Raw genomic sequence first — 72,089 nt, 5'->3', positions numbered from 1 at the left:
CACCACCAGTACTGATATCTCCCACCACCATTACTGATATCTCCCACCACCAGTACTGATATCTACCACCACCATTACTGATATCTACCACCACCAGTACTGATATCTCCCGCCACCAGTACTGATATCTACCACCACCAGTACTGATATCTCCCACCACTGGTACTGATATCTCCCACCACCAGTACTGATATCTCCCACCACCAGTACTGATATCTCCCACCACCAGTACTGATATCTCCCACTACCAGTACTGATATCTACCACCACCAGTACTGATATCTCCCACCACCAGTACTGATATCTGCCACCTCCATTACTGACATCTACCACCACCAGTACTGATATCTACCACCACCAGTACTGATATCTACCACCACCAGGCCAGATATCTAGAAACACCAGTACTGATATCTACCACCAGCAGTACTGATATCTCCCACCACCAGTACTGATATCTCCCACCACCAGTACTGATATCTCCCACCACCAGTACTGATATCTACCACCACCAGTACTGATATCTCCCACTACCGGTACTGATATCTCCCACCACCAGTACTGATATCTACCACCACCAGTACTGATATCTCCCACCACCATTACTGATATTTCCCACCACCAGTACAGATATCTACCACCACCATTACTGATATCTACCACCACCAGTACTGATATCTCCCACCACCAGTACTGATATCTACCACCACCAGTACTGATATCTACCACCACCAGTACTGATATCTCCCACCACCAGTACTGATATCTCCCACCACCAGTACTGATATCTCCCACCACTAGTACTGATATCTCCCACTACCAGTACTGATATCTACCACCACCAGTACTGGTATCTCCCACCAACAGTACTGATATCTACCACCTCCATTACTGACATCTACCACCACCAGTACTGATATCTACCACCACCAGTACTGATATCTACCACCACCAGGCCAGATATCTACCACCACCAGTACTGATATCTACCACCAGCAGTACTGATATCTCCCACCACCAGTACTGATATCTCCCACCACCAGTACTGATATCTCCCACCACCAGTACTGATATCTACCACCACCAGTACTGATATCTCCCACTACCGGTACTGATATCTCCCACCACCAGTACTGATATCTACCACCACCAGTACTGATATCTCCCACCACCATTACTGATATCTCCCACCACCAGTACTGATATCTACCACCATCATTACTGATATCTACCACCACCAGTACTGATATCTCCCACCACCAGTACTGATATCTACCACCACCAGTACTGATATCTCCCACTACCGGTACTGATATCTCCCACCACCAGTACTGATATCTACCACCACCAGTACTGATATCTCCCACTACCATTACTGATATCTCCCACCACCAGTACTGATATCTACCACCACCATTACTGATATCTACCACCACCAGTACTGATATCTCCCACCACCTGTACTGATATCTACCACCACCAGTACTGATATCTCCCACCACCAGTACTGATATCTCCCACCACCAGTACTGATATCTGCCACCACCAGTACTGATATCTCCCACCACCAGTACTGATATCTCCCACTACCAGTACTGATATCTACCACCACCACTACTGATATCTCCCACCAACAGTACTGATATCTACCACCTCCATTACTGACATCTACCACCACCAGTACTGATATCTACCACCACCAGTACTGATATCTACCACCACCAGGCCAGATATCTACCACCACCAGTACTGATATCTACCACCAGCAGTACTGATATCTCCCACCACCATTACTGATATCTCCCACCACCAGTACTGATATCTCCCACCACCAGTACTGATATCTACCACCACCAGTACTGATATCTCCCACTACCGGTACTGATATCTCCCACCACCAGTACTGATATCTACCACCACCAGTACTGATATCTCCCACCACTATTACTGATATCTCCCACCACCAGTACTGATATCTACCACCACCATTACTGATATCTACCACCACCAGTACTGATATCTCCCACCACCTGTACTGATATCTACCACCACCAGTACTGATATCTCCCACCACCAGTACTGATATCTCCCACCACCAGTACTGATATCTCCCACCACCAGTACTGATATCTCCCACCACCAGTACTGATATCTCCCACCACCAGTACTGATAACTACCACCACCAGTACTGATATCAACCACCACCAGGACAGATATCTACCACCACCAGTACTGATATCTACCACCACCAGGCCAGATATCTACCACCACCAGTACTGACATCTCCCTCCACCAGTACTGACATCTACCACCACCAGTACTGATATCTACCACCACCAGTACTGATATCTACCACCAACAGTACTGACATCTACCACCACCAGTACTGACATCTACCACCACCAGTACTGACATCTACCCCCACCAGTACTGATATCTACCACCAACAGTACTGACATCTACCACCACCAGTACTGATATCTACCACCAACAGTACTGACATCTACCACCACTAGTACTGATATCTACCACCACCAGTACTGACATCTACCACCACCAGTACTGATTTCTACCACCACCAGTACTGATTTCTACCACCACCAGTACTGATTTCTACCACCACCAGTACTGATTTCTACCACCACCAGTACTGATTTCTACCACCACCAGTACTGATTTCTACCACCACCAGTACAGTAGTAGGGATGACTACATATGGGCCTCTTTTTTCAGGAAAAGAGGTCCATATGGCATCAGGGGTTTCAGGTAAATTTGGGCAGTCACAGATTTGGAATTAAGGAATTCTTATGAGAAAAATAATTTCTTAGATTATAGAAGTTTCTTAAGCGTTCTTATGAGGAAAATAAGTAGGAAAATCTTATAGAAATTTTTAAGAAAAAAGGGTCGAAATGTCGCAGCATTTCCAGGTAAACTCTATGGACAACCTTTGCCAGTTTTCAAAAAATCATTTTTCAAAGACCATTTTCTGAGAATATGTTCATATAAGTTTGTTAAGAGTTCTTATGAGGAAAATAATTTCATTGAAGTTTGTTAAGGTTTCTTATGAGGAAAATAATGTGAAGTTTGTTAAGAGTTCGTATGAGAAAAATTCAAATGTTTCAGAGTTCAGTTTTAAGAAAATATTTCAGAGTTTCAAATAATCATAGAAGTTTATTTATATGTTTATGACCGAATTTTGTAAAAAGACCATTTTCAGAGAATATTGTCTTAGACGTTTTGTTAAGGAAAACAGACATCTTAGCCATGGCATTTAGTTTTATTTAAGACCGAAAATTAGCCAAAAACCAGTTTAAGCTCAAAATTCTTCAGAGTCCAATTTATGCCTGAAAATAATCAGAGTCAAGTTTTACCCTGAAAATTAACAGAGTCCTGTTGTTAACCTAAATTCTTCAGAGTCCACTTTGTCCACATTTATAAGTGTAGTCGTAATATTAATCTATCAATTTCCCCTAGAATTTTAAACAGTCATATTTCGGACGTAGTGAAATATATGAAGTCAGTAAGCAAGCTCCAACTCTTGTCCTCAGCTTTAGTTTATCCCCGTATCTTCTTTACTATCAGACTAATTTCCCTAAAATTTATACCCACTGTATTTCAGACATTGTACAATACGACAATTTTGTTACCGAGCTCCAGCTCTTGTCCCCCTCCCTAGTTCCCTCTCGTATCTTCGTTAATAACCAATCAGTATTCCTGAAGTTTAAACCCGCCATACTTCTAACTGAGTAAGTAAATATATCACATTTACCAAGCTCTAGCTCTTGTCATCCACCTTACTTCCCTCTCGTATCTTCGTAATTAACCCATAAATTTTCCTGAAATTTAAACCCCTCGTACTTCTACCTAAGTAAATAAAGAAAAATAGTGTTACCAAACTCTAGCTCTTGTCCTCTGTCCAAGTTCACTCCTGTAAATTCACTACTATCAGTCCAAATCCCCAGAGATTTAAACACTCAACTACATTTCCAGACCCCCCTGTAAATAAATTAAAAGCAAATTACAGAGTTTCAGCTCATGTCCTCCTTAGTTCAATGTTCATCAAATTATTTCAGATCAAGCCCCTCTCAAGTCTATCAAAGTAAACATCATAGCCTTTAATACCCTTCTTGTACTCAGCTATGTAATATTCACAAGGTCATATAACATCTTACCTTCAATACTTTTGTTTACCCAAGTAAGCAATAATCACACGGTCAAAAATCGCACTTTACCCTTTCCCTCCCTTACCTTCTTATCCCCCGCGTATCCAAACCTTCAATAATCTTACTGTATTTGCATATTTTCTCTATATTCACTGTGTTCTTCGTATTCTCATTCATGTTTTCCATGTTCTTCAAATGTTCACTGTCCATTCAGTTCAGATTTTCACAAGTATCTCCATTTTCTATCATCTTTCTCTTCGTCTCATGATGTTCTCTACAAATTCTTGTCATATTTTCTATGTTTTCATGTTCATCACACGTTCTCTGTACAACTTTTTTATACTCAATATTCATTCTGTCTTCCATATTTTTGGTGTTCTTTGGCAATACTCATGTTCCTCTACAAGTTCATCTTCCTCACAAGATCACTTCGTTTATCACTTTCACTTACATGTTTCTACATTCTTTGTCATATTCTCTATGTTCTTCACAAGTTCATTGTTTATTCTTTGTATTCCCTATTCTCTTTATCATGTTTTCATGTTCTCTGTAAGTTCATATTCCCAGCATGTTCACTGTATTCATCAACTTTTCTTACATGTTTTCTGTGTTCTTTGCTATGTTCCCCATATGTTCACTGGGTTCATTCCCTTACATGTTATTTACGTTCCTTAACTAAAATCATTCGCCAATCAACTAAAAATAGTCAGAATTAGCCTCGTTCAACACCGTTCTTAACTAAAATGACCTTTCTCTTAGCTAAAAATTGCCAAAGGAAACTTTCCAACACTGTTCACAACTAACTTTATCCTTCGTCAATCAACTACAAATAATAACTTTGATCATTTCGTAACTAAACTTATTCCATAGTCAACAGAAAATAACCATGTTCATCATGTTTCATTGTCATTTCTTTTCTAAAATTATCCGCAAATCAACAGAAAAAGTCATGTACATCATGTTTTTGTTTTTAACTAAAGTATTCGTCAGTCAACTAATAATAGTCACTTTCATCATGTTTCCTTGTCATTTCTTAACCGAAATATCACTTCTCTCAACTGAAAATAGTCAAGTATAGCCTCTTTCCAACACTGTTCTTAACTAAAGTAACCTTTCACTTCGCTAAAAAATAGCCATATTCATCATTGTTCCTAACTAAAATTATGTGTCGTTAAGGAAGAAATATAGTCAAAGACACTCTTCGAGACATCAAGGACTTACTCAAAGACATCAAAGTTGCACTCAAAGACATTCTTTGAGACATCAAAGATATCCTTTAAGACTTCAAAGACACCCTTCGAGACGTCAAGGGCGCTCTTCGAGATATCAAAGACACTCTCGAACACTCCAAAAATTTACTCGAGTCCTCAAAAGTTTTTCTCAGAGTCATCAAAAAGTTAATCTCAGTCATGAAATGTTATTCTCTAAGTATTCTCTGATGAACTTTTCGTTCATCAGAGAAGCTTTCTAAGACATCTTCGATCATCACAGTTATTCTCAGAGACATCTAAATTATTATCTAAGACATAAAAGTTATTCTCAGAGCTATCAAAAGTTATTCGCGAAGTCATCAAAAAGGTATTTTCACGAACTCAAAAGTTAATCTCAGTCATCAAAGTTGTTCTGTAAGATATCTTCGAGACATCAAAGTTACTCTTCAATACATCAAGACACAATCAAAATACTACTCATGTCCACAAAAGTTAATATCAGAGCTATTAAAAGTTATTCTCAGACATCGCCATCCATATAAGTTATTCTCAGAGACATCAAAGTCATTCTCAAAGTCATCAGAGTCATCAAAAGTTTTTCTCAGACATCAAAGGTAATTTCTAAGTCACTTTCATTCATCAAAGTCACTTTCATTCATCAAAGTCATTCTCTAATTCATAAAAGTTATTCCCAGAGATATTAAAATTAATCTCTGTCATCAAAAAGTTAATCTCAGTCATCAAATGTTATTCTCTAAGTAACCTTTCGTTCATCAGAGAAGCTTTCTATGACATCTTCGTTCATCAAAGTTGTTCTCAGAGATATCTAAAGTTATTATCTAAGACATAAAAGTTATTATCTTCGTTCATCAAAGTTATTCTCACAGTCATCAAAGGTAATCTCTAACTCACCTTCGTTCATCAATGTTGTTCTCTAAAACACCTTCGTTCATCAAAGAAACTCTCCTTCTTCCAACAAGTTATACTTTAAGACATCATTGTTGTTCTCTAAGACATCTTCAGGCATAAAATTTCTCTTCAAAATGCAACTAGTTAAGCTTTTCATATCAAACTTGCACTTCTGTTAAAATATATTTTCTTAGACACTTTACCTTTAAAACTGTTCTCTGTACAACACTGCTTAAACCTACCTAACCTATACTCCCCACCCAATGTTACTTAGTTAACATTGGGTGGGGAGTTATATGTTTTCACATATAAGTTTTCATATTATAAGCCCATATATAACAAAAATCCTTTGAAATGCTTAAACGCCCAATCTTTAACAAATAACTCTTGAAATGCAAAATGACCATTTAAGAATAAACTATTGAAACGAACAAATGATTATGAGACATTGACAAAACGCAAAAGACAAGCAGGAATAATTTGAAGAATTTAGGTTAACAACAGGACTCTGTTAATTTTCAGGGCAAAACTTGACTCTTGATTATTTTCAGGCATAAATTGGACTCTGAAGAATTTTGATCACAAAGTGGACTCTGACGAATTTTTGGTATAAAATGGACTCTAATGAAAATTGGTTTGAAAATGGACTCTGATGAAAATTGGTTTGAAAATGGACTCTGTCTAATTTTCACAGATTACAGGTCTTTGATTATTTTCTGGCACAACAGGACTCTGTTAATTTCAGGGTAAAACTCGACTGATTATTTTCAGCATAAATTGGACTCTGAAGAATTTTGAGCTTAAACTGGTTTTTGACTAATTTTCGGTCTTAAATGCATATAAAACTAAATGTCATGGCTAAGATGTCTGTTTTCCTTAACAAAACGTCTAAGACAATATTCTCTGAAAATGGTCTTTTTACAAAATTCGGTCATAAACATATAAATAAACTTCTATGATTATTTGAAACTCTGAAATATTTTCTTAAAACTGAACTCTGAAACATTTGAATTTTTCTCATACGAACTCTTAACAAACTTCTATGACAATATTTTCCTCATAAGAAACCTTAACAAACTTCTATGACATTATTTTAATCATAAGAACTCTTAACAAACTTCTATAATCTCAGAAATTATTTTTCTCATAAGAATTCCTTAATTCCAAATCTGTGACTGGCCAAATTTACCTGAAACCCACTACACCGTATGGGCCTCATTCAAAAGTTCGCTGAATCCGGCGTGTCGTTTTGTCCTCTTCCCTATTTTACCTGAAACCCCCGACACCGTAAGGGCCCCTAAAATGCGTGAATTGAAAACTGGTAAAATGTGTCCATAGAGTTTACCCCAAAACTGCGTGACTTAAAAACGAAATTTCTAAATTTTTTCTATAAGATTTTCCTATTTATTTTCCTCATAAAAACTCTTAACAAACTTCTATAATCTCCGAAATTATTTTTCTCATAAGATCTCCTTAATTCCAAATCTGTGACTGCCCAAATTCACCTGAAACCCCTGGCGGTCTACACACGATATTTGAATTTCCCCCATAAGAACTCTTAACAACTTCTATGACATCATTTTCATCATAAGAACTCCTAACAAATTTCTAAAACCTCAGAAATTATTTTTCTCATACGAATTCCTTAATTCCAAATCTGTGATTGCCCAAATTTACCTGAAACCCCTGACGCCATATGGGCCTCTTTTCCAAATTTACCTGAAACCCCTGACGACATATGGGCCTCTTTTCCTGAAAAAAAGAGGCCCATATGTTGTCATCCCTACTACTCAGTACTGATATCTACCACCATCGGTACTGATATCTCCCACCACCAGTACCATGGCAGGAATAACAAGAGCAAGGGCCTCATGAGAGAGCTCAACTATCCAATGGTTGAGAGTCGTTGGTATTGTCCAGTCGTTAGACTCTGTGGCTGGAGGGATCTGTGGCGGATTAAGGAGTTAGATGATAGAGGCGAGGGGATGGCTGTGGGGAACAGGAAGCAGTAAAATGTATGTGTTGCAAGGGAGACACTTGCAATAACAAAAACAGTGGGTGTAGACGGGGCCTGAACACAAGAACACCCTTAATAGTATAGTTCCCAGCACCCAGTGCTCTCTTAAGGTGTACTGGGTGCTGGGAGCCAGAACTATTTCTCATTCATGTTAACGTCATGTCTTCTGGAGTTGAGTCCTATATATTAATGGTTACAAACGCTGGGAAGTTAATGAGAGGCGTTGAGACAGATGACGATTGAAAATTTCTCCAAGATGGCTTAGACAAGCTGCAGGTTCGAGAAATGGTTTCTGGATTTCAACACCAGCAAGTGTAACGTGGTGGAAATATGAACAGGTGACAGGAGACTCAGGGTGCACAAGGAGAACCACCTCCCTATAGCGCCTATAAGGGGCATTATAGGCGTTATAGGGAGGTCCTTCCCTATAAGGGACCTGAGAGGGAACACAACACTTACCTCTGGAGGTCCACTTAAGGTGTGCTGCCACTTAGTGGAGTCGTCCTCTAAAGAAAACACTTAAGAAACCTAAAAAAAAAAAGATCTGAACATAGGAACGAGGTTCGTCCCATAATTTGCGAGGTCTTGGGCATGAAGAAAGACGGAAAGAACTATCCGTGACGTGGCAAGAAAAGAGGAGAGCAATAGAGGACACATGATACAGACATATAAAATACTAAGTGACAGAGTGGCAAAGTAGGAAAGGTTAATACTGAACACCAAGAGAACAAGAAGCACGGAGGGAAGCCTCAGTAACATGTGACTCACACACATGTTACCAAGAGTTCTTGTAGCGTGAAAGTTGTTGGAAAATAATGGAATGAACTCAAGTAGGAAGTTGTAGAAATGAACAGAGCAACGGTCTCGCTTGATGCAGGTCGGCGTTCAATCCCCGACCGTCCAAGCGTTGGGCACTAGTCCCCCCCCTCCCCCCCCTCGTCCCATCGCAAAATCCTTATCCTTCCTAGTGCTATATAGTCTAATGGCTCGGCGCTTTCACCTGATAGCTCCCTTCCCTTCCATTCACAATTCTAACACTACATATGTTAGGGGAAATAGTCGGGAGTCACTATATTAGACAATTTCGCCTAGACAGGCGGAGTCCAAGAGCTAAAGGTCCGTCCTGCGGGCACAAAGAGATGAGGAAAACTAGTTAAAACTCCCCACACAGACGGCATCTTAGACACCAAACAGACGATTAAAGTACTCACTCTAAATATTATGAGACTGAACGAAACGTAGAGGGAGGTAGGAAACAGGGAACTATTAAGCCCATTGTCGATTTTTTTAAATTATTTTCTACCACAGACGTGGCCACACAGTTACAATGCTAACCAGCATATATACATTTTCTTCTGTCCTCCATGGACAGGGTTAGAGATGTGCTAAACATATAGTTCAAGGGTTTATTGAACAATCAACCACAGAAGGTGATTCAGTGCTTTTAAAATGCTAAGCTAACCTACATACGTAAATACATAGATACAGAGTTTATCGAATTAACAGTTTCAAATTATTTCGCACAGATAGACATCTTAGAGGAGGAGGAGGAGGAGCTGCTATATGTGAGGACAAAGTTAACGTCTTGTGTGAGAGAGTCGGGACAAACACCTTTATACTCACACACTGTTTGGTTACACTTATTGGTGAATAATAATTATAATGTAAGAGCAGGAGTTACACGGCCCCAGACTTGTGGAGTCTGGCAGCACCGTGTGTACGGTGGTGAGAGTTACTGGCACTGTGCAGTGGCTGTTGCTCCCTGGACAATACCCTGGACAATACCCTGGACAATACCCTGGACCATACCCTGGCCAATACCCTGGACAATACCCTGGACAATACCCTGGCCAATACCCTGGACAATACCCTGGACAATACCCTGGCCAATACCCTGGACAATACCCTGGACAATACCCTGGCCAATACCCTGGACAATACCCTGGACAATACCCTGAACAATACCCTGGACAATACCCTGGCCAATACCCTGGCCAATACCCTGGACAATACCCTGGCCAATACCCTGGACAATACCCTGGACAATACCCTGGCCAATACCCTGGACAATACCCTGGACAATACCCTGGACAATACCCTGGCCAATACCCTGGACAATACCCTGGACAATACCCTGGCCAATACCCTGGACAATACCCTGGACAATACCCTGGCCAATACCCTGGACAATACCCTAGACAATACCCTGGCCAATACCCTGGACAATACCATGGACAATACCCTGGACAATACCCTGGACAATACCCTGGTCAATACCTTGGTCAATACCCTGAACAATACCCTGGCCAATACCCTGGACAATACCCTGGACAATACCCTGGACAATACCCTGGCCAATACCCTGGACAATACCCTGGACAATACCCTGGACAATACCCTGGACAATACCCTGGACAATACCCTGAGACAGAGTATTGAGACAGAGGTCCAGTAGCTGTGAGGACAGAACAGCTGGTGGAGGACAGCTGTGAGGACAGAACAGCTGGTGGAGGACAGCTGTGAGGACAGAACAGCTGGTGGAGGACAGCTGTGAGGACAGAACAGCTGGTGGAGGACAGCTGTGAGGACAGAACAGCTGGTGGAGGACAGCTGTGAGGACAGAACAGCTGGTGGAGGACAGCTGTGAGGACAGAACAGCTGGTGGAGGACAGCTGTGAGGACAGAACAGCTGGTGGAGGACAGCTGTGAGGACAGAACAGCTGGTGGTGGACAGCTGTGAGGACAGAACAGCTGGTGGAGGACAGCTGTGAGGACAGAACAGCAGGTGGAGGACAGCTGTGAGGACAGAACAGCTGGTGGAGGACAGCTGTGAGGACAGAACAACACCTGCAGCAGCTGCTGGGAGGAGTCTCACAGGGACCAACAGTGTGGTCCACCACAGGGACCAACAGTGTGGTCCACCACAGGGACCAACAGTGTGGTCCACCACAGGGACCAACAGTGTGGTCCACCACAGGGACCAACAGTGTGGTCCGCCACAGGGACCAACAGTGTGGTCCACCACAGGGACCAACAGTGTGGTCCACCACAGGGACCAACAGTGTGGTCCACCACAGGGACCAACAGTGTGGTCCACCACAGGGACCAACAGTGGACCAGAGGGACGTCACATCACTGGACATCTCCTCCATCAGTGTACTGACGTCCTCACACTGAGAGCCTTGTCACCCTTGTCATTTAGAGCTTGAGCCGTTAATGATGACAAACACACCCCCAGAGCCTCAGATCTCCTCCCCTAACACGCTTAAAGTAGAAATATTTCATGTTTTTTTTTTAGTTTTAGGATATCATATTATTTATTGCATTTTTCGAATTTTGATGTAATGATATCTTTACGATGCTTATATTAGGTACAAGGTGTACAGTATATGGGGAGCATAATTAGTGATGTGATCCTTGCAAATTATGATTTACTGAATAATTTTTAAAGTATATTGATTTGCTGGAAGAGGTAACCGGCGACGCCCGGGTCTCTTACTCTCTCTTTTGTCCGGTCCAACCCGAGCCTGGACCGGTTCGCGCTCTGCGTTAACCGGTCCGGCCCAAATTTATTATTATTTCTTTGTTTTGATGAAGTAGCAATATTGCAGATCACTAGCGGGGGGGGGGGGGGGGGGTGTAGCGAGGGGGGGTGTTGCGAAGGGGGGGGAGCAAAGTCCTGCGTGTGAGAAGTTTATTTAAGTCAGTGATGAACCAGCACTGAAATCATGCTTAGGATATATTAATCTTTTCGCATGTAACCCCCCATTTTGGGTGAGAACATTTGACCCATAACATACAGTTCCTTTAATATTCATTGTATTATTAATTAAAACATCCATAGGACACTAGTTGATGGAGTAAAATATTCAACCATTAGCTCTACCCTGTTGTCCACTTTTTCTCAAAAAGTGGCGGTCCTTCATAAGCTATCGAAAATAGTATTAATTTCATTGATTTACATGAGTCAAGTTTTCCCACACAAAATTTTGGTCACTTCGGACCGGATGAATCATAATCAATGCTAAATCTTTACAGGTTCTCAGAGCCCCAAAAAATATGGTCCTTCGAACCTAGATTGATAGCTGAGAATCAAGTTATCCTCAATCATAACTAATTATTTACTAACACCAATCATTATGCGTTACCATTATAATGCTATACAAATATTTCATATGCGGCTCTCAGCAGACTTTCCATATTATAGCTTAAACCACATTAAATGTATAATTACTGATTCACCCATGTCAGTAAATTCATAAATATTTCAGGGTCCAGTATACTAACCAAAATTACTGATCCCATAAATTAATTAATCATTACTAACCCTGATAACATTATATTCCTCAATTAGAAAGTACAGCCACGTGTTAAACATTGTTTACGGCAGTAGAATACTTGCCAAACACAATTCATTAAATTAAAATTGTGTTCATTAAATGTCTTATACACGTATTTCTTACAAGTGTATATATTATATAACATTACAAAAATCCCCAAAACATAGCACTATTTTACACATTATTGCACCACATTTATTGTAGTTATGCCATCCCAACAGAGGTAGGATATTTCAGACTGCAATTGTACGGAGATTTGTACAAATTCAGCCTAAACCATTAGGTGCATTAATAGGTAGAATTATTACCTAACTAGTACTGTGTTAGACAGTGCTGGTGTATTATTATTTTACATTGTGCTGACCCTAAGTAGGGTGGATCTATTTTTATTAATTGTGTAAATTCTCATTATTATATTCACCTTTGAGTGTTACTGAAGGTCACTATATCCATCCAAAGCCGATAATGAAGAGCTAAGTCGAGGAAATCCCATAGTGATACTCAAGTACTACTCAAATCATAGTTACTTATTATTAGGTAGGTAACCCAACCTCCAAACGAGGTAAATTACAATCAGCCTATTCAAGAATATATTAGGCTGTTAATAACCATAACTGCTCTATATATATATGAGCAAGTACCATAGCTCTCCAAGTAGCTATATAAGCCCTATAAGGCTCAAACCCATAGCCAATATGGCTACTCCAGAAAAAACTGGAAGAATCTTGAAAGGTTTTCAGAGTCACTTCTCAAGACTACTTGACAAATGTGATAACTGGTTAGGAACTAACCCAGTTGATATTATCAGGCTAAGAATTTCCACAAAGGTGGCTAGCCAAAAATATGACCAAGTAAAGGATATAATCGAGTCTTATAGGAACATACTTCTTGTCAGTGATACTGACCCAGACGAATTGGGTCTCATTGAATCTAACCATACCGACTATGAAGACAAAATTCAGGCCAAGATAGATCATTATTACAAAGTGCTTGCGACATAAAATGTTCCTAATGGGTTAGAACATTTTTATAGTTTACATATACCCAAGCAAGCCAACACCTCAGATGAAATACATGAGCTACCTCAAAATGAGGAGATTCCTCTAATTAAACTAGATCCTTATACTGGATCTTTAATTGTTCAACCTTCATGTTCTACAGTCTCATCTAATACAACTTCGTGTAATGATTCGTTTACGGAGTCTGATCAATATTCAGACAGATCATCTCAATATTCCCTAGAGTCTATAAATTCAATACATGAGGCTACTGAAATAAGCAGTCTCTCACATGAACCCAGAGAAACAAGTGAAGCTGCAACAGCCAATGAATCTGAAACAGAAGATGAGGAAGCAGCTGGAGCTGGAATAGAAGCTGAAGCTATAGGAAAGGCTGAAGTTGTAATTGAAGCTGAGGTTAAACAAGAAGCCTTAAGCAAAACTAGTGATGGTCATAATTACTCACACCAGCCTCCTAGAGTTGATGCTGAACCCATTAGCATCAATCAAGCCATCCAGCTCTCTAGAGCAAGTGCTGATAATGAGAAGACTGTTATAAACCTCGTACACCAATTACTAGACTTATCTCAACCAGATCACACTGTTGACTCCTTACAAGCCTTTAGTTTTCAGCTTGAGTCACTGTTAGGTTCCTTCAGCAAGGAGGTGGATCACCCCACTGCTGAGTGGATGACTAAAATTATCATCCAGATAAAATTATCTGGTGAGATACTCAATGAATTATATACATACCAGAATGGTAATGTTCTGTCAATGCAGGATAAATTAATTGTGTAATATAATTAATAAACAAGCAAACCAGACACTTAATTATTCTGAAATTACAGAAACCGTACCCATATTAGGTTCCTTACCTGAAACTCCTAAAGTGACACAGTCATTAGGTGATAAGGATACTAATCACCAATGTAATAATAACAAGTCAAACACTGATTTATCAGTAAGACCTAAGAACACCAAAAGTGCTCCTAAGAGTCCAATAATTGCTCCCCAGCGTGCAACCATTACTCACAAAAGAATAATTAACAAGCAAATGCAAACAGCAAATCCTTCACAACCTGAAGTTGCAGTTTCACCTAAACCGGTGACCCCTAAACGATCTGTAGGATGGAGATTATGTTTGTTTTCAATCAAAACCATTCTTTGTACAAATGTACTAATTATCCTAATAGAGACACAAGAGTCAGACGACTCAAACAGTTACACAAATGTACTAGGTGTCTCAAATCACATAATGTTAATAGCTGTGACACCCCACTGAACACCTGCAATAAATGTAGACGGGGGCAAGCATCATGCTGCACTGTGCAAATTTGTCAAAAAAAATATTTTAATCTAGAATAGGCAGTAGAGAATGTACACCAGTACAGTGCTGCAAGGTGGGAGAGGTTTACAGTGTAATATCACCAGCGTCTCAAGTGGATACAACCTTGCCTACTGCCCAATTCCAAGTAAACAATAAAGGTACCAAGATCACCACTCGTGGACTATTGATCAAGGATCACAGACAACTTTCATTACTCAGAAAGCAGCAGAGGCACTTAACTTAAAACATATCACACAGGTAAAATTAAACCTGTCAGGGTTCATGATTAATCGAGGACCCCAACATTATTCAGTAGCTCAACCGCTCGTACGTCTAGGTGGTTATGTCAAGGCTATCCAAGCCATTGTTGTAGATCATATACCATTTGACCTAAATCTTAAGGGTCTAAGGTATACAGCCAAGTTCTTGCAGGAACATGGAATTAAATTGGCTGACAACCAGTTAACATTTGACCGCCTTAATGATGTAAATCTACTAGTAGGAGAAGATCACTACTACCAGTTCATCACTGGACATGTAAAACGATTGGGCATGAATATGCTCCAATCTGCAGGTGGCTACTTACTGACAGGTAAAGTTTTTAACCTGAAAAAGCCTATGCCTGCCAACAATAACAGAAATTAGTCATCAGTAAATCAATTCTCCAGCACCAAGCTAAATGAGAAACCCTGCTGAGTAATATACCTAGATTGAGTATAGTACAATTAGTATTCGCCGAGATGTTTCATAGCTCTCAGTGGGAAATCAGTGGTGTGTAACCTAAACAGGTACAAGTCACAGCGACCAAGCCATTAAACCCACTGTAGACCTAGAATTATTCTCGACGAGTAATAATTGATCACACTCAGTCTCCCTAGATAACCAATAATATTAGGCTAGAGAATCTGGCACTCCCTAGGTAATTAATAATATTAGGCTAGAGAATCTGGCACTCCCTAGGTAATTAATAATATTAGGCTAGAGAATCTGGCACTCCCTAGGTAATTAATAATATTAGGCTAGAGAATCTGGCACTCCCTAGGTAATTAGTAATATTAGGGTAGAGAATCTGGCACACAATGCTACCTGCATTTCATAAATTTAACAGTAACACGAAGTCATCAAGAAACTTCTACACATGTAAATTCACCATGACCAAGGTCCATAATACCTGTGCACAATGTTTGCCAAGAGAACCTCATTTATTCAACATTTTCTGCACTACGAGTTAGTGAAAATATTCCATTAAAATTTGTTTGAGCTGTTTTCCTTTCGTTTCTGTTTATTATTGTAGAAGCGCAGCATAAGCAACTTTGCAGACTTACCAATACGTAAGTGAATATACCACAGAGAACTAATTAACCGTGAAACGTTTAGATTGGGAAAACGTTACAAATTATCTTCAAATAGGATTAATAGGAGCAATAATTAAATTTCCAGCAACCTTAGGTTTCCCATCGTTTAATGCATTACCATAAACCATAAACATTGTAACCTAACATACTTAACGAGCTCAATACAGCTCACCCGTGAGTTAGCCTAATAATCGAGCTTTATTGATTATAATTCTTTATAATCAATATAATCAATTATATAATGCTTTATCGTAATAATTCTGCTTTATTGCTCCCCATGCAAATTCGAGCACAATACTGCTCATGATGATGATCGAATGCTTAAATGCTCCGTGCGCTTATTCGAGCTCATTACTGCTCACCAGGCTAACCCGAGTACATTACTGCTCACAATGTTAACCCGAGTACATTACTGCTCACCAGGTTAACCCGAGTACATTACTGCTCACAATGTTAACCCGAGTACATTACTGCTCACCATGTTAACCCGAGTACATTACTGCTCACCATGTTAACCCGAGTACATTACTGCTCACCATGTTAACACCAGTACATTACTGGTCACCATATTAACCCGAGTACATTACTGGTCACCATGTTAACCCGAGTACATTACTGCTCACCATGTTAACACCAGTACATTACTGGTCACCATATTAACCCGAGTACATTACTGCTCACCATGTTAACCCGAGTACATTACTGCTCACCAGGTTAACCCGAGTTCATTACTGCTCACCAGGTTAACCCGAGTACATTACTGCTCACCATGTTAACCCGAGTACATTACTGCTCACCATGTTAACCCGAGTACATTACTGCTCACCATGTTAACCCAAGTACATTACTGCTCACCAGGTTAACCCGAGTACATTACTGCTCACAATGTTAACCCGAGTACATTACAGCTCACAATGTTAACCCGAGTACATTACAGCTCACAATGTTAACCCGAGTACATTACTGCTCACAATGTTAACCCGAGTACATTACTGCTCACCATGTTAACCCAAGTACATTACTGCTCACCATGTTAACCCGAGTACATTACTGCTCACAATGTTAACCCAAGTACATTACTGCTCACCAGGTTAACCCGAGTACATTACTGCTCACAATGTTAACCCGAGTACATTACAGCTCACAATGTTAACCCGAGTACATTACTGCTCACCATGTTAACCCAAGTACATTACTGCTCACCATGTTAACCCGAGTACATTACTGCTCACCAGGTTAACCCGAGTACATTACTGCTCACCAGGTTAACCCGAGTACATTACTGCTCACCATGTTAACCCGAGTACATTACTGCTCACCATGTTAACCCGAGTACATTACTGCTCACCAGGTTAACCCGAGTACATTACTGATTACCATGTTAACCCGAGTACATTACTGCTCACCAGCTTAATCCGAGTACATTACTGCTCACCATGTTAACACCAGTACATTACTGGTCACCATATTATCCCGAGTACATTACTGGTCACCATGTTAACCCGAGCTCATTACTGCTCACCATGTTAACCCGAGTACATTACTGCTCACCATGTTAACACCAGTACATTACTGGTCACCATATTAACCCGAGTACATTACTGGTCACCATGTTAACCCGAGTACATTACTGCTCATCATGTTAACACCAGTACATTACTGGTCACCATATTAACCCGAGTACATTACTGCTCACCATGTTAACCCGAGTACATTACTGCTCACCAGGTTAACCCGAGTACATTACTGCTCACAATGTTAACCCGAGTACATTACAGCTCACAATGTTAACCCGAGTACATTACTGCTCACAATGTTAACCCGAGTACATTACTGCTCACCATGTTAACCCAAGTACATTACTGCTCACCATGTTAACCCGAGTACATTACTGCTCACAATGTTAACCCAAGTACATTACTGCTCACCAGGTTAACCCAAGTACATTACTGCTCACAATGTTAACCCGAGTACATTACTGCTCACCATGTTAACCCGAGTACATTACTGCTCACCATGTTAACCCGAGTACATTACTGCTCACAATGTTAACCCGAGTACATTACTGCTCACCATGTTAACCCGAGTACATTACTGCTCACAATATTAACCCGAGTACATTACTGCTCACCATGTTAACCCGAGTACATTACTGCTCACAATATTAACCCGAGTACATTACTGCTCACCAGGTTAACCCGAGCATACCACTGCTCACCAGGTTAACCCGAGCATACCACTGCTCACCAGGATAACCCGAGCATACCACTGCTCACCAGGTTAACCTGAGCATACCACTGCTCACCAGGTTAACCCGAGCATACCACTGCTCACCAGGTTAACCCGAGCATACCACTGCTCACAATGTTAATCCGAGCATAACACTGCTCACCAGGTTAACCCGAGCATACCACTGCTCACCAGGTTAACCCGAGCATACCACTGCTCACCAGGTTAACCTGAGCATACCACTGCTCACCAGGTTAACCCGAGCATACCACTGCTCACCAGGTTAACCCGAGTATACCACTGCTCACAATGTTAACCCGAGCATACCACTGCTCACCAGGTTAACCTGAGCATACCACTGCTCACCAGTTTAACCCGAGCATACCACTGCTCACCAGGTTAACCCGAGTATACCACTGCTCACAATGTTAACCCGAGCATACCACTGCTCACCAGGTTAACCCGGGCATACCACTGCTCACAATGTTAACCCGAGCATACCACTGCTCACCAGGTTAACCCGAGCATACCACTGCTCACTATGTTAACCCGAGCATACCACTGCTCACCAGGTTAACCCGAGCATACAACTGCTCACCATGATAACCTTGCAATTATTATTGCTCACCATTCAGCTAGAGTGACACTACTAAGAATTAGTAAGTTGTTACAATTAGCTTAGTCCTCTACTTAGGTAGGTTAGAAAATTAAACCATCTATTTAGGGACAGGGGTATTAGGGACATTATTTTGTCAACTGAGTATCAGCTGAATCTGTACTCATAATCAAATACACTTGACTACTTATAGAGACTGATTTAGTCAAATTAAATTCTCATCTAAAGTTGAGGATGTAGTAATGAGTTTCTAGTGATATGCCTGTGAGCTGTAATTCAATTAGCTTATAAGTCAGAATGACTAGGCTACTAATGTCACTGTCGACTCTAGAATCTTCCTTGATTTAATGAGTAACCATATTCAGTTCTCTAATATTACATTACCTTTAGCTAATTAAAAACTTAGTTATATCATTAGTCAGAATGACTGCTGAACCAGATTGCATATTAAATCAAATTTAATTCTGCCTCAGTGCAGACATTTGAACATTTGAGTTTGGTGTAATCATGATGCTCAGTGATGTGTTATTGTCTAGTAACTCAACAGTGACAAGTCACAGTGACCCTAGACAGTGACCTTACTGTAGTATCGAAGTCTCCTTGTGTTACGGACCCGAGTCCATCGTCAGAGCACGGAGCAGTGACATAACGCCATCTGTGAGTCCGCTCCCGAAACCCCATCCAAATGGACGACGCCATCTAGTGATGACGAGAGACGCCGGCTATACGTGCTGGATTCCCGTCTTAATTGGCTCGTGGAATAGCCACTGCTGACCTCTGGTGAGGTGGTGCTTAGACAGTAACGCCATCTATGGAGTGGAGAGGTGGACGTTTGTGTCTAAGCTTGTAACTGAGGTTCCCTAGAGCATCCCAGTATTAATGACGTATCTGATTGCAGAGTCGACCTGGGACTGCTGTGTTGGACGATGGATCAGTCTACCCAAGGCAGCCAAGGTCTCTTCACGAGTCTGCTTTGAAGAAGCTGTGAGTCAGCCCCGGACGAACTCTGTTGAGAGTGTAATAGCCTGCCTGAGGCATGGCGGTGTCGGGAATCGCCTTATCCGTGGCTGGCTGGTGGAAGAGACTAGCCACTGTGGTGCTTAGTGAGGAGAGTGATCAGCGGGATCACACGAGGATCCTGCTTAGGGCTCGCAACCCTAGTATCGGTCGTGGAGTGGCCTACACAGCGGAGCTGATCGGTACCTGCCAGCTACAGGCTGGATTGTGGTTGAAGGCCTCCACGACGAAGCACCCAGTGGGACTGTGATTTGGCTGGCCTGTGGCCAGGGTAGATTAGTCATAGTCATAGTGGATTCATCGTGGGCCACGGAAGAAGGAACCAGGGTTACCCAGAGTGAGCACCGTCGAGCATCCAGTGTCTTCGGAGGAAGACGAACCTGTACATAATTGTGTAGTTATAATCCCCGCGTGTGACTCTTATTTATTTATTTATACATGGTGGTGGAAATATATATATAAATTGGAATATTTGTATCCCTCCCCCTTTAGTTTAACTTGCGTTACGGAACACACCACTTGAAAGCCTCTACTAACTTGGGGCCGGATTCCCAAACTCTACTACCATCAGAGAAAACTCTACTACCCGGTTGCGTCCCAGTAGGGTCGTAACATAATTGGCATCCCCAACGGGATCCGACCAAATGTCAAGTATGTTTGACAGGGGTGGTGATGTAGAGCAATCCCGTGTAAATACTTCCCCCTGTTTATAATTATTTGGACGTTGTACGTCCTGTGCGGTGCTCACTGTGATTTAGTGCAATATTGTAGAGTGCAGTGCCCGGTGTGATTACGTGTAATATTGGCAAGTGCAGTGCTAGGTGCGATAAAGTGCAACATTGGCGAAGTACAGTGCTCGGTGTGTTTAGTGCTCAAGTGAAGCGGTGTATAAAGTGCTCGTGCACCACTTAAGTGACAATGGCGTAAAAAGTAACCCTTGAAGATCTGGACGATGTTCAGGACTTTCTGAACAAGGAGGACTGTCTTGCCAGATTGAAATATTTGGGAAAACAAGAACTGGTGCTAGTAAGCGCATATTTGGAGATAAAAATACGCGAAAGTGACTCCCGTGTTGAGATCTTGTCAAAGGTCCACAAACATTTAAAGGCCTGGGAGAAACAGGAAAGCGAGGCACAGAGTACAAAGGAAAGTGAGGAGGTAGCTTCCACTGAAAAGGAAGATAAAGGTAGTGACATTGAAAGTGATGAGAGTGAACTGAATGTAAGTTTACTCACTGTGAAAATGCGTGAATTAGAGATCCACTGTGAAATAGAATGGAAAAAGCTAGAACTCGCTAGAGAGAGAGAAGAGAAAGTGAGAGAGAGAGAAGATAAGAAGTTAGAACTGGAAAGAGAGAGACAAGAAAAAGAAATGGAAATGAAGCGTTTAGAATTACAAGAAAGGAAAGAAAAGCGAGAAAGGGAAGAAAGAAGAGAAAGAGAACGAGAAGAGAGAGAAAAAGAAGAGAAACGAGAGATAGAAGAGCGAGAAAGAGAGAGAGAAGAGCGAGAAAGAGAGAGAGAAGAGCGAGAAAGAGAGAGAGAAGAGCGAGAAAGAGAGAGAGAAGAGCGAGAAAGAGAAGAAAAGGAGAAAGAAAGAAGACACGAGTTAGAAGTATTGCGACTAGGCGGTCAGAGGAAAACAACGGAAACGAGTAGTTTCGATCCGGTAAGGAACATCAAAATGGTCCCGAAATTCAACGAAAAGGAAGTTTCGAAGTTCTTCGCTGCTTTCGAGAAGGTTGCAGCCTCTTTGGAATGGCCAAAGGAGAATTGGGTCATCATGATACAGTCCGTCTTGACTGGGAAGGCCCAAATCGCCTACTCCACACTGTCCCTTGATGACTCCTGTGATTATGACAAGGTGAAGAAGGTAGTGCTCATGGCTTACCAATTGGTACCTGAGGCTTACAGGCAGAAGTTCAGAAACCTGAAAAAGACCTCGGAGCACACGTTCACCGAGTTTGCGACCATCAAGGAACGGCTTTTCCAGGAGTGGTGTGCCTCTCGGAAGGTGAGAACGAAAGAAGAACTCGAACAGCTCGTTTTGTTGGAGGATTTTAATGAATGTCTGTCTGGGGATCTGAAGACATACCTAGAAGAGCAACAGGTAGAGACCTTAAGTGCAGCAGCCACTATGGCTGAAGAATACATCTTAACGCATAGGTCTTCCACTAGGTATGTCCCTAGGAATTACCCACGTCTGTTTGGCAAACCTCGTCAAGAAGAGGAGAGACCCGCCCCACAAAGCGCTATGAAGACGCCCCCAAGTAGCCCCCGAAGGATAAGTCCTAGCAGTCCGAAACACCGGAGTCCAAGGAGGAATGTAGTGTGTTGGACTTGTGGGCAAAAAGGACACGTTGCTGTTATGTGCCGAGGCAGAAGAGGTAGCGGTCCACGTAGGGAGGTGATGCTGATGGGCTGTGCGACACCACCAGTGGGAACCCAGTCTCTGATGACTAGTCAGGAAGGACTAGGATTGTTTGCCCCTCACACTTCAGGCGGGTATGTAACGAGTAATCATACTGGTAGATCGGTTGTAGTGCTCAGAGATAGTGGAGCAGCCCAGTCCCTGATCGTGAGAGACTCGTTACCCGAAGGAATGAGTGTAGACGAGAGACAAAAGGTTGTCCTGGTTGGGTTTCCTATGACGCGGTACGTTGCCCCCTTAGTGCCGATACATCTAGACTCGCCTTACTTCAGCGGCACATGTGCGTTGGCAGTAGTTGATACCCTGCCTATAGCTCTGATTGACGTAATACTAGCCAATGACTTGGTGACAGGTTGGAGCAACAATCGTCTCAAGATTGTGGACGAGTCAGCCGGAGCAGCTAAAGGGTCTGAGGTAACAGCAGGCATTGGTAATATCAAAGTACAGGTAGACGTACAACTACTTAACTTGTCTAATTCTTCCTCTCACCAACAGATAGACAGCATTCTAACAGATTCTGCCAATTCTTCTCCCGACAAGAAACATGAGGTTATGGTGACAGGAGCGACTGAGCGAGAGGAGGGGCCTCGTGTACAAGTACCCACAGATACCCAAGAGTCTGGAGTGAAGGCACCTGAGTACTTGCGGTATGGCAAGGTACAACGTTCAGTGAACCGGCCAGAGATTCCCCAGACGTCAAAGGTATGTGAGGTAAGTGCACAGGCTCTAGTGCCCTCTTTGATCCAAGCCAAGCTAATGGAGATCGCCAGCTATAGACGTGATAGGCTCATGAAGTTTATTCCCAAATGTTTCTTGGCGGTATTTTGTTTAACTCTCCTATGTATTCTAAGTAAGGACCAGTGGATGACCCGACAGATGATGGCTCCTATGAACATCATGAAGAGACCCCAGGGATTGGAGGCTTGCACTGTGAGTGTTGCAGTCGAAGAAGGGACCTGGAAGGTGATGGTGGATACAGGAGGTATGGGAAATGATATTATGAGTGACTGTTTCCGACAGGTTGACAACCCCCCCCCCTCCCCCCGTATGATTGCTGCGCCTGGATTCAGCATTATACGGAACGTTGGTCGACATGATGGTGGCAGACCAGACACCATCTTGAATGTACAAGCAGCTCTGTTGAACGGTTATGATGTAAGTACTGACTTAACAACTATCGCTGTCACTCCAAATTATCAGACCCCTGTATTCCAGATTCCCGTCTCCCTGAAGGACTACCGGACCGGTGTAAGAAATGCCGTCTGTGACCAGCCATCAACGGTGCCACGACACAGGGAGGTGTCGATTCCCATCACATCACGCCTGTGCCGATCCTTACTCGAGACGTGTAAGATGATTATGCCCCTGATTGCTATCTCAGTGAGGTTGTGGGAAGGCACGTCAGGCAGGACATCACCTATGATCCTCAAGTTTTCCTTGTGCCAGATTCTCCAATTAGGGCAGTTTTGCGGACAATTCATCCTCGCCACTCCAGTTCATAGTTTATGTAAGTCCGTTTGGAGTTGTACCCACGTACTAATTTGGTTTGTTTTTTCTTTTATAGAAACCCAAACCAAATTCTTTTTGGTGGGGAGGTGTTACGGACCCGAGTCCATCGTCGGAGCACGGAGCAGTGACAACAATGCCATCTGTGAATCCGCTCCCGAAACCCCATCCAAATGGACGACGCCATCTAGTGATGACAAGAGACGCCGGCTATATGTGCTGGATTCCCGTCTTAATTGTCTCGTGGAATAGCCGCTGTTGACCTTTGGTGAGGTGGCGCTTAGACAGCAACGCCATCTATGGAGTGGAGAGGTGGACGTTTGTGTCTAAGCTTGTAAGTGAGGTTCCCTAGAGCGTCCCAGTATTAATGACTTATCTGATTGCAGAGTCGACCTGGGACTGCTGTGTTAGACGATGGATCAGTCTACCCAAGGCAGCCAAGGTCTCTTCACGCAAACCGTTCTCGCAAATTCGTAAAGTCAATATTGACTTATTAACTATGTGCATAGGTGATATACTAAACATAATAGATACCCTTAAAAAGATTCATAGAAAACACCGACCTTACCTAACCTTGTTAGTATCTTAAGATAAGCATCTTATTGCTTCGTAATTACAATTATTACTTATCCTATACCTATTATAGGTTAGGTAATAATTGTAATTACGAAGCAATAAGATGCTTATGCTTATTGGCTTTCTGACAGTCCAAAAATATGCAGTCAGCCCTCCCTTCTCTTTCTTGCCTTATTTTTGTTGCCTGGTCGTAGAATTCAAGTAACCCTGTGAGGCAGGACCTGCCATCCCTGAAACCATGTTGATGCTGTGTTACAAAGTTCCTTCGCTCCAGATGCTCCACTAGTTTTTTTCGCACAATCTTCTCCACCATCTTGCATGGTATGCAGGTTAGGGACACTGGCCTGTAGTTCAGTGCCTCCTGTCTATCCCCTTTCTTGTATATCGGGACTACGTTAGCTGCTTTCCAAATATCTGGCAGTTCCCCTGTTGCCAGTGATTTGTTATACACTATGGAGAGTGGTAGGCACAGTTCTCCTGCTCCTTCATTTAGAACCCAAGGGGAGATTCCATCTGGGCCTATAGCCTTTGTCACATCCAACTCTAGTAAACACTTCCTTACTTCCCCGCTGGTAATCTCAAACTCTTCCAGTGGTTCCTGGTTAGCTATTCCCACACTTACCTCTGGAATTTCTCCTTGCTCTAAGGTGAAGACCTCCTGGAATTTCTTATTCAATTCCTCACACACTTCCTTGTCATTTGTAGTGAATCCTTCCACCCCTATCCTTAATTTCATGACCTGTTCCTTTACTGTTGTTTTTCTCCTGATGTGGCTATGCAACAATTTAGGCTGAGTCTTTGCCTTGCTTGCGATGTCATTTTCGTATTGTCTTTCTGCCTCTCTTCTCATCCTGACATAGTCATTTCTGGCATTCTGGTATCTTTCCCTGTTCTCCAGTGTCCTGTTATTCGGTTCCTTGTTCTCCCAGTCAATCCTTCCGTGATTAAAGTCACCCATGATGAGCAGGTGGGATCTATTTCTACAGGCAGCAGAGGCTGCCCTCTCAATTATAGTGTTAACTGCCATGTTGTTGTTTTCATACTCTTGACTGGGTCTTCTGTCATTTGGTGGAGGGTTGTATATTACTGCTACTACTATCCTTGGTCCTCCCATTGTCATGGTGCCTGCTATGTAGTCTCTGAACTCCTCACAGCCCGGGATGGCCATCTCCTTAAAACTCCATTCCTTTCTCATGAGTAGGGCCACTCTGCCTCCTCCCCTACCTTCCCTCTCTTTCCTTATTACTGTGTTCTCCTGGGGAAACACGGCATTCGTTATGATTCCAGAGAGTTTTGTTTCAGTGAGTCCGATCACATCTGGGTTAACTTCCTGTGCTCTTTCCCTTAGTTCACTTGTCTTGCTTGTGATCCCATCTATGTTCGAGTACATCATCCTGAAACTGACTCTCTTCTGCTTCTCCTCTGGGGGGGACCTTTGGGATCTGGGGTGAGTGGGAGCTGGGGAGGCCTGGCACGGGGAGACTGGTGGAGGAGGGAGGGCTTGGGGGGTGGGGGAGAGGGGGAAGGTAATGGGGGTGGGTAAGAGGGGGAGGGTAGGGGGGGAGAGTGAGAAGGAGGGGGTTGGAGGGGAGAGTGAGAGGGGGAGGGTTGGGGGAGTGAGAGAGGGAGGGTTGGGGAAGCATGGGGGGAGGAGAGGCTGTGGGGGATAGAGGAGATGGGGGGGCTTGGGGGGGCATGGGGGAAAAAGGAGGGTTGAGGTGGGTGAGGAAGAGGGGAGGGTTTAGGGGAGAGGGAAAGACTTAGGTGGGGTGGGGGAGAGTTGGGGGCTTAGGGGGGTGGGGGAGAAGGGAGGACTTGGGGGTGGGAGAGACGGGAAGGCATGTGAAAGAGGGGAGGGCTTGAGGGATGTGGGAGAAGGGAGGTCCTGGGGAGAGGGGTGAGTGGGAGGAGGGGGTGAGTGGGAGGACGGGGGTGGGTGGGGGGAGAGTGCCCTAGGTGGGTACTTAGTGGGGGGCTGACAGGGGATGGGGCAGGTTGGGTGTCTGTTGGGTAGAATGTGGGAGTGGTGCCCCAATCCCTGTGGCTGTTGCACTGTTTGAGGAGGGTTCCCCATTCCCCTCTGAGATTGTAGGGTTTGGGGTTGTGGCTTCCCGATTCCTTTCGCTCTCCCTGCGCTCCTTGCTCGCGTCTGCTGCCTGCTTTCTCTCTTCCCTTGTCATATCCCTCTGCAGGAATACTCTTTTGAACTTCTCTACATCTGCTAGACAGCTCTTCCTTTCTAACAGTTCCTCTTTCGCGATTTCGCTCATGAATACCACCTTTATCATTCGGTCTCTGTCCTTGTTGTACTTTCCAAGCCTGAAAACCTTTTCAACATTTTGCTCAGCTCCCTCCATCCTTACCTCTTTTAGGATCTCTTTAACCATGTTTTTGTCCTTGTCTCTCCGCTCCTTTGGTCTGGTCCCTGTTTGCTCTTTAATGCCTGCTACTACTACTGCTCTTTTTCTCTCTATCAGCCGGCTAGTACATCTAGCTGCTTCCTGAGAGGAGGCCACTTCCATGGCAACTTCCTTAACTGCAGACCTAGCTTCAGGGCTCTTTTTAAGCATTTCAGCAAATGAGATCTGGGTTGTGGTGATCCCCTCCACAGTAGCATTCCCATTTCCCTGGGGTACGGTTTGTGCCTGGTATTGTGGAAGAGTCTGCTTTAGGCATCTTATCTCCTCCTTTGCTGCCCTTAGATCATCTTGCAGGTTGGCTACTGTCTCCACCATTACCCTCAGTCCTTCAATGAATTCATTCCGCATTTGCTGGAGTACTTCCTTCATCCAGTCTTCCTGTTTCCCCCCAACCTCTGTGTTTGTTCCAGTTGCGATTGTCCTCATGCGTTTGCCAGCCAGAGTTCGTCTCCCTTCCGTGATTTCCCTATGAGTGTGTGTGTGTGTGAGAGAGAGAGAGAGAGAGAGAGAGAGAGAGAGAGAGAGAGAGAGAGAGAGAGAGAGAGAGACAGACAGAGACAGAGAGAGGGGGGGAGGGAGAGAGAGGGGGGAGGGAGAGAGAGGGGGAGGGAGAGAGAAGGGAGGGGGAGAGAGAGAGAGAGAGAGGGGAGGGAGAGAGAGAGAGAGAGACAGAGAGGGAGAGGGGGGAGGGAGAGAGAGAGGGGGAGGGAGAGAGAGGGGGAGGGAGAGAGAGGGGAGGGGAGAGAGAGAGGGGAGGGAGAGAAAGAGAGGGGAGGGAGAGAGAGAAGGGAGGGAGAGAGAGGGGGAGGGAGAGAGAGGGGGGAGGGAGAGAGAGGGGGAGGGAGAGAGAGAGGGGGAGGGAGAGAGAGAGGGGGAGGGAGAGAGAGGGGGGGAGAGAGAGAGAGAGAGAGAGAGGGGGAGGGAGAGAGAGAGAGAGGGGGAGGGAGAGAGAGGGGGGGGAGGGAGAGAGAGAGGGAGAGGGAGAGAGAGAGGGAGGGAGAGAGAGAGGGGGAGGGAGAGAGAGGGGGAGAGAGAGAGAGAGGGGGAGAGAGCGAGAGAGGGGGGGAGAGAGAGAGAGAGAGAGAGAGAGAGAGAGAGAGAGAGAGAGAGAGAGAGAGAGAGAGAGAGAGAGAGAGAGAGAGAGAGAGAGAGAGAGAGAGAGAGAGAGAGAGGTGTGTGAGTGTATGGGGGGAGGTGGAAGGGGGAAGTGAGGGAGGGGGATGGAGAGGGTGTGTGGGGGTGGATTAGTGCTGGAGGGTTCAGAGAGAGGTTGTGTGTGTGTGTGTGTGTACTCACCTATATGTGCTTGCAGGATCGAGCATTGACTCTTGGATCCCGCCTTTCTAGCTATCGGTTGTTTACAGCAATGACTCCTGTCCCATTTCCCTATCATACCTAGTTTTAAAAGTATGAATAGTATTTGCTTCCACAACCTGTTCCCCAAGTGCATTCCATTTTTCTACTACTCTCACGCTAAAAGAAAACTTCCTAACATCTCTGTGACTCATCTGAGTTTCCAGTTTCCACCCATGTCCCCTCGTTCTGTTATTATTACGTGTGAACATTTCATCTATTTCCACTTTGTCAATTCCCCTGAGTATTTTATATGTCCCTATCATATCTCCTCTCTCCCTTCTTTTCTCTAGTGTCGTAAGGTTCAGTTCCTTCAGCCGCTCTTCATATCCCATCCCTCGTAACTCTGGGACAAGCCTCGTCGCAAACCTCTGAACCTTCTCCAGTTTCTTTATGTGTTTCTTCAGGTGGGGGCTCCATGATGGCGCGGCATACTCTAAGACGGGTCTCACGTAGGCAGTGAAAAGCGCCCTAAAAGCTTCCTCATTTAGGTTTCTGAATGAAGTTCTAATTTTCGCCAGTGTAGAGTACGCTGCTGTCGTTATCCTATTTATATGTGCCTCAGGAGTTAGATTGGTGTCACATCCACTCCCAGGTCTCTTTCTCGAATCGTTACAGGTAGGCTGTTCCCCTTCATAGTGTACTGTCCCTTTGGTCTCCTGTCACCTGATCCCATTTCCATAACTTTACATTTACTGGTGTTAAACTCCAGTAGCCATTTCCCTGACCATCTCTGCAGCCTGTTTAAGTCCTCTTGGAGGATCCTACAATCCTCGTCTGTCACAACTCTTCTCATTAATTTTGCGTCATCTGCAAACATTGACATGTATGATTCCACTCCTGTAAACATATCATTTACGTAAATTAGAAAGAGGATTGGTCCCAGCACCGATCCTTGAGGTACTCCACTTGTTACTGTTCGCCAGTCCGACTTTTCGCCCCTTACCATTACCCTCTGGCTCCTTCCTGTTAGGTAGTTCTTCACCCATACTAGGGCCTTTCCGCTTACTCCTGCCTGCCTCTCAAGTTTGTATAGCAGTCTCATGTGCGGTACCGTATCAAAGGCCTTTTGGCAGTCAAGAAATATGCAGTCTGCCCAGCCTTCTCTGTCCTGCCTTATCCTTGTTACTTTATCATAGAATTCTAAAAGGTTTGTTAGGCATGATTTCCCTGTCCAGAACCCATGTTGGTGCTTGTTTACAAACCCAATGCTCTCCAGGTGCTCAACAAGTCTTAGCCTAATTATTCTTTCAAGTATTTTGCAGGGGATGCTTGTCAGTGATACGGGTCTGTAGTTAAGTGCCTCCTCCCTATCACCTTTTTTGAAAATCGGTACGACATTTGCCTCCTTCCAGCAAACAAATCCCTTCCAACAATGGGAGCTGCTCAGGCTCGGTTGTGAACACTCCATGGAATTTTGCATTCAGTACCTTGCAGATTTCCTTGTCGCTTTCTGTATATGCCCCTTCTGTTTTCCTCAGTCTTGTCACTTGGTCATTTACCGACATCTTCCTTCTTATATGGCTATGTAGTAATTTTGGTTGCTTTTTCGCTTTGACTGCAATATCATTCTCATAATTTCTTTCCGACACTCGTCTTAAGTTAATGTAATCATTCCTAGCTCTGTTACATCTAATCCTGTTGTCCTCTGTCCTTTGTCTTCTGTACTTCCTCCACTCCCTCCTGCTTCTCACTTTTGCTTCCAGACACTGTCTATTCAACCTGTCCTCTTAAAAAGAACGTCAACATTTGCCGTTTGACTCTACGGCTGTTTTTGGACGTTATTTTGTGTAAAACTACGTCTATTATCGCTTCCATGGACTATCTCTTGTTATACAATGAAATACCACACTCATATTATTCTATAACTCACTGACTATGCTCTGATATTTGTTCTTCAAGTAAAAATATATATATTTTTGCCTTAATTAGGCCATAATCCAGAAAATTCCAGCCTATCGATCTTTATATTTAGGAAAACATCTAATAAATTTGGAAATGAATTTTTCGTTCGCCGACAGTTGCCTGTTACTATTTAACCCTCTATGCTTTAATGTCGCTGGTCATTGTGACTTTCCCAGGATTTATATAGGTTTCGTAGTAGCATTTAGTCAGACTACAGTAATTTAACTAATGGGAAACCTCTATAGTTGTCGTAAATTAATAATAATCATTTATAAAATAATAAATTAGCAAACATATGCAACATTTTATGTTACGACTTTTCGGGTAGGCCGTTCTGTTTGTTTACAACCCCAATGGTTCAAAATACACAATACTTTTAATATGTAAGTGACTAAGTATGCTCTAATATATGGTCCTCAGTGAAAATTATCGTTTTTTTTTTTAATTTGTCCATAATGAATAAGTTTCCTTACTGTTGATCTTTATATGAAGAAAAACATCTAAACAAATTGGTATTGTGTTTTCGTTCAGATAAAGTTTCCAGATACTATTTCCTAGTTATCAATTAATGTAGGTGGTTATTTTAATTCGCGGCTACCAGGGGCTTTCTCCCATTGTACAATATAAATGTACTCACTAACTATTCTCTGGTATCTGTTCTTCAAGTAAAATTACCATTTTTTTTGTTTAATTAGTCCATAATTCATAAAATTCCTTCAGGTCGATCTTTAGTTTTAGAAAAACATCTAATCAATTTGGAATTTAATTTTTCGTTCACCTACAGTTACCAGCTACTATTTCATTGTTATATTTTATGTCGCTGGTCATTACGATTTTCCAAGAATTTAAACAGCTAAACAGCAAGTAGCATCTTGTTAGAGTACAGGAATTTACCTATGGAGAACCTCGATAGCTGCCGAAAATTATTAATGATTATATATGGAATTTAAAATAATGAATTATATACCATTTCTTATGTTACGTCTTTGGCGGGTAGGCGGTTCTGCGGGTTTACAACCGAATTGTTTAAAAATCACACTATTTTAAATGTATGAGTCACTAGTATGCTCTGATATATGTTCTGCAATGAAAATAAAGATTGTTTTGTTGTTAATTACTCCATAAATGTGTAATGTGTTAATTCAGTCTAAAATCTTTTTGCAACGTTTATATGCGATATACGTAGCTGGAAACTACCTAATATTTAAAAATAATAGTTACAACATTCTATTAATATATAATGTTGAAATAAATATCACACAAAGTCTGTATATCTGTTTTTAGATGTCTTATAATTTTTTTTAAAATAGTATTAATGATTTTTATGAATCTTGCGTAAAAATTATGTTAATTATTATTAATCTAATTGTTATTATTTTAAGTAAAAGAATTGCAAGTATTCGAATAACCACGGGGTCTCTGTTTGTGTATGAATGCACGGATTTGTTTTTGTTATGAGATGGACGCCTTAGAAAGCATGGTGTAGGCCACCTGTGGCTCGCATCCGATCCCACGATCGTCGTCGCCCCTAAATCAACACAACAGGTATTTAGTATTTACGATTATAATAAGTAATATTTCTTTTATAATAATATTGCAGCAGGTGGTGTAGTGGTAAGACACTCGCCTAGCGTTCCGCGAGCGCTATGTCATGGGTTCGTATCCTGGCCGGGGAGGATTTACTGGGCGCAATTCCTTAACTGTAGCCTCTGTTTAACGCAACAGTAAAATGTGTACTTGGATGAAAAAACGATTCTTCGCGGCGGGGATCGTATTCCAGGGACCTGCCCGAAACGCTACGCGTACTAGTGGCTGTACAAGAATGTAACAACTCTTGTGTAGATCTCAGGTTAGGGGCTAGGCATTTACACTCTTAGGTCAGCAAACTAGCTAGAAGGTTAGACCATTAGACTCCACTCGTCAATCGGGGCCCTGCATGACACAGCTTATCCTAACCTAGCCCAGCTTAAACCATCTTAGCATACTTCATTCTAGCTGTGCATAGTGCTTGCACAGCCTTGCTTATCCTAGTTTACCTCTTCCTAGCCTACCGTAGCCAAGCCTATCCCAGTATACCCTTACCTAGTCTTGCCTAGCCTAACCCTGCCTTGCTTTTAAACATGACCAGTCCTTCCTACCCCTTCCTACCCTAGCCAAGCCCTGACCAGCTTAGCCAAGCCAATCCCTGCCTAGATTTAGCATAGCCTTGCCTTTTTATTAATATATAGAGGGTACCACCTCTGGTTGAGTTTGTAGGAACCCTCCACTTATAGGGTTGAGGGTTCCATATATATATATATATATATATATATATATATATATATATATATATATATATATATATATATATATATATATATATATATATATATATATATGCGAACAAGCCTGAATGGTCCCCAGGACTATATGCGAATGAAAACTCACACCCCAGAAGTGACTCGAACCCATACTCCCAGAAGCAACGCAACTGGTAACTACAGGGCGCCTTAATCCGCTTGACCATCACGACCGTCAAAAGGAAGTGATAGCCGAGGCTATTTGAGCCACTTCCCCGACGGCAACTCGGATGGTAATCTTGGGCATAGCATTTCACCAAATCACCTCATTCTTTGGGGCACACGTGAGGAACACAAATGCGAACAAGCCTGAATGGTCCCCAGGACTATATGCGAATGAAAACTCACACCCCAGAAGTGACTCGAACCCATACTCCCAGAAGCAACGCAACTGGTAACTACAGGGCGCCTTAATCCGCTTGACCATCACGGCCGTCAAAAGGAAGTGATAGCCGAGGCTATATGAGCCACTTCCCCGACGGCAACTCATTTTCATATATATATATATATATATATACATATATATATATATATATATACATATATATATAAATAATGTGTGTGCGTAAACATGCCACGTGTGTGTAAATCACAAAAATTAACACTTGATGAAAAATGTGACAGTGTCAGACCACGGAAGAAGAATTGAAACAGGAATTTCCTTAAGTACTTTCATATATTAATACATCTTCAGAAGGAATAATTTTTTATATAAATTAAATTAAAAAAAATCATTCCTCCATGGTCTGACAATCATATATATATGTATATATATATATATATATATATATATATATATATATATATATATATATATATATATATATATATATATATATATATATATATATATATATATATATATATGTCGTACCTAGTAGCCAGAACTCACTTCTCAGCCTACTATGCATGGCCCGATTTGCCTAATAAGCCAAGTTTTCATGAATTAATGTTTTTTCGTCTACCTAACCTACCTAACCTAACCTAACCTAGCTTTTTTTGGCTACCTAACCTAACCTTACCTATATATATAGGTTAGGTTAGGTTAGGTAGGGTTGGTAAGGTTTGGTCATATATCTACGTTAATTTTAACTCCAATAAAAAAAAATTGACCTCATACATAGTGAAAAGGGTAGCTTTATCATTTCATAAGAAAAAAATTATAGTAAATATATTAATTCAGGAAAACTTGGCTTATTAGGCAAATCGGGCCTTGAATAGTAGGCTGAGAAGTGAGTTCTGGCTACTAGGTACGACATATATATATATATATATATATATATATATATATATATATATATATATATATATATATATATATATATATATATATATATATATATATATAATGTATATATATATGTATATATATATGTATATATATATATATATATATATATATATATATATATATATATGTATATATATATGTATATATATATATGTCGTACCTAGTAGCCAGAACGCACTTCTCAGCCTACTATGCAAGGCCCAATTTGCCTAATAAGCCAAGTTTTACTGAATTAATATATTTTCTCTAATTTTTTTCTTATGAAATGATAAAGCTACCCATTTCATTATGTATGAGGTAAATTTTTTTTTATTGGAGTTAAAATTAACGTAGATATATGACCGAACCTAACCAACCCTACCTAACCTAACCTAACCTATCTTTATAGGTTAGGTTAGGTTAGGTAGCCGAAAACGTTAGGTTAGGTTAGGTTAGGTAGGTTAGGTAGTCGAAAAAACATTAATTCATGAAAACTAGGCTTATTAGGCAAATCTGGCCTTGCATAGTAGGCTGAGAAGTGAGTTCTGGCTACTAGGTACGACATATATATATATATATATATATATATATATATATATATATATATATATATATATATATATATATATATATATATATATATATATATATATATATATATATATAGTGCCACCTGGGTCTTTTCCACCTGGGTCAGCAGGCGGCTTTACAGGGTTAAAACCTCAACATATCAAGCAAATGTTAAATCCTGCGGTTGGTGATGCTGCACAAGATCTTCTTATGGAACTCACAAGGTTCGTCAACATGTGTCTGGCTGGTGAGATACCTGAGGTCATCAGGCCTCTCTTTTTTGGTGCCTCCCTCTGTGCTCTCAAAAAGAAGGACGAAGGAATCAGGCCAATCGCTGTTGGCAACACTCTCCGACGCCTGATTGCCAAGGCTGCTACGAGGGTTGTCAGCCAGCAAGCGGCTGAATTGCTGAAACCAATCCAGCTAGAATTTGGTATCCCCCAAGGCTGTGAAGCGGCTGCCCATGCAGCACGAGCATACATCACAAACATTTCTGATGAAAAGGCCCTGCTCAAACTGGACTTTAAGAATGCCTTCAACATGGTAAGAAGAGATGCAGTACTTTGTGCCGTACATCGCCATTTCCGGCCCCTCTACCCGTTCATACTATCGTGCTACAGTGGCGAGTCAAAACTGCTCTTTGGTGAACATGAAATCAGATCATGTGAAGGTGTTCAGCAAGGTGATCCTCTTGCTCCCCTTCTTTTCTGCTTAGTCTTAAAAGAAATCACCGAAAGCTTGTCCAGCGAGTTCAACATCTGGTTTTTGGATGATGGCACTATAGCTGGCACCGTAGACCACCTCTTGTCAGATATCAGGAAAATAAGGGAGCAAGAAGTAAGCCTGGGTCTCGTCCTGAACCCTTCCAAGTGTGAAGTAGTCTCCTCCAACCCAGACATCGTAGCTAGAATAAGGTCTGCCTTGCCTGGAGCCCATGTCATTAGGGCCGAGAACAGCACCCTCCTTGGAGCTCCCCTCGGGTCTAACGCCATTGAGGAGATCCTCGACAAGAAAATCGCAGACCTTAGGAGGATGGAAGACAGAATAGGTGACATCGATGCCCACGATGCTTTTTATCTCCTCACCAAATGCCTATCCCTTCCGAGGCTAACCTACTTTCTGAGGTGCGCCCCATCTTACAACAACCCAAAGCTTGACGAGTATGACCTCCTACTGAAGACCATGCTGGAAAAAGTTGTTAACCTCTCTCTCAACGAATGCCAGTGGAAACAAGCCACTCTTCCTGTCAGGCTCGGTGGCTTGGGTGTCCGCACCGCCACCCAAATTGCAGTCCCAGCCTTCCTGTCTTCCTCCTCAGCATCAGATGACCTGGTTAAGGAAATTCTACCTGACACCCTGAGTGATGTAGCGGGGATACAGGACCCCCACTACACGGAATGTGACACGAAATGGGGTGCCATGACAGACCCAGCACTCAGACCAGCCATGCCGAAAGCCAAGAAACAATCCAGTTGGGACAGCCCCATTGTAGACAAAGAAGCCACAGCTTTGCTGGAGGCAGCAACAACCCCCAGTGATCGTGCACGCCTCACAGCTGTGCAGGCTCCCCATGCAGGGGACTTCCTTCTGGCAGTCCCTATGTCTGCGACAGGCACACGTCTTCATCCGCAGGAGCTCCGTATTGCAGTCGCTCTCCGCCTTGCTGCCCCTATCCACACTGTTCACAGGTGTATTTGCGGCGAGGCAGATGCTGACGAATATGGATTGCATGGCCTGCACTGTGGAAAATCGGGTGGTTGGCACACTAGACACGACGAAGTCAACGACATCATTAAAAGAAGCCTTGCCTCTGCTCAGTGTCCAGCGGAGAGAGAGCCCCGCAACCTACTGAACCGTGACTCTGTTAGCTTTGCCGGCCGACCAGACGGAATCACACTGCGTCCGTGGAAGGGTGGCAGGCAGTTAGCATGGGACTATACTTGCGTATCCACCCTGGCAACGACATACATCACCCTCTCTGCCGGCACGGCAGGAGCCGCAGCGACACACAGAGAAAAACAAAAGTCAGTCAAGTACAGGCAATTAGATCAAAGGTACAATTTCGTTCCAATAGGGTCTGAGACCCTAGGCCCATGGGGTGAGAGTGCAAGAAGGTTTCTTAAGGATCTTGGTTCCAAGCTCATTGACACCACAAGAGACCCTAGAGCAGCAAGTTTTCTCTTTCAGCGCCTCAGTGTCGCGATCCAGAGGGGAAATGCCCGCTGCATCCTCGGTTCCTGCCCGGCGTCGGAGGAGTTCGAGGAAATCTACAGCCTCTAGGAAGCGAACTTTTTCTTGTGTCCTCTTAATGTTCATTTTTTGTATAAAATCAGATATGTAACTGTATAACCTTGCATAATAAAGTGTACATCATAATAAAAAAAAAAGGGGGTGGTAGGAGAAGTGAACACTCTTTCGTATTCAGAGTTAAATGTCAAGTTTTTCCCTGAGTGCTCTGTGTTCCCTTCTCTGAGGCTGTGGGTCCCTATAATTACACCAGTGGTGGTACCCCCCTATATATATATATATATATATATATATATATATATATATATATATATATATATATATATATATAATGTGTGTGTGTGTGTGTACTTACCTAGTTGTGCTTGCGGTGGTTGAGCTCTGGCTCTTTGTCCCGTATGTATGTATTCATATATATATATATATATATATATATATATATATATATATATATATATATATATATATATATATATATATATATATATATTATATATCCTGCCTGAAATGCTGCGTGTACTAGTGGCTTTACAAGATAGTTCTTATAAAGATAGCATTTTGTGGTTATTCTCTATATCTGGTTCACCTAACAGTAAATAAGTACCTGGGAGTTAGACAGCTGCTATGGGCTGCTTCCTAGGGATGTGTGTGTGTGTGTGTTTGTATTCATGTTGAATTTTACAAAGTAGGAAGAGATGTTTGTAAAAAAAAAAATCAAATATTTTTGAAAGTATAAGTAGATTTGATATTTTTCTTTAATTGTTTATTTCTGCTGTCTCGCCTCCTTTATAAAATGGCATCATTTTTGCTGTTTTAAGGATATCAGGAAAAGTAAGGCACTCCAGAGATTTGTTAACTCCTTCCTAGTGTTGCCTAGCCCAGCCCAGCCTAGACAAGGCAGGCTGGGCATCCTAGCCTCACGCAGCTTAGCCCCAACCTACATGTAGCATCCCAGTCCATCCTAAGTGATCATTACCTTACTGGCTGTGTTTTCTCTTCAGCCCTGAATGTAATGTGGTGGAACATAAGCAGATACATATCAGGTCTTAGAGAATCTGTACTTCATACATTTCTTAATAATGTCTCACAAATATTTAAATAATTAAAAAAAATTGTATAATAACTTCATATTATTCTTGCAATTTATTTTTGCATTTTTTTATACAAAATTTACATTTTAAAAGATTACCTCTATTTTTAGATTGATGACTTGAAGACTACAGTGCCATCCACAGCAAATCATGGTCTTAAAATATCTCCTAGCAATGACGAGACCAATTTTCACAGAGATCAAATTTTTGCTAAGCAGTAGTCACAGGTAAATATATATTATATATATATAATTAACTACTTCATTGCTCAAAGCACCTTTAGACATTCTGAGAGTTGTGCTATTTTGTTAATTAATTAATTAGGCTATATTTTAATGTTTTGTAATGTTTTCATTACTTTTTTTGTTTTGAAATATAAATTGTTGAGTTTTGAAACATTTTGACATTAACTATACCTGAATATTTATAAACAAAAAAATACCAGAACTATGTCCTTGACAATTGCACTAAGAAGTCTTTGCCAAAATCAGGTGCTTAGTGCAGTAGTTAAATTCTTAAAAGTTGTACCAACTCTGGTGCAAGATTAGGGACCCATAGCCTCAGAGAAGAAATAGAGAGTACTCAGAGAAGGCCTTGAATAATAGGCAGGCTGTTTGTGTGTGTTTCGACGGTAAGCTTGCTGACACCATATGTAATTACCTAAGAGTAGTTACAGGATTAGAGCTACGCTCGTGGTGTCCCGTCTACCCAGCACTCTTTGTCACATAATGCTTTGAAACTACTGACGGTCTTGGCCGCCACCACCTTCTCACTTAACTTGTTCCAACCGAGTACCACTCTGTATGCGAAAGGAAATTTTTGTATATTTCTTTGGCATCTTTGTTTAGTTAGTTTAAATCTATGACCTTTTGTTCTTGAAGTTCCAGGTCTCAGGAAATCTTCCCTATCGATTTTATCAATTCCTGTTACTATTTTGTACATAGTGATTTTATCACCTCTTTTTGTTGTCTTCTAGTTTTGGCATATTTAATGCCTCTGACCTCTCCACATAGCTCTTGCCCTTTAGTTCTGGAGCCACTTAGTAGCATGTCTTTGCACCTTTTCCAGTTTGTTGATGTGCTTCTTAAGATATGGGCACCACACAACCGCTGCATATTCTAGCCTTGGCCGAACAAAACTCGTGAACAATTTCTTTAGTATTTCCCCATCCATGAATTTAAACGAAATTCTGAAGTTAGAAAGCGTGGCATAGGCTCCTCTCACAACGTTCTTTATGTGGGCCTCAAGTGATAGTTTTCTATCTAGAATCAACCCTAGACCTCTTTCTTTTATCAGAATTATATAAAGATTTCTCACATAATTTGTAGGTTGTGTGGGATCTATGTTCTATTCCACATTCCATTACATGGCATTTATTCACATTAAATTTCATTTGCCAAGTGGTGCTCCATATACTTATTTTGTCCAGGTCTTCTTGAAGGGCATGACAATCATCTAAATTTCTTATCCATCCCATTATCTTAGCATCATCAGCAAACATGTTTATATAATTCTGTATTCCAACTGGTAGATCATTTATGTAGACAATGAACATTTCTGGTGCATGTACTGTGGTACTCCACTTGTGACACTTCTCCAGTCCGATTGCCTCTGATTACTGCCCTCATTTTTCTATCAGTCAGAAAATTTTTCATCCATGTTAGAAGCTTACCTGTCACCCATCCAAAATTTTCTAGTTTCCAGAACAACCTCTTATGTGGAACTCTGTCGAAAGCCTTTTTTATGTCTAGATAGATGCAGTCGACCCAACTACATTTTTCCTTTAAAATCTCTGTGGCTCAATCATAGAAACTGAGTAAATTCGATACACAGGATCTTCCAGATCGAAAACAATACTGTCTGTGTGATATTATATAATTTCTCTCCAGGTGTTCTACCCATTTAGTTTTTATTATTTTTTTATTTTTCAATCTTTTCACTATTTCACTTGTCAATGATTCAGGTCTATAACTGAGAGGGGTGGGGTCTTCCCTGTTGCCACTTTTGTAGATTGGAACTATGTTAGCCTTTTTCCACATGTTTGCTATGACTCCTGTACACAGGGATGCCTGAAAGATCAGGTGAAGTGGAAGGCTGAGCTCAGATGCACATTCTCTCAGAACCCATGGTGAAACTCCATCTGGACCAACTGCTTTGTTCTTACTTAGCTCCTTTAGCATATTTTCCACTTCATCTCTAGACACCTCTATACGCTCTATGATGTTCTCAGAAATTCTTATTGTGTCTGGTTCTCTTAAGATTTCATTTTGTATAAACACACTTAGGAACTTTTTGTTTAATGTTTCACACATTGCATTATCATTTTCTGTGAATCTGTTTCCTATTTTCAACCTCTGGATATTATCCTTTACCTGCAATTTGTTGTTTATGAATTTGTAGAATAGGCCCAGTTCTGTTTTACATTTATCCATTATCCCTTTTTAAAAATATATTTCTGCCTCTTCCCTTACTGCTGTATAATTGTTTCTCGCATCTTTGTATCGCTGGTATGATTGGGGGTTTGGCTTCTTTCTATATTGATACCTGCTTGATGGGGTTCTGCTCTTCTACTCCCCAAGCCCGGCCCGAGGCCAGGCTCGACTTGTGAGAGTTTGGTCCACCACGCTGTTGCTTGGAGCGGCCCGCAGGGCCACGTACCCACCACATCCCGGCTGATCCGGAACTTCTCTTAGAAAACAGTCCAGTTTTCTCCTGAAGATGTCCACGGTTGTTCCGGCAATATTTCTTATAGTCGCTGGGAGGACGTTGAACAACCGCGGACCTCTGATGTTTATACAGTGCTCTCTGATTGTGCCTGTGGCACCTCTGCTCTTCACTGGTTCAATCTTGCATTTTTTTCCCATATCGTTCACTCCAGTACGTTGTTATTTTACTGTGTAGATTTGGGACCTGGCCCTCCAGTATCTTCCATGTGTATATTATTTGGTATCTCTCTCGTCTCCTTTCTAGAGAGTACATTTGGAGAGCTTTGAGACGATCCGAATAATTTAGGTGTTTTATCTCATCTATGCGTGCCGTATATGTTCTCTGTATTCCCTCTATTTCAGCAATCTCTCCTGCTCTGAAGAGGGAAGTGAATACTGAGCAGTACTCGAGACGGGACAACATAAGTGACTTGAAGAGTACAACCATTGTGATGGGATCCCTGGATTTGAAAGTTCTCATAATCCATCCGATCATTTTTCTGGCCGACGCAATATTTACTTGGTTATGCTCCCTGAACATTAGATCGTCGGACATCATTATTCCCAAATCCTTGACATGCTGTTTTTCTACTATGGGAAGATTCGATTGTGTTTTGTACCCTGTATTATGTTTCAGATCCTCATTTTTGCCATACCTCAAACTTATCACTGTTAAACATCATGTTATTTTCTGCTGCCGAATCGAAAACTTTGTTGACATCTGCTTGTAGTTTTTCGGTCTTTCATTCCATTTTTGTGTCTTTTGGTCTGTGGCCCTCTCAATTTCTGTTGAACCAATCCTGTTTTCTGGCCCTGCATCTCTGTTTTGGTATGAATGTTTGTGTGCCTTCATTGTATATTTTGCAAAATTTGGCATACATTTAATTTACTTCCCTGTCTAGCAACAAGTCTGCCTAATTACTTATTAAAAAAATTTGAAGTTCCCCATAGTGACCTCTCTCTCTCTTGAAATCAAGTTTATCAACTGTTTCAATGTCCCCATTTTCTGTGTGTGTGTGTTTGGAAGCTAAGCTTGCTGATACCATGTGTGTGTGTGTTTGGAGGCTAAGCTTGCTGATACCATGTGTGTGTGTGTTTGGAGGCTAAGCTTGCTGATACCATGTGTGTGTGTGTGTGTGTGTTTGGAGGCTAAGCTTACTGATACCATGTGTGTGTGTGTGTTTGGAGGCTAAGCTTGCTGATACCGTGTGTGTGTGTGTGTGTTTGGAGGCTAAGCTTGCTGATACCATTTGTTTGTGTGTGTTTAGAGGCTAAGCTTGCTGATACCGTTTGTGTGTGTGTGTGTGTGTTTAGAGGCTAAGCTTGCTGATACCATGTGTGTATTTGGAGGCTAAGCTTGCTGATACCATGTGTGTGTGTGTTTGGAGGCTAAGCTTGCTGATACCATGTGTGTGTGTGTTTGGAGGCTAAGCTTGCTGATACCATGTGTGTGTGTGTGTTTGGAGGCTAAGCTTGCTGATACCATGTGTGTTTGTGTGTGTGTGTGTGTTTGGAGGCTAAGCTTGCTGATACCATGTGTGTGTGTGTGTGTGTGTGTGTGTGTGTGTGTGTGTTTGGAGGCTAAGCTTGCTGATACCGTTTGTGTGTGTGTGTGTGTGTGTTTAGATGCTAAGCTTGCTGATACCATGTGTGTGTTTGGAGGCTAAGCTTGCTGATACCATGTGTGTATTTGGAGGCTAAGCTTGCTGATACCATGTGTGTGTGTGTGTTTGGAGGCTAAGCTTGCTGATACCATGTGTGTGTGTGTTTGGAGGCTAAGCTTGCTGATACCATGTGTGTGTGTTTGGAGGCTAAGCTTGCTGATACCATGTGTGTATTTGGAGGCTAAGCTTGCTGATACCATGTGTGTGTGTGTTTGGAGGCTAAGCTTGCTGATACCATGTGTGTTTGGAGGCTAAGCTTGCTGATACCATGTGTGTATTTGGAGGCTAAGCTTGCTGATACCATGTGTGTGTGTGTGTTTGGAGGCTAAGTTTGCTGATACCATGTGTGTGTGTGTGTGTTTGGAGGCTAAGCTTGCTGATACCATGTGTGTGTGTGTGTTTGGAGGCTAAGTTTGCTGATACCATGTGTGTGTGTGTGTGTTTGGAGGCTAAGCTTGCTGATACCATGTGTGTGTGTGTGTTTGGAGGCTAAGTTTGCTGATACCATGTGTGTATGTGTGTTTGGAGGCTAAGCTTGCTGATACCATGTGTGTGTTTGGAGGCTAAGCTTGCTGATACCATGTGTGTGTGTGTGTGTTTGGAGGCTAAGCTTGCTGATACCATGTGTGTGTGTGTGTTTGGAGGCTAAGCTTGCTGATACCATGTGTGTGTGTGTGTTTGGAGGCTAAGCTTGCTGATACCATGTGTGTGTGTGTGTTTGGAGGCTAAGCTTGCTGATACCATGTGTGTGTGTGTTTGGAGGCTAAGCATGCTGATACCATGTGTGTGTGTGTTTGGAGGCTAAGCTTGCTGATACCATGTGTGTGTGTGTGTTTGGAGGCTAAGTTTGCTGACACCGTATGTGTACTCACCTATTTTTACTCACCTGTTTAAATAATAATAGGGGTGTGTACCACCTCTGGTGCAATTGTAGGGACCCACAGCCTTGAAGAAAATAAAGAGTATTCAGAGAAGACCTTGTGGATTCTCACTGAACACTAATCTTTTCTTCTCCTACCACCCCTCTTATTTTGTTTTATGCTGTATTCTATTATATATCATATAAATACATAGCCAAATGGCAATATTTATTATGTCTATACAAAAAGCAGACATCCACTTTATTTTTTTCTCTTCTTTGTTTCTATGTGGATTTTGTTGTGACTAATGATTCTCCTCCTTTCCCATCAACAGGTCTTTCTCACTGGGCTTGCTCGGCTTTTGTGTTACTGTGAGGGTGCCATCATCGTTTACCCTTCAAGACTGACTCATGCTGGCATTGCATTTGTGGACTTCCCTTCACAGTAAACAGTCCTTCTCCATATGGTGATTGTCCAGGGCAAGCAGGGTGTGACTGCCACCTTGGAGAAGCAGGGTCTTTTAATATGAAGAATCTTCCGTCTTCTCTACTTACGTCAGCCTTGCATTCTTGTTACTTCATGGCCCTTGGGCCTTTTTTATTTATTTTACCTAATAAATTTTGTTATTAATACCCGTGTTTCACAAGAGATCCTTAACATTTTAAGCACCAATTGTATTGACTAATGTACGTCTTGTAACCTTTAAGACATAGACAAGACATAGATAAATGAGTGAATAATACTGAGTGACTAGGATAGGGTGAGGAACATAGTACAGTGTCTGACTTTGGAAGAATGCCTACTGTTTTAGAAACCTTATTGCCATGATCATAATCGTATGGGTTAAAAAGCATTTATTGTCACTCCTACACTGTGGCTTGTTGAGCTTAAAACCTTTGCTCCTTGTTCGTGTTACATCTGACCTTTTGAAGAAATTGTATGAATCAATATCCTCCAAATTGTTCAGTATTTTAAAGGTTTCGCTCTATTACTCTCTCATTTGCATATATCTAAGCATATAGATTTAGATTAGATTTTTTATTCAGGTTAAGGTACATACATTGCAGATGAGTTACAAAGGGAAAGACAATGACTAGAGTTCACTAGCTCTATTGGAAGAGAAACGTCTGCAAGACAAGTGTGGGCAAAAATTAAGGTAGCAGCGGCTCACAACGACCCCTAACGGCTTCATTTTGTATCTTCTCCAACTTGCCCATCCTACCTTTACCAAAACAAGAAATGACAGGTGCAGCATAATCAATAAGAAATCTCACAGTACTCAAGTACATCATACGTAGCACTTGGACTCCCACTCCTTTCCACAGCATGCCAAGGCCTTCAGAGGTTGTAATCTCTTCCGACATTGACTCAACAGTCTGTTCATCTCAGTTTCCAAACTCTCATGGGTATATCCAACATATATGCCTAAATATTTATATATATTAACTCTCTCTATATTTTTACCGTTTATTTCCAATATAATGGGCCTCCGACTTCTACATTCAAACTTTAGTTTTGTCTTCATTAACCACTAGTCCCATGTGGTGACACTGGTTTCCGAAATTGTCCAACACTGTTTGAACCTTTGAAATATCTCTGCCCTGAAACAAAATATCATCGGCATATATGATTGGAGTTATCCAATTTGAGTATTTCTCAGATGCTATCTTATTCATTAGTACATTAAACAGGGTGAGACTCAACACTCCTCCCTGAGGTGTGCAGAGTTCTTGACCTTGATACCTTGAACCATACAACCTTGATACCACACCTGAGCCTTCCTTTCCTGAAGATAATCCCCTATCCAGCGCAATAATCTCCCTTCAACACCAAGACCAGCTAATTCATATAAAATAACCTCTTTGTTGGCTTTATCAAAAGCTCCTTATAAATCAATAAAAATTGTATAATAATCATTACCATTAGCTAGACATTTAATAATACAGTCAGAGGTACTTTTTCCTCTGAGGAACCCGAAAAATTATTAGACAGCTGATCACCTATTATATACAAAAGTTTATTTAAAATGATCCTCTCCATCATTTTACAAAAACACGAGGTTAAAGACACAGGTCTGTACTCTCCATTGGCTTTAGGGATAAGGATGATCATAGTTCTTTTTCATTTACTGGGAATTCTGCCCACTTTATAACTAATATTAAAGAGGTCTAAAAGTGGGCTTTTCGTCATAATGGCAAGTTCATTAAGTATTTCATAAGTTACTCCATCCTCCCCAGGGGGCGGTAGATTTCCCAACTTTAATCGCCGTTATTAGTTCTTCTCTGGTAATACCTGTGCAAGTGACATCACCACTGTTACCTGCTGTAAGTATAAAATCCTTTCTTAGATCTTTCCAAGAATCTAATGACTCTCTCGTTACAGCGGGTAATTAAATGAACTAAGTTTGGCAGCTTCCGCCCATTAATTTACGAGCCCATTTGCAATTCCTTACGGGTCAGGATGTGCAACAAAATTATGCTTTTTACCCCTTATTTCATTTATGTCTTGCCAGATTTCCTTCAAGTTTGTTACTCCTAACTTTCTCTGCAAACTCCTGCCAATACTTGCTCCAAATTTCCTTTCTCTTCTCCGCACACTTTTATGGGGGGATGCTTTTCTATACCAGATGTTTTCCAGTTTAATGTTGCATTAAATACATCTACCTCCTTAATTAAATCTTAATAAAATGCTTCTGCCGAAACTGGCTTATAAGTATCATACCAAGACTTAATATGACCAACAAGACCCCTTAATTCTCCCTTATTAAACTTTAAGCTTTTCCTCTGAAGGCAGGCATGCTTTTTATCTAGTTTAAGCTGTATTTGTAATGCAAAATCTCTTAGCATTTCATCCACAGTAAGACAATTCTCCTCTATGCCCTCAGCATTTATCAAACAAGCATAATCTAATCTCCCTCCCCTCAGATGAGTAGGAGAGGGCTCGCCCAGCAGTTGAACATCTTCATGTTCAACATGTGCATCTTCATGTTCAGAATGTTACCATCCCTATCCCCAGTTTCCTGGAGTGCTACTATGTTAATATTCTCTAAGAGTATAATAGTGTACATCCACCGCTCTAGTTTTTAATCCATTAACGTTCCAAGATAATATTATCAATCTACTTTCATCCATGATTAATAATAAAACTACCTTTGCCCTGTCCGTCACATTCCATGAGATACGAGAGTACCTTAGAAACTTCCTTCCAACACCGTAATATTTTTTCTTTCTCCTCACTTGCACAACTACTACTAACATCGAAGGTAATAGTATTCGTATCTATTTTCTTTGTTATTTCTGTATACCTTTTTACTTTAACGAAGGTACCCCCCAGGTGTAGGGAGGAATGATCTTTTCCAGGTATATTTTGAAAATCAGCATAGTTTTGCCACGTACCGCTTCGGTGAGTAGGCGGTTCCATGAGTTAATAACTCTGTGGGTGAAAAAGTATCTCCTGTAACTGGTAACTGGCTATTCAGACGAAGGACTTCGGGTAGATGTAGTTTACTTGGACCTGAACAACGGTCGTAGTCTGCTGTCTGCTCTGTGTCGAGGCTGTAGCGTCTTGGGTCGATTAGAACTGTACACGCCGAGTGCTACATTCTTGACTGGAGATTGTACTGTGTGCTATTCGATTGATTGATGAAGATTAAGCCACCCAAGAGGTGACACGGGCATGAATACCCCGTAAGTGGTGGCCCTTTTGAGCCATTACCAGTATCAAAAGATGATACTGGAGATCTGTGGAGGCGCAACTGCACCCTGCGTGACGGGAGATGGCTCCCGGACCAAATGGTGTGTGCTATTCTGATTTATTTATAAAGATTAAGCCACCCAAGAGGTGGCACGGGCATGAATAGCCCGTAATGTGCTATTCGACTGATTGATAAAGATTAAGCCACCCAAAAGGTGGCACGGGCATCAACAATCGACTTGAGAATGGTCCAGGACGGACCGAAACGTCGTCGTCTCTTCAATTTCCAGTGTGTGGTCTGGTGAACGGGCATGAATAGCCCGTAAGTGGTGGCCCTTTTGAGCCATTACCAGTATCAATAGATGATACTGGAGATCTGTGGAGGTGCGACTGCACCCTGCGTGACGGGAGATGCCTCCCGTGTGTGCTATTCTCAAGTCGCTTGCTTATGTACGGTGATGACACCTCACAGTAAGATATAGAAGGGTGGAAAACCGTTACCTGTAAATAGGGATAGGATTAATGCTTGTGTAATTAGTTATGCCATTATGATGATGAGATAATGGAGTATAAGGATTACTCGATCACTACATCACCTTCAACTATTACTAGGGGAACTATTCCATGGTCCAGCGATTTTCTGAAAAGGAGTTTCACTGGCAAGCATAGTGAATTGAGAGCATAAGAATAAAGGTAACTGCAGAAGGCCTATTGGCCCATACGAGGCAGCTCCTATCTATAACCACCCAAACCCACTCATATACATGTCCAACCCACGCTTGAGACAATCGAGGTCCCCACCTCCACCACGTTACGCGGTAATTGGTTCCACAAATCAACAACCCTGTTGCCAAACCAGTATTTACCCAAGTCTTTCCTAAATGATTGATGAAGATTAAGCCACCCAAGAGGTGGCACGGGCATGAATAGCCCGTAAGTGGTGGCCCTTTCGAGCCATTACCAGTATCAAAAGATGATACTGGAGATCTGTGGAGGCGCAACTGCACCCTGCGTGACAGGAGATGTCTCCCGGACCAAGTGTGGCATATCTTCTTGATGAAGATTGATTGATGAAGATTAAGCCACCCAAGAGGTGGCACGGGCATGAATAGCCCGTAAGTGGTGGCCCTTTTGAGCCATTACCAGTATCAAGAGCTGATACTGGAGATCTGTGGAGGCGCGACTGCACCCTGCGTGACGGGAGATGTCTCCCAGACCAAGTGGTGACCAGATGGTGTCCTTTCCTAAATCTAAACTTATCCAATTTATACTCATTGTTTTGTGTTCTGTCTTGTGTTGATACTTTTAATACCCTACTAATATCCCCTTTGTTATGTCCATTCATCCACTTGTAAACCTCTATCATATCACCCCTAACTCTTCGCTTTTCCAGTGAATGCAATTTAAGCTTTGTTAATCTTTCTTCATATAAAAGATTTCTATTTTTGGGAATTAACTTAGTCATCCTACTCTAGACACGTTCAAGTGAATTTATATCCATTCTATAATATGGCGACCAAAACTGAACTACATAATGTAAATGGGGCCTAACCAGAGCAAGATATAGCTGAAGAACCACACCAGGTGTCTTGTTACTAACACTTCGATTAATAAATCCCAGTGTCCTATTTGCCTTAATACGAGCATTCATGCATTGATCCTTTTGTTTTAAATTCTTACTTATCATAACTCCCAGATCCCTTTCACAATCCGACTTCGCAATCTCAACACCATCTAGCTCGTATCTTGTAACTATCATCATTACCTAGTCTCAAAACTTTACATTTATCAGCATTAAACTGCATCTATCAATCTTTTGACCATTTCAAAACCCTATTAAGATCAACTTGAAGTGATAGTGAGTCTTCTTCCGTGTTAATTTCCCTACCTATTTTTGTATCATCTGCAAATTTGCAAATGTTGCTACTCAACACAAGAACACAAGAACAAAGGCAACTGCAGAAGGCCCACCGGCCCATACGAGGCAGCTCCTACCTACAACCACCCAATTAATTTGCCAGTTCCTTTACGACTTGGGACTTAAATCCATTTACACTTTGGGCTTCTGAGTCTTTTAGTTGTCAATGCTCTTCCTGATTGTGTCGCGTGTAATTGGTATTTCTCTTAATTCATTCTCCTTACCTCCGACAAACATTTGTGTTGGTGATGGGATGTCATTCAAGCTTTCTAGTGTGAACACTGATGTTAGGTATTCATTGAGAGTGTTTGCCGCCCTTTTATCATACAACTTAAAATTGTTAGTCTCATATTTTATGGGTCCTACGGAGTCAGTTCTTTGTTTGGGTTTTACTTCGTATATACTTGCCCGAAACGCTATGCGTATTAGTGGCTTTAGGTATTGTATTTTAAATTTTAAAATTTTGCCCCGAGGAGCGAGTTTATTGGGAGTACTTAGCTGTATCCTTAGCAAGGTAATTAACTATAGTTTGCTGTGCTCCGTCCTTTAACAAATCCATTGACCCCTCCCCTAACCTGCCTATTTTGTGCAATAGTCGGTTTAGGATGATCCTTTCAAGCATCTTCCAAGTGCATTACATGAGACTGATAGGTCTGTAATTGCCAGGGTCATTGGGTTTCGGTATTGGGACCATTATTGCATGTTTCCATTGTGTGGGCAACACTCCACATAGGAATGACTTGTTAAACAGGTGGAGTAGTGGATTGCCAGACACTTCACACAGTGCATTGAGTATGTCGTAGGTGATGCCATCTTCACCAGGTGCTGTACTTTTACCCTTTTCATAGCCCCCTTTACTTCCTTGGCTGTAATTGGTTCCCCATACTCGTCATAACTAGATTGTGCTCTTTTTATCGTAATCCTTCTGTCATTATGTCGGAGGAGCTGTTCCCTGCTTACTTCTGCAGGGAGGGAGGAGGATGATGCTGCATCACTCCACTTGTGAATTAGTTCTTCAGCCTTACCCTGGGGGTCGTTGTGAGCCGCAGGCCGGGCTCTGCTCCCCTTAGCTACCTTAATTTTTGCCCACACTTGTCTTGCAGACGTTTCTCTTCCAATAGAGCTAGTGAACTCTAGTCATTGTCTTTCCCTTTGTAACTCATCTGCAATGTATGTACCTTTACCTGAATAAAAAATCTAATCTAAATCTATATGCTTAGATATATGCAAATGAGAGAGTAATAGAGCGAAACCTTTAAAATACTGAACAATTTGGAGGATATTGATTCATACAATTTCTTCAAAAGGTCAGATGTAACACGACCAAGGAGCAAAGGTTTTAAGCTCAACAAGCCACAGTGTAGGAGTGACAATAAATGCTTTTTAACCCATACGATTATGATCATGGCAATAAGGTTTCTAAAACAGTAGGCATTCTTCCAAAGTCAGACACTGTACTATGTTCCTCGCCCTATCCTAGTCACTCAGTATTATTCACTCATTTATCTATGTCTTGTTTATGTCTTAAAGGTTACAAGACGTACATTAGTCAATACAATTGGTGCTTAAAATGTTAAGGATCTCTTGTGAAACACGGGTATTAATAACAAATTTATTAGGTAAAATAAATAAAAAAGGCCCAAGGGCCATGAAGTAACAAGAATGCAAGGCTGGCGTAAGTAGAGAAGACGGAAGATTCTTCATATTAAAAGACCCTGCTTCTCCAAGATGGCAGTCACACCCTGCTTGCCCTGGACAATCACCATATGGAGAAGGACTGTTTACTGTGAAGGGAAGTCCACAAATGCAATGCCAGCATGAGTCAGTCTTGAAGGGTAAACGATGATGGCACCCTCACAGTAACACAAAAGCCGAGCAAGCCCAGTGAGGAAGACCTGTTGATGGGAAAGGAGGAGAATCATTAGTCACAACAAAATCCACATAGAAACAAAGGAGAGAAAAAAATAAAGTGGATGTCTTCTTTTGTATAGACATAATAAATATTGCCATTTGGCTATGTATTTATATGATATATAATAGAATACAGCATAAAACAACATAAGAGGGGTGGTAGGAGAAGAAAAGATTAGTGTTCAGTGAGAATCCACAAGGTCTTCTCTGAATACTCTTTATTTTCTTCAAGGCTGTGGGTCCCTACAATTGCACCAGAGGTGGTACACACCCCTATTATTATTTAAACAGGTGAGTACACATACGGTGTCAGCAAACTTAGCCTCCAAACACGCACACACACATGGTATCAGCAAGCTTAGCCTCCAAACACACACACACATGGTATCAGCAAGCTTAGCCTCCAAACACACACACACATGGTATCAGCAAGCTTAGCCTCCAAACACACACACACATGGTATCAGCAAGCTTAGCCTCCAAACACACACACACACATGGTATCAGCAAGCTTAGCCTCCAAACACACACACATGGTATCAGCAAACTTAGCCTCCAAACACACACACACATGGTATCAGCAAGCTTAGCCTCCAAACACACACACACACATGGTATCAGCAAGCTTAGCCTCCAAACACACACACACACACATGGTATCAGCAAACTTAGCCTCCAAACACACACACACACATGGTATCAGCAAGCTTAGCCTCCAAACACACACACACACACATGGTATCAGCAAACTTAGCCTCCAAACACACACACACACATGGTATCAGCAAGCTTAGCCTCCAAACACACACACACACACATGGTATCAGCAAACTTAGCCTCCAAACACACACACACGGTATCAGCAAGCTTAGCCTCCAAATAAACACATGGTATCAGCAAGCTTAGCCTCCAAACACACATGGTATCAGCAAGCTTAGCCTCCAAATACACACACACACATGGTATCAGCAAGCTTAGCCTCCAAACACACACACACATGGTATCAGCAAGCTTAGCCTCCAAATACACACATGGTATCAGCAAGCTTAGCCTCCAAACACACACACATGGTATCAGCAAGCTTAACCTCCAAACACACACACACATGGTATCAGCAAGCTTAGCCTCCAAACACACACACACACATGGTATCAGCAAGCTTAGCCTCCAAACACACACACACACATGGTATCAGCAAGCTTAGCCTCCAAACACACACACACACATGGTATCAGCAAGCTTAGCCTCCAAATACACACATGGTATCAGCAAGCTTAGCCTCTAAATACACACATGGTATCAGCAAGCTTAGCCTCCAAACACACACACACATGGTATCAGCAAGCTTAAGCTTCCAAATACACACATGGTATCAGCAAGCTTAGCCTCCAAATACACACATGGTATCAGCAAGCTTAGCCTCCAAACACACACACACACACACACAAACGGTATCAGCAAGCTTAGCCTCCAAACACACACACACACACACACACACACACACACACACATGGTATCAGCAAGCTTAGCCTCCAAACACACACACACACATGGTATCAGCAAGCTTAGCCTCCAAACACACACACACACATGGTATCAGCAAGCTTAGCCTCCAAACACACACACACATGGTATCAGCAAGCTTAGCCTCCAAATACACACATGGTATCAGCAAGCTTAGCCTCTAAACACACACACACACACACAAACGGTATCAGCAAGCTTAGCCTCTAAACACACACACACAAATGGTATCAGCAAGCTTAGCCTCCATACACACACACACACACACGGTATCAGCAAGCTTAGCCTCCAAACACACACACATGGTATCAGTAAGCTTAGCCTCCAAACACACACACACACACACACATGGTATCAGCAAGCTTAGCCTCCAAACACACACACACATGGTATCAGCAAGCTTAGCCTCCAAAACACACACACACATGGTATCAGCAAGCTTAGCCTCCAAACACACACACACAGAAAATGGGGACATTGAAACAGTTGATAAACTTGATTTCAAGAGAGAGAGAGGTCACTATGGGGAACTTCAAAATTTTTTTAATAAGTAATTAGGCAGACTTGTTGCTAGACAGGGAAGTAAATTAAATGTATGCCAAATTTTGCAAAATATACAATGAAGGCACACAAACATTCATACCAAAACAGAGATGCAGGGCCAGAAAACAGGATTGGTTCAACAGAAATTGAGAGGGCCACAGACCAAAAGACACAAAAATGGAATGAAAGACCGAAAAACTACAAGCAGATGTCAACAAAGTTTTCGATTGGGCAGCAGAAAATAACATGATGTTTAACAGTGATAAATTTGAGGTATGGCAAAAATGAGGATCTGAAACATAATACAAGGTACAAAACACAATCGAATCTTCCCATAGTAGAAAAACAGCATGTCAAGGATTTGGGAATAATGATGTCCGACGATCTAATGTTCAGGGAGCATAACCAAGCAAATATTGCGTCGGCCAGAAAAATGATCGGATGGATTATGAGAACTTTCAAATCCAGGGATCCCATCACAATGGTTGTACTCTTCAAGTCACTTATGTTGTCCCGTCTCGAGTACTGCTCAGTATTCACTTCCCTCTTCAGAGCAGGAGAGATTGCTGAAATAGAGGGAATACAGAGAACATATACGGCACGCATAGACGAGATAAAACACCTAAATTATTGGGATCGTCTCAAAGCTCTCCAAATGTACTCTCTAGAAAGGAGACGAGAGAGATACCAAATAATATACACATGGAAGATACTGGAGGGCCAGGTCCCAAATCTACACAGTAAAATAACAACGTACTGGAGTGAACGATATGGGAAAAAAATGCAAGATTGAACCAGTGAAGAGCAGAGGTGCCACAGGCACAATCAGAGAGCACTGTATAAACATCAGAGGTCCGCGGTTGTTCAACGTCCTCCCAGCGACTATAAGAAATATTGCCGGAACAACCGTGGACATCTTCAGGAGAAAACTGGACTGTTTTCTAAGAGAAGTTCCGGATCAGCCGGGATGTGGTGGGTACGTGGCCCTGCGGGCCGCTCCAAACAACAGCCTGGTGAACCAAACTCTCACAAGTCGAGTCTGGCCTCGGGCCGGGCTTGGGGAGTAGAAGAGCAGAACCCCATCAAGCAGGTATCAATATAGAAAGAAGCCAAACCCCCAATCATACCAGCGATACAAAGATGCGAGAAACAATTATACAGCAGTAAGGGAAGAGGCAGAAAGATATTTTTAAAAAGGGATAATGGATAAATGTAAAACAGAACTGGGCCTATTCTACAAATTCATAAACAACAAATTGCAGGTAAAGGATAATATCCAGAGGTTGAAAATAGGAAACAGATTCACAGAAAATGATAATGCAATGTGTGAAACATTAAACAAAAAGTTCCTAAGTGTGTTTATACAAAATGAAATCTTAAGAGAACCAGACACAATAAGAATTTCTGAGAACATCATAGAGCGTATAGAGGTGTCTAGAGATGAAGTGGAAAATATGCTAAAGGAGCTAAGTAAGAACAAAGCAGTTGGTCCAGATGGAGTTTCACCATGGGTTCTGAGAGAATGTGCATCTGAGCTCAGCCTTCCACTTCACCTGATCTTTCAGGCATCCCTGTGTACAGGAATCATAGCAAACATGTGGAAATAGGCTAACATAGTTCCAATCTACAAAAGTGGCAACAGGGAAGACCCCACCCCTCTCAGTTATAGACCTGAATCATTGACAAGTGTAATAGTGAAAAGATTGAAAAATAAAAAAATAATAAAAACTAAATGGGTAGAACACCTGGAGAGAAATTATATAATATCACACAGACAGTATTGTTTTCGATCTGGAAGATCCTGTGTATCGAATTTACTCAGTTTCTATGATTGAGCCACAGAGATTTTAAAGGAAAAATGTAGTTGGGTCGACTGCATCTATCTAGACATAAAAAAGGCTTTCGACAGAGTTCCACATAAGAGGTTGTTCTGGAAACTAGAAAATTTTGGATGGGTGACAGGTAAGCTTCTAACATGGATGAAAAATTTTCTGACTGATAGAAAAATGAGGGCAGTAATCAGAGGCAATCGGACTGGAGAAGTGTCACAAGTGGAGTACCACAGTACATGCACCAGAAATGTTCATTGTCTACATAAATGATCTACCAGTTGGAATACAGAATTATATAAACATGTTTGCTGATGATGCTAAGATAATGGGATGGATAAGAAATTTAGATGATTGTCATGCCCTTCAAGAAGACCTGGACAAAATAAGTATATGGAGCACCACTTGGCAAATGAAATTTAATGTGAATAAATGCCATGTTATGGAATGTGGAATAGAACATAGATCCCACACAACCTACAAATTATGTGAGAAATCTTTATATAATTCTGATAAAAGAAAGAGGTCTAGGGTTGATTCTAGATAGAAAACTATCACTTGAGGCCCACATAAAGAACGTTGTGTGAGGAGCCTATGCCACGCTTTCTAACTTCAGAATTTCGTTTAAATACATGGATGGCGAAATACTAAAGAAATTATTCACGAGTTTTGTTCGGCCAAGGCTAGAATATGCAGCGGTTGTGTGGTGCCCATATCTTAAGAAGCACATCAACAAACTGGAAAAGGTGCAAAGACATGCTACTAAGTGGCTCCCAGAACTAAAGGGCAAGAGCTATGTGGAGAGGTCAGAGGCATTAAATATGCCAAAACTAGAAGACAACAAAAAGAGGTGATAAAATCACTATGTACAAAATAGTAACAGGAATTGATAAAATCGATAGGGAAGATTTCCTGAGACCTGGAACTTCAAGAACAAAAGGTCATAGATTTAAACTAACTAAACAAAGATGCCAAAGAAATATACAAAAATTTCCTTTCGCATACAGAGTGGTACACGGTTGGAACAAGTTAAGTGAGAAGGTGGTGGCGGCCAAGACCGTCAGTAGTTTCAAAGCATTATGTGACAAAGAGTGCTGGGTAGACGGGACACCACGAGCGTAGCTCTAATCCTGTAACTACACTTAGGTAATTACATATGGTGTCAGCAAGCTTACCGTCGAAACACACACAAACAGCCTGCCTATTATTCAAGCCTTCTCTGCGTACTCTCTATTTTCTTCTCTGAGGCTATGGGTCCCTAATCTTGCACCAGAGGTGGTACAACTTTAAGTTTTTAACTACTGCACTGAGCACCTGATTTTGGCAAAGACTTCTTAGTGCAATTGTCAAGGACATAGTTCTGGTATTTTTTGTTTATAAATATTCAGGTATAGTTAATGTCAAAATGTTTCAAAACTCAACAATTTATATTTCAAAACAAAAAAAGTAATGAAAACATTACAAAACATTAAAATATAGCCTAATTAATTAATTAACAAAATAGCACAACTCTCAGAATGTCTAAAGGTGCTTTGAGCAATGAAGTAGTTAATTATATATATATAATATATATTTACCTGTGACTACTGCTTAGCAAAAATTTGATCTCTGTGAAAATTGGTCTCGTCATTGCTAGGAGATATTTTAAGACCATGATTTGCTGTGGATGGCACTGTAGTCTTCAAGTCATCAATCTAAAAATAGAGGTAATCTTTTAAAATGTAAATTTTGTATAAAAAAATGCAAAATAAATTGCAAGAATAATATGAAGTTATTATACAATTTTTTTTAATTATTTAAATATTTGTGAGACATTATTAAGAAATGTATGAAGTACAGATTCTCTAAGACCTGATATGTATCTGCTTATGTTCCACCACATTACATTCAGGGCTGAAGAGAAAACACAGCCAGTAAGATAATGATCACTTAGGATGGACTGGGATGCTACATGTAGGTTGCGGCTAAGCTGCGTGAGGCTAGGATGCCCAGCCTGCCTTGTCTAGGCTGGGCTGGGCTAGGCAACACTAGGAAGGAGTTAACAAATCTCTGGAGTGCCTTACTTTTCCTGATATCCTTAAAACAGCAAAAATGATGCCATTTTATAAAGGAGGCGAGACAGCAGAAATAAACAATTAAAGAAAAAATATCAAATCTACTTATACTTTCAAAAATATTTGATTTTTTTTTTTTACAAACATCTCTTCCTACTTTGTAAAAATCAACATGAATACAAACACACACACACACACATCCCTAGGAAGCAGCCCATAGCAGCTGTCTAACTCCCAGGTACTTATTTACTGTTAGGTGAACCAGATATAGAGAATAACCACAAAATGCTATCTTTATAAGAACTATCTTGTAAAGCCACTAGTACACGCAGCATTTCAGGCAGGATATATAATATATATGTATATATATATATATATATATATATATATATATATATATATATATATATATATATATATATATATATATATATATGAATACATACATACGGGACAAGAGCTAGAGCTCAACCACCGCAAGCACAACTAGGTGAGTACACACACACACACATTATATATATATATATATATATATATATATATATATATATATATATATATATATATATATATATATATATATATATATACATATATATATATATATATATACATATATATATGAGTGTCAGACCATGGAGGAATGATTTTTTTTAATTTAATTTATATAAAAAATTATTCCTTCTGAAGATGTATTAATATATGAAAGTATTTAAGGAAATTCCTGTTTCAATTCTTCCTCCGTGGTCTGACACTGTCACATTTTTCATCAAGTGTTAATTTTTGTGATTTACACACACGTGGCATGTTTACACACACACATTATTTATATATATGTGCGAACAAGCCTGAATGGTCCCCAGGACAATATGCAACTGAAAACTCACACCCCAGAAGTGACTCGAACCCATACTCCCAGGAGCAACGCAACTGGTATGTACAAGACGCCTTAATCCACTTGACCATCACGACCGGACATAATGAGGTGATAGCCGAAGCTATTTGAACCACCCCACCGCCGGCACTCGGATAGTAATCTTGGGCATAGAATTTTACCAAATCACCTCATTCTTTGGGGCACACGTGAGGAACACAAATGCGAACAAGCCTGAATGGTCCCCAGGACAATATGCAACTGAAAACTCACACCCCAGAAGTGACTCGAACCCATACTCCCAGGAGCAACGCAACTGGTATGTACAAGACGCCTTAATCCACTTGACCATCACGACCGGACATAATGAGGTGATAGCCGAAGCTATTTGAACCACCCCACCGCCGGCACTCGGATAGTAATCTTGGGCATAGCATTTTACCAAATCACCTCATTCTTTGGGGCACACGTGAGGTGATTTGGTAAAATGCTATGCCCAAGATTACTATCCGAGTGCCGGCGGGGGTGGTTCAAATAGCTTCGGCTATCACCTCATTATGTCCGGTCGTGATGGTCAAGTGGATTAAGGCGTCTTGCACATACCAGTTACGTTGCTCCTGGGAGTATGGGTTCGAGTCACTTCTGGGGTGTGAGTTTTCAGTTGCATATTGTCCTGGGGACCATTCAGGCTTGTTCGCATTTGTGTTCCTCACGTGTGCCCCAAAGAATGAGGTGATTTGGTAAAATGCTATGCCCAAGATTACTATCCGAGTGCCGGCGGTGGGGTGGTTCAAATAGCTTCGGCTATCACCTCATTATGTCCGGTCGTGATGGTCAAGTGGATTAAGGCGTCTTGTACATACCAGTTGCGTTGCTTCTGGGAGTATGGGTTCGAGTCACTTCTGGGGTGTGAGTTTTCAGTTGCATATTGTCCTGGGGACCATTCAGGCTTGTTCGCATTTGTGTTCCTCACGTGTGCCCCAAAGAATGAGGTGATTTGGTAAAATGCTATGCCCAAGATTACTATCCGAGTGCCGGCGGTGGGGTGGTTCAAATAGCTTCGGCTATCACCTCATTATGTCCGGTCGTGATGGTCAAGTGGATTAAGGCGTCTTGTACATACCAGTTGCGTTGCTCCTGGGAGTATGGTTCGAGTCACTTCTGGGGTGTGAGTTTTCAGTTTATATATATGTATATATATATAATTATTTATAAATATATATGTATATATAAATATATATGTATATATATATATTATTTATATATATGTATATATATATATATATATATATATATATATATATATATATATATATATATATATATATATATATATGTTTCATTGAATATGACAGCATATTCTGTATTAATTATTTTCTGGTTTAGGGCTTCTATCCCTCTAACTATCCCTCTAAGCGACCTACCATGAACACCCAAATCACGGAACTATTTACTCTACCCACCATGAGAGTAAGGACAAGACAAGAACATATCGATGCCAACACAGAAGACAATGTCCAACATAACAGGCCAATTACACTGGATTAATCTTTGTGTTTAGATAGGAGATGCCTCGTATGGGCCAATAAGCCTTCTGCAGCCCCTATGTTTATCCCTTATGTATCCCCCCACGTTTTCACCTTCATTGTATTATCACCTGACCTAATGCGGGTATAAAATCAACTAGTATTGTAAGATCTGTTCACTTGAGAATGAACCATGGAGGTTCGAAACGTCGTGCAAATTATACAAATAAGTGTAATACACTCTATAGTAAATCACTTCTTTTCTTCACCTTAAAAGTACGAAAATGAGTTTTGGAGAACTCCTATTTCAATTAAGCCCTGATGCTAAGAAAATAGTTAGAGGGATAGAAGCCCTAAACCAGAAAATAATTCATACAGAATATGCTGTCATATTCAATGAAACATGTTTGAAAGAAAACCTGCTGCCAGTATACACCAATATATATATATATATATATATATATATATATATATATATATATATATATATATATATATATATATATATATATATATATATATATATATATATATATATGGAACCCTCAACCCTATAAGTGGAGGGTTCCTACAAACTCAACCAGAGGTGGTACCCTCTATATATTAATAAAAAGGCAAGGCTATGCTAAATCTAGGCAGGGATTGGCTTGGCTAAGCTGGTCAGGGCTTGGCTAAGCTGGTCAGGGCTTGGCTAGGGTAGGAAGGACTGGTCATGTTTAAAAGCAAGGCAGGGTTAGGCTAGGCAAGACTAGGTTAGGGTATACTGGGATAGGCTTGGCTACGGTAGGCTAGGAAGAGGTAAACTAGGATAAGCAAGGCTGTGCAAACACTATGCACAGCTAGAATGAACTATGCTAAGATGGTTTAAGCTGGGCTAGGTTAGGATAAGCTGTGTCATGCAGGGCCCCGATTGACGAGTGGAGTCTAATGGTCTAACCTTCTAGCTAGTTTGCTGACCTAAGAGTGTAAATGCCTAGCCCCTAACCTGAGATCTACACAAGAGTTGTTACATTCTTGTACAGCCACTATTACGCGTAGCGTTTCGGGCAGGTCCCTGGAATACGATCCCCGCCGCGAAGAATCGTTTTTTCATCCAAGTACACATTTTACTGTTGCGTTAAACAGAGGCTACAGTTAAGGAATTGCGCCCAGTAAATCCTCCCCGGCCAGGATACGAACCCATGACATAGCGCTCGCGGAACGCTAGGCGAGTGTCTTACCACTACACCACCTGCTGCAATATTATTATAAAAGAAATATTACTTATTATAATCGTAAATACTAAATACCTGTTGTGTTGATTTAGGGGCGACGACGATCGTGGGATCGGATGCGAGCCACAGGTGGCCTACACCATGCTTTCTAAGGCGTCCATCTCATAACAAAAACAAATCCGTGCATTCATACACAAACAGAGACCCCGTGGTTATTCGAATACTTGCAATTATTTTACTTAAAATAATAACAATTAGATTAATAATAATTAACATAATTTTTACGCAAGATTCATAAAAATCATTAATACTATTTTAAAAAAAAATTATAAGACATCTAAAAACAGATATACAGACTTTGTGTGATATTTATTTCAACATTATATATTAATAGAATGTTGTAACTATTATTTTTAAATATTAGGTAGTTTCCAGCTACGTATATCGCATATAAACGTTGCAAAAAGATTTTAGACTGAATTAACACATTACACATTTATGGAGTAATTAACAACAAAACAATCTTTATTTTCATTGCAGAACATATATCAGAGCATACTAGTGACTCATACATTTAAAATAGTGTGATTTTAAACAATTCGGTTGTAAACCCGCAGAACCGCCTACCCGCCAAAGACGTAACATAAGAAATGGTATATAATTCATTATTTTAAATTCCATATATAATCATTAATAATTTTCGGCAGCTATCGAGGTTCTCCATAGGTAAATTCCTGTACTCTAACAAGATGCTACTTGCTGTTTAGCTGTTTAAATTCTTGGAAAATCGTAATGACCAGCGACATAAAATATAACAATGAAATAGTAGCTGGTAACTGTAGGTGAACGAAAAATTAAATTCCAAATTGATTAGATGTTTTTCTAAAACTAAAGATCGACCTGAAGGAATTTTATGAATTATGGACTAATTAAACAAAAAAATTGGTAATTTTACTTGAAGAACAGATACCAGAGAATAGTTAGTGAGTACATTTATATTGTATAATGGGAGAAAGCCCCTGGTAGCCGCGAATTAAAATAACCACCTACATTAATTGATAACTAGGAAATAGTATCTGGAAACTTTATCTGAACGAAAACACAATACCAATTTGTTTAGATGTTTTTCTTCATATAAAGATCAACAGTAAGGAATCTTATTCATTATGGACAAATTAACAAAAAAAAAACGATAATTTTCATTGAGGACCATACATTAGAGCATACTTAGTCACTTATATATTAAAAGTATTGTGTATTTTGAACCATTGGGGTTGTAAACAAACAGAACGGCCTACCCGAAAAGTCGTAACATAAAATGTTGCATATGTTTGCTAATTTATTATTTGATAAATGATTATTATTAATTTATGACAACTATAGAGGTTTCCCATTAGTTAAATTAATGTAGTCTGACTAAATGCTACTACAAAACATATATAAATCCTGGGAAAGTCACAATGACCAGCGACATTAAAGCATAGAGGGTTAAATAGTAACAGGCAACTGTCGGCGAACGAAAAATTCATTTCCAAATTTATTAGATGTTTTCCTAAATATAAAGATCGATAGGCTGGAATTTTCTGGATTATGGCCTAATTAAGGCAAAAATATATATATTTTTACTTGAAGAACAAATATCAGAGCATAGTCAGTGAGTTATAGAATAATAAGAGTGTGGTATTTCATTGTATAACAAGAGATAGTCCATGGAAGCGATAATAGACGTAGTTTTACACAAAATAAAGTCCAAAAACAGCCGTAGAGTCAAACGGCAAATGTTGACGTTCTTTTTAAGAGGACAGGTTGGTCTATTAAACCATGGGTTATTATATTCCCTCCTGCTTTTTTCCTTTATTGTTGGAATAAATCTCTCTTCAGCCTCCTTGCATTTCAATATGACTTGGTTCATCATACCTTGCACTGTTTTTCCTCTAAGTTCTTCCTCCCACTGCACTTCTCCCAGGTAGTCCCTTATCCTTCTGTAGTCCCCTTTTCTGTAATCAAGTCTCCTTTCCCGGACCTCTTGTCCTTTGGTCACAATTTTAAGCTCCATCATGTAGTCAAAGACTAAGACACAATGGTCACTAGCTCCTAGTGGTATTTCATGTTCCAACTGCTCGATGTCTTCTACATTCTGGGTGAAAATGAGATCTAATAGGCTGGGTGTATCCCCTCCTCTTTCCCTAGTATCTTCTTTCACATGCTGAGTTAGGAAATTCCTGTCAATAACGTCTACCAGCTTCGCTCCCCAGGTCTCCTCCCCGCCATGGGGATTCCTCGTTTCCCAATCTATCTCTCCGTCATTTTGTGTGTGTGTGTGTGTGTGTGTGTGTACTCACCTAGTTGTACTCACCTAGTTGTGTTTGCGGGGGTTGAGCTCTGGCTCTTTGGTCCCACCTCTCAACCGTCAATCAACAGGTGTACAGATTCCTGAGCCTATTGGGCTCTATCATATCTACACTTGAAACTGTGTATGGAGTCAGCCTCCACCACATCACTTCCTAATGCATTCCATTTGTCAACCACTCTGACACTAAAAAAGTTCTTTCTAATATCTCTGTGGCTCATTTGGGCACTCAGTTTCCACCTGTGTCCCCTTGTGCGTGTGCCTCTTGTGTTAAATAGACTGTCTTTATCTACCCTATCAATTCCCTTCAGAATCTTGAATGTGGTGATCATGTCCCCCCTAACTCTTCTGTCTTCCAGCGAAGTGAGGTTTAATTCCTGTAGTCTCTCCTCGTAGCTCATACCTTTCAGCTCGGGTACTAGTCTGGTGGCAAACCTTTGAACCTTTTCCAGTTTAGTCTTATCCTTGACTAGATATGGACTCCATGCTGGGGCTGCATACTCCAGGATTGGCCTGACATATGTGGTATACAAAGTTCTGAATGATTCTTTACACAAGTTTCTGAATGCCGTTCGTATGTTGGCCAGCCTGGCATATGCCGCTGATGTTATCCGCTTGATATGTGCTGCAGGAGACAGGTCTGGCGTGATATCAACCCCCAAGTCTTTTTCCTTCTCTGACTCCTGAAGAATTTCCTCTCCCATATGTTACCTTGTATCTGGCCTCCTGCTCCCTACACCTATCTTCATTACATTACATTTGGTTGGGTTAAACTCTAACAACCATTTGATGGACCATTCCTTCAGCTTGTCTAGGTCTTCTTGAAGCCTCAAACAGTCCTCTTCTGTTTTAATCCTTCTCATAATTTTAGCATTGTCCGCAAACATTGAGAGAAATGAATCGATACCCTCTGCGAGATCATTTACATATATCAGAAACAAGATTGGACCGAGTACAGAGCCCTGTGGGACTCCACTGGTGACTTCACGCCAATCGGAGGTCTCACCCCTCACCATAACTCTCTGCTTGTTATTGCTTAGATACTCCCTTATCCACTGGAGCACCTTACCAGCTACACCTGCCTGTCTCTCCAGCTTATGCACCAGCCTCTTATGCGGTACTGTGTCAAAGGCTTTCCGACAATCCAAGAAAATGCAGTCCGCCCAGCCCTCTCTTTCTTGCTTAATCTTTGTCACCTGATCGTAGAATTCTGTCAAGCCTGTAAGGCTTGATAAAATTCTAGAGAGATTCTAGAGAGATTTACCCTCCCTGAATCCATGTTGGCGATTTGTCACGAAGTCCCTTCTCTCCAGATGTGTTACCAGGTTTTTTCTCACGATCTTCTCCATCACCTTGCATGGTATACAAGTCAAAGACACTTTCCGACAATCCAAGAAAATGCAGTCCGCCCAGCCCTCTCTTTCTTGCTTAATCTTTGTCACCTGATCGTAGAATTCTGTCAAGCCTGTAAGGCTTGATAAAATTCTAGAGAGATTCTAGAGAGATTTACCCTCCCTGAATCCATGTTGGCGATTTGTCACGAAGTCCCTTCTCTCCAGATGTGTTACCAGGTTTTTTCTCACGATCTTCTCCATCACCTTGCATGGTATACAAGTCAAAGACACTGGCCTGTAGTTCAGTGCCTCTTGCCTGTCGCCCTTTTAGTATATTGGGACCACATTCGCCGTCTTCCATATTTCTGGTAGGTCTCCCGTCTCCAGTGACTTACTATACACTATGGAGAGTGGCAAGCAAAGCGCCTCTGCACACTCTTTCAGTATCCATGGTGAGATCCCATCTGGACCAACAGCCTTTCTAACATCCAGATCCAGCAGGTGTCTCTTCACCTCCTCTCTCGTAATTTCGAACTCTTCCAAGACCGCCTGGTTTACCTCCCTTTCTCCTAGCACAGTGACCTAACCTTGTTCTATTGTGAAGACCTCCTGGAACCTCTTGTTGAGTTCTTCACACACCTCTCTCTGTCATTCTCTGTATACCTGTCCTCGCCTGTTCGAAGTTTCAATACCTGTTCTTTCACTGTTGTTTTCCTTCTGATGTGACTGTGGAGTAGCTTTGGTTCGGTCTTAGCTTTGTTTGCTATATCATTTTCAAGACTTTTCTCTGCTTCTCTTCTCACCCTGACGTACTCATTCCTGGTTCTCTGGTATCTCTCTCCGCTTTCTGGTGTTCTGTTATTCCGGAAGTTCCTCCACCCCCTTTTGTTCAGTTTCTTCGCTTCCATATGTGCCCTATTATACCATGGATTCTTCTGTTGCTTCTCGGATTTTTCCCTTTGGGCCGGGATGAACCTGTTTACTCCCTCCTGACACTTTTGGGTAACATAGTCCATCATACCCTGTTCAGACTTATCTCTGAGGTCTGTGTCCCAAGGTATTTCACTTAGGAAACTTCTCATCTGTTCATAATTCCCATTTCGATATGCCAGCCTTTTGATTCCTAGTTCTTTTTTGGCGGAGATAAGTCCTAGCTCTACCAGGTACTCAAAGTTCAATACACTGTGGTCACTCATTCCCAAGGGCGCTTCCATCTTAACTTCCCTTATATCCCACTCATTTAGGGTAAATATCAAATCAAGCATTGCTGGTTCATCTTCTCTCATTCTTGTTGGTTCTTTGATGTGCTGGCTTAGAAATTTCTTGTTGCCATGTCCAGCAGCTTAGCTCTCCATGTTTCTGGTCCTCCATGCGGGTCTCTGTTCTTCTAATCTATCTTCCCATGGTTGAAGTCTCCCATAATTAGTAGTCCAGATCCATTCCTGCTAGCAACAGAAGCTGCTCTTTCTATTATGTTAATGGTGGCCATGTTGTTTCTATCATATTCCTGTCTAGGTCTTCTGTCATTTGGTGGTGGATTATATATGACTACGACTATAATTTTTTTTCCTCCATTTGTTACGGTACCTGCTATGTAGTCACTGAAACCTTCACAGCCCTGAATATCCATCTCCTCAAAATCCCAGCCTTTTCTTACCAGCAGAGCTACACCACCCACCACCTCTTCCTTCCCTCTCTTTCCTCATAACATAATAGTCCTGTGGGAACACTGCGTTTGTTATCGCTTTCGAGAGCTTTGTTTCTGTGAGGGCTATTATGTCTGGGTTTTCCTCTAGTACCCGTTCTCCAAGCTCATTTGCTTTATTTGTAATTCCATCTATGTTAGTGTGCATCGCTTTGAGGCTCACTTTCTTCTGTCCCTTCTCAAATCGCCTCCTTGGTGAGTGTTCTGCTGGTGGGGGAGGCTGTTCCATGGGTGTGATGACCTGTGAGGTCTCAGAGGATACTGGGATGAGGGGCGGGGGATCCAGTGAAAGGGGAGGGACAGGGAGGGTATGGGGTGAAAGGAGAGGGAGGACGGGAAGGAAAGGGGGGGAGGGAGGACTCGGGAGGAGGGGAGGGGTAGAAGGGTGGGGATTGGGTGTGGGGGGGAAGGAGATTTGGCTGAACATTTGAGTGGGGGCAGGGAGGGTTTGGGGTAGGGGAGTTTTCTATGCAGAGGAGGGTGGCGGGGTTGTCCTCCCTTCTGGTGTTACTGGGTAGCTGGTTGTGGGTTTCCCCCTCGCCTCTGGGGGTGTTGAGTTGGGCGCTGTGATTTCCTGGTTTTCCCCTCTCGCACTGCGCCTCTTCCTTACTTCTGCCACCACGGCTTTCTCCTCCCTTGTCATGTCTCTCTGGAGGAATACGTTTTTGAATTTTCCAAGGTTTTTCAGGGAGCTCTTCCTTGATAGGATCTTCTCCTTTGTGCTCTCGTTTGCAAACACTATCTTTATCATTCGGTCTCGCTCTTTGTTGTACCAACCTAGCCTGAAAACCTTCTCAATGCTATGCTCAGCCCCTTCCATGTCTAGTGCCTTTAGTACTTCATTCACTGCTGCTTTGTCCTTGTCATTCCACTCTGTCCTATTAGAGCCTTCCTTCTCTTTAATACCCACAGCAACCACTGATCTGTTCCTTTCCAGCAGTTGGCTAGTGGAGCGTGCCTCCTCCTGTGAGGTGGCTGCTTTTATGGCCACCTCCATCTCTGCAGTCATAACTTCAGAGTTATTTTTTTTTAGTATTTCCACAAATGTTGCTTTTATTGTGGCATTCTCATCCAAAAAACTATTACCACATTCTCCCTGGATGGTTTTCTGAGTCTCAGCCTCGATACCATTCTCTTTGAGGGCTCTAATCTCCTCTTTTGCTGCTGTCAGCTCTCTTTTCAGGTTGCTTATTTCGTTTTTCATTTCCTGCATCATTTCTTGCATCTCACTCTTGATGTCCTTCAGAAACTGGGCGAACATTTCCTTCATTTCGTCACCTTGGCTCTTCCCTGTTCCCTTGGTACCTCTGGCTGCCATGCTTGCCCCTGTTCCTATAGTTGTGCCGTGATAGGCTTTGTCAGGAGGGCAGAGCGGGATGGGAGAGGGAGAGAGAGAGAGAGAGGAAGAGAGAGAGAAAGAGAGAGAGAGAGAGAAAGGGAGTGATAAAGGGAGAGACAAATGAGTGGGTGGGGGCGATCCGACCCTTCCACTGAAGTGAGAAGAAAGTAGAAGGGGAGGGGGGGGGGGGAGAAGATGGAGAGAGAGGCGGGAGGGAGAGAGGGAGAGAGAGAGGAGAGGGAGAGAGATGGAGAGGGAAAGAGTGGGTGAGGGAGAGAGGGGGGGGGGGAGGTGTGTGTGTGTGTGTGTGTGTGTGTGTGTGTGTATGTGTGTGTGTGTGTGTGTGTGTGAGTGTGTGTGTGTGTGTGTGTGTGTGTGTGTGTGTGTGTGTGTGTGTGTGTGTGTGTGTGTGTGTGTGTGTGTGTTTGTGTGTGTGTGTGTGTGAATTATAGGTAAAAATATCAAATTTTATTAGAATATTTAATTTCTTCAGCGCTGTATACTAAGTTGATGGTGTATTGTATATGCTACAGGCGTGGACCCGTGCTGTAGTGTAGTGTGGAGCGGCCCGCAGGCCCACATACCTACCACAGCCTGGTTGGTCCAGCACTCCTTGGAGAAAACAATCCAATTTTCTCTTGAAGATGTCCACGGCTGTTCCTGCAATATTTCTGATGCTCGCTGGGAGGGTGTTGAAGAACCGTGGACCTCTGATGTTCATACAGTGTTCTCTGATTGTGCCTATGACACCTCTGATCTTCACTGGTTCTATTCTGCATTTGCTTCCATGTCGTTCACTCAAGTATGTTGTTATTTTACTGTGTAGATTTGGGACCTGGCCCTCCAGTATTTTCCATGTGTATATTATTTGGTATCTCTCTCGTCTCCTTTCTAGTGAGTACATTTGGAGAGCTTTGAGACGATCCCAATAATTTGTGTGCTTTATCTCGTCTATGCGTGCCGTATATGTTCTCTGTATTCCCTCTATTTCAGCAATCTCTCCTGCTGTGAAGGGGGAAGTGAGTACTGAGCAGTACTCAAGACGGGACAACACAAGTGATTTGTATAGTACAACCATTGTGATGGGATCCTGGATTTAAAGGTTCTCAATCCATTCTATTTCCCTTGCTGGCGCTAAATTTGCTTGGTTATGCTCCCAATACGTTAGGTCATCAGACATCATTATTCCCAGATCCTTTATATGTTGCTTCGCTGGCAGAGTGGATTGTGTTTTGTACCCTGTATTATGCTTAAGATCTTAATTTTTGCAATACCTGAGAACCTGGAATTTATCACTGTTAAACATCATGTTATTTTCTGCTGCCCAGTTGAAAACGTTATTAATATCTGCTTATAGTTTTTCAATGTCTTCAGCAGAGGTAATTTTTATGCTGATTTTGGTGTCATCTGCAAAGGATGATACGAATTATCACTTGTATTTGAGTCTATATCTCATATGAGAATAAGGAAAAGCAGAGGCGCAAGGACTGTACCCTGAGGTACAGAGCTTTTAACTGCGCTTGGACTCGATTTTATTTTATTGACTAACTGTTTTCGTTCGGCTTGACAGAAAATTTAATATCCATCGCCCTACTTTACCTGTTATGTTTACAAACCTTACCACTTGGGGTGGACGGTAGAGCGACGGTCTCGCTTCATGCGGGTCGGCGTTCAATCCCCGACCGCCCAATTGGTTGGGCACCATTCCTTCCACCCGTCCCATCCCAAATACTTATCCTGACCCCCTTCCCAGTGCTATATAGTCGTAATGGCTTGGCGCTTTCCCCCTGATAGTTACCAACCTTCCTAGTGACCTTATTTTGTGGTCTATCACTTGATGGTCACATCAATTGCCTTTGCAATGTCTGCAACATATTACATCTGCATGCTGTTTTTCTTCTACTGCATCAGTGAGTGTGTCACAGTGTTGTAATAGCTGGGGAAGGCGTGATCTTCCATCCCAACCTTCCATAATGGCCCGGGTGGAGGAGATCATTAGTCTCCATAACACTGCAGACCTGACTACTGATCTCTCGCGTAAAAACTTTTAGTTATGTGGGAGGTTAGTGCCACTGTTCTATAGTGCTTAGCTTGGCTCCCTCCCATGGGTAGAGGCGGACTATGTCTGCTGGTGTAAGCGCTCCTAGTATCTCCCAGGTGTCCAAGCTCTTCCTCCACACTATACTGCTTAGCTTGGCTCCCTCCCATGGGTAGAGGAGGGCTATGTCTGCGGGAGTAAGCGCTCCTAGTATCTCCCCCATGTCCAAGCTCTTCCTCCACACTATACTGCTTAGCTTGGCTCCCTACCATGGGTAGAGGCGGACTATGTCTGCTGGTGTAAGCGCTCCTAGTATCTCCCAGGTGTCCAAGCTCTTCCTCCACACTATACTGCTTAGCTTGGCTCCCTCCCATGGGTAGAGGAGGGCTATGTCTGCTGGTGTAAGCGCTCCTAGTATCTCCCAGGTGTCTAAGCTCTTCCTCCACACTATACTGAGTGCCTGTGCTACGGGCACTTTGCATTTGTTTATAAATATTGAATTCCATGAGTCTGGACCCGGGGCCGAGTGCATGTTGTCTATTTCTCTTTCAACATCTGCCACACTCGAGTTGATATTAATTATATTTTCAGGGGCAACATGCATGTAAGGTCAATGTCAGCATCTAACAGTTTATCAACGAGAGGTCAATACAGGAAGGGTAACACGAGTCTAACACTGAAAACCGTAAATGAAGAAACATTAACACTGTCAAACAGCACTAGAACAATGATATTGTTACGAGTCATTGTTACCGGTTGTAACGACACAACATCAGTGCTGGGATTGTATCTTTCAATCAGAGCCACGCGCTGACAAAATAATATAACAACTCTTGCTACAATTGATGATGACACTGACTTACTGCTGCTGTCGTCAATCAATCAATGGACCATAGAGTGCCACACTGGAGTCTCTGTAAGCGTCTCATGTACGGAGGAGGGCCTCAACCTCACCATATCTGGGGAATGGGCTCAGATCTGGCCTATTATTATGAGTACACCCCCCACTCAGCTGAGCCACCGTGACCTACCATCACTCTCCTAAGTCGGGATGACCTCTTCCAGTTACCCTTTATAATTATTATATATCTGGTGTTGATCTGTCTCCAACTATCTCTCTCTCTCTCTCTCTCTCTCTCTCTCTCTCTCTCTCTCTCTCTCTCTCTCTCTCTCTCTCTCTCTCTCTCTCTCTTTCTCACTCTCTCTCTCTCTCTTTCTCACTCTCTCTCTCTCTCTTTCTCACTCTCTCTCTCTCTCTCTCTCTCTCTCTCTCTCTCTCTCTCTCTCTCTCTCTCTCTCTCTCTCTCTCTTTCTCACTCTCTCTCTCTTTCTCACTTTCTCTCTCTCTCTCTCTCTCTCTCTCTCTCTCTCTCTCTCTCTCTCTCTCTCTCTCTCTCTCTCTCTCTCTCTCTCTCTCTCTCTCTCACTCTCTACAATACCTCACCAGGAGAGGTACAAAGGTAAGTTGTCTACATACAAACATTTATTACAGAAAAATACAAACAATAACAAAACAATACCATATTATCAGCAGGTGGGCCAAACTAACACACATATAACACCAGTGGTCCAACATATACAGTATAGGAGGAGGCGTCTCTAGACCCTTGCCAGCACCCCCGCCCCCACTCTCACAATGTGAGGCAAGGGAACTCACATATATTACTTCAGACAATACTAAACGTTCTCACCTTATACTGCGTCATTCACCACATGTGAGTTGATGCACTCCTTAACACAACAATGATGGCCATATACTTATAATAGCTCTATATAACTCTTTAGCTCTATAACTCTATAGCTCTATATAACTCTATAGCTCTATAGCTCTATATAACTCTATAGCTCTATAACTCTATAGCTCTATATAACTCTGTAGCTCTATATAACTCTAAAGCTCTATATAACTATATAACTATAGCTCTATATAACTCTATAACTCTATAAGTCTAAAGCTCTATATAACTCTCTAGCTCTATATAACTCATATAGCTGTATATAGCGTCGTGAGGCCCGCCAGTACCACCATCAGGTAATGGTCCTGTGATCAGGTTGGTGCTCGTGCACTCTCTTAAGTATTTGTTGATACTTGAAGTACCACTTAATGCACGTGCACTTGTCTTGCACGGTGTCACCATACACGTGCACTTGTCTTGCACGGTGTCACCATACACGTGCACTTGTCCTGCACGGTGTCACCATACACGTGCACTTGTCCTGCACGGTGTCACCATACACGTGCACTTGTCCAGCACAGCGTCACCATACACGTACACTTGTCCTGCACGGTGTCACCATACACGTGCACTTGTCCAGCACGGTGTCACCATACACGTGCACTTGTCCTGCACGGTGTCACCATACACATGCACTTGTCCAGCACGGTGTCACCATACACGTGCACTTGTCCTGCACGGTGTCACCATACACGTGCACTTGTCCTGCACGGTGTCACCATACACGTGCACTTGTCCTGCACGGTGTCACCATACACGTGCACCTGTCCTGCACGGTGTCACCATACACATGCACTTGAGTAGTGGAATTGATGCCATAGAGCGGATATTTTATTTTTTTCGACAGCCGCTCTATGGCATCAGGGGTATTTCAACTTTTAGACCGGCCATTTTGTTTTTTTCCTACAGCCGCTCTATGGCATCAGGGGTATTTCAACTTTTAGACCAGCCATTTTGTTTTTTCCGACTGCTGGTCTACGCACCCTGAGTTTTCTCTATTCAACTTGCCTAGGGATTAAAAAGCCGGTCCCTGGCATACCCAAATTTCGTTAGCTCAGTGACCCTGCACAGATATTGCTAATGGTCAATGACGTCACCAGCTAGCCGCTCAGCGTTCCTGCACCGGCATGTTCGAGGGGATTAAAAAACCGGTCTATGAGTCGTGTGTTTTGCGATACAACAGTGACCCTGAACCTAATGTAAAATACCATCATCCCTAGTCTATTTTTAATTTCATATTTACTTCCAACCATCGCCCATTACATTTATCAAAGAGGATCATGTATGTGAGGGAAGAACATAACTTCAGCACTGCAAGAAGTTATGTATGTATTTTCAAGTTCGTCCCCTGCTGCCTGTATTTACCCAGGTCTTTTTCCTAA

General features: G+C 41.9%; 2 long non-coding RNA genes across 4 annotated transcripts; one reads left to right on the top strand and one right to left on the bottom strand.

Moving 5' to 3' along the window:
* The first annotated feature begins 31,782 nt into the window (after positions 1 to 31,782).
* On the top strand, positions 31,783 to 43,670 carry LOC138368241 (uncharacterized). Of its 2 annotated transcripts, none has more exons than XR_011229551.1 (3): positions 31,783 to 31,918; positions 38,001 to 38,117; positions 43,454 to 43,670. It is a non-coding gene; the product is annotated as an uncharacterized lncRNA (long non-coding RNA). The 2 variants fall into 2 exon arrangements; XR_011229553.1 differs by lacking the exon at positions 43,454 to 43,670 and adding an exon at positions 40,959 to 41,236.
* A 6,703-nt stretch (positions 43,671 to 50,373) lies between these two features.
* On the bottom strand, positions 50,374 to 60,416 carry LOC138368234 (uncharacterized). Of its 2 annotated transcripts, none has more exons than XR_011229549.1 (3): positions 60,281 to 60,416; positions 56,115 to 56,231; positions 50,374 to 50,625 (listed from the first exon to the last, which is right to left on the bottom strand). It is a non-coding gene; the product is annotated as an uncharacterized lncRNA (long non-coding RNA). The 2 variants fall into 2 exon arrangements; XR_011229550.1 differs by lacking the exon at positions 50,374 to 50,625 and adding an exon at positions 52,593 to 53,274.
* Between the last annotated feature and the right edge of the window lie 11,673 nt (positions 60,417 to 72,089).

This window comes from Procambarus clarkii, chromosome 3, assembly GCF_040958095.1.
Source record: "Procambarus clarkii isolate CNS0578487 chromosome 3, FALCON_Pclarkii_2.0, whole genome shotgun sequence".
NCBI lineage: Eukaryota > Metazoa > Arthropoda > Malacostraca > Decapoda > Cambaridae > Procambarus > Procambarus clarkii.
Note: the sequence above shows the minus strand (reverse complement) of the source record. Positions and strands in the feature narration are given on the sequence as shown.